The 72,089-nt window shown below is 42.6% G+C and overlaps 1 protein-coding gene across 2 annotated transcripts; it reads left to right on the forward strand.

Annotated features, from left to right (window-relative positions):
• Positions 1 to 4,707: 4,707 nt before the first annotated feature.
• On the forward strand, positions 4,708 to 39,849 carry SSPN (sarcospan). Of its 2 annotated transcripts, none has more exons than XM_008165841.4 (3): positions 4,708 to 5,192; positions 28,189 to 28,275; positions 32,149 to 39,849. In XM_008165841.4, the coding sequence occupies exons 1-3, from the start codon at positions 4,878 to 4,880 to the stop codon at positions 32,512 to 32,514; spliced, it is 768 nt and encodes a 255-aa protein (XP_008164063.2). In that variant the 5' UTR covers positions 4,708 to 4,877; the 3' UTR covers positions 32,515 to 39,849. The 2 variants fall into 2 exon arrangements, with proteins under 2 accessions (XP_008164063.2, XP_008164066.1); XM_008165844.4 differs by lacking the exon at positions 4,708 to 5,192 and adding an exon at positions 15,893 to 16,162.
• The last annotated feature ends 32,240 nt before the right edge of the window (positions 39,850 to 72,089 follow it).

Here is a 72,089-nt window from a genome sequence, read left to right on the forward strand (position 1 = left end):
TATTGAACTCAACATTTTTGGGTGTGCAAGAAATGTAGGACTGGGTCAGAAGTGGTGAGTGTACAACAGTAAAAAGGGCCTTGTTGTTTCCCCATCTTGTAGCCATTATCAAACTCTCTCTTTTTTTAAAAAATCCCCTACTAGATGTACTTTCCCACTCAAGGATTTTATTACAGAGTAAAGTTTACAAAATACATCTTGGTGTACTGCTACAGTTATAGTGACTGTCTAAATATGCCATCTATAGTATATTTTTAAATTACAAGATAATCTACTAGCTTTATTTAACAGCTGATTAATATACATAGGAGTTGCAAAACTCTTCCAATGAAAGCAGGTCAGCCGTTTTCTGACTGTTACATTTGTCATATAACCTACGGACTGCACAGTGGAATGTATCTAAATAATTCCCACGTTGGGCCAGATTCTGCTCCTCTCACTATTCAACAAGAGTATCTTACTCCACAGATAGACCCACCGAAGCTCACAGGATTACTTGTGAGTAAAGTGCTATCCTGCATGACTAAGGGGATCAGAATTAGGCTCATAACGATGAGAGAAGTGTCTGTGTACCGATAGAATGTTGTGTCTGACCGAGAGGTAAATTAGGATATGTCTGTGCTGGATTGTAAACCCAGGTCTATGTGACCTGGGCTTGTTGGACTTGGTGTTCCAAGCCCACACTTGAGCATTCACACTGCATTATAAACCTGGGTTTAGAGTTGCTGGACCCAGGCCTTGCTAATGTGTCCATACTGCACTACGTAGTCCTTCTGACTCAGGTCTGTGCCTTGACCTGCATCCACACTGCTAAATTTCAGGGCTTGGACCCGAGTCTCAGTGGAACTTGGGCTCTGAGCCACCCTCCTAGCAGTATCCTAGGACCCAGGACCTGAGTGCTTGCTGACCTGAGTCAAACTGACTTGTGTGTGGACAGAAGGGGGGCTAGGGATCAAACCCAAGTCAGAGCCTAGGCTTAGTATGCAGTGTAGACATACCCTAATCTAAGGGTGTGTCTACACAGCTGTGGCAGGCCTGGGTCAACTGATGGGCTCATAAGACTCAGGCTGTGGGGCTATAAAATTGCAGTATAGATATTTGGGCTTGAGCTGGAGCCTGGTCTCTGAGACCCCATGAAGGGGGAGGGTCATAGATCCCAGGCTCCAGCCCAAGCCCGAACATCTATACTGCAATTTTATGTCCCTGCAACCCAAGCCCTGTGAGTCTGAGTCAGCTGACCTGGGTTCTGAGAGTCGGTGTCATGTAGACATACCCAGTCTGAAGTGATTGGCTGAGAAGGGAACTATTTTGTTTAGTTTCCTAAGAAAAATAACATTACAATAGTACTTACAGCAAAACAAACTGATTGTAACAAGGTGAGCTTTATAGCCTATTCTGTTCATGTGTCATCAGTCACAATCACGTATCCTGACCCTACAGTCCTCAAGCAAACAAAACGTCCCATTGAGTTCTCCCTGCATATGGACTACAGGAATAGGCCCTAACACTGGAATTTTCAAGGGGGACAAATGGTGTTAGGTGCCCAACTAACTTTCCGTGGGAGATGGGAAGGGTCCTAGCTCCCATAAGCCCCTTTGAAAATCCCCATCAAAATTCTCTTTGCACAATCTGCATTTGTTGAAGTACTGTCCGAAGCCGGGAGAGCACAGCCTGATTTTTAAGATACTTACTGGATAAATATATATATATTTAGGCACCTATTTAAAAATGAAAGCGGGAGAGAGAGAGAGAGAGAGATTCTTGATTCAGTAGACAAGCAAGCAGTCATGTAAATCCTCAGATGAATAACCCATTGAAATCAATAGCACTGTCTGCATGAATAAAGCAGGTGGGGTTTGGCCCCTTTAAAAGAATATTCTCAATAGTCAGCTATTTTACCTGAATCCAGGTGCTGAAAATCTTACTGACATTTTCTTTGAAAAAGAAACCTCACTTCAGATCTGAGTTGGAGGGGAAGGGGAAAATATATGTAAATACATTATAAATATATCTACATCCTCCACCTCCAACACACTCCTTTTGCCACACTTTTGCAACAATGCAAAGAGAACATAATGTTGCCCTAACAACTGGGGATTCCTGGTTTAGCCAACTCTGTCATCTCTGGTCATGACCAACTCTGGAAAAAACCCTTACGTGCATTACCAACCAACATAAATATGAGCAGTTCTGAGCTGTTCTAATTTACTCCCCCAAGATTAGCATGGCTTTATTCCACTTTTGCCTGCTTCTTCGAATCCTTCTCCAAGCACAGATTGCCCACAGTTGAGGAACTGGAACTCAGAAAACTCCAAAAGAATATTCCTTGTGTTTATAGATTAGTGGTCTGTTAAATTCAATTTAATAAATTATTTAACTGTATATTGATTTTTTTTCACCCACTAGCTCGGAAAGAAACTGGGAATCAGGAAACCTAAATCAGGAAATTCCCAGCTCTGCCCTGACTTTAGGTCTGACCCCGAGAATGCTACTTAAACCTTCTGTGCCTTAGTTTTGCCATCTATAAAATGGCATAAATATAGTGACCCTCTTTTGTAAAGTACTTTGAGATGTTAGGTGAAAAGCATGATATAAGTGCAAAGTATTTTCATAATTTTTTTTAAAGAAATAGGCATTGCTTATTATAAAATACTGTCACTAAGAAGATATAAAAGCTTAGTTTGATAGATGACAAATATTTGGGGATAACTTTCCCAATTTTTTCTTTCATTTTCTCTTTCATTATTATTGTTTTAAGAGTATTTCCTAATCCTTCATTTAGGAAACAAGAACTCATGTCACTTGTGAGTTATGTGCATGTACAGTCTCTGAAATCACTTCATGACTAGTTTTCTTTTGTACACCTATAATATAAATATCTGAAGAGGATATTGCTTTACCCATAAAACAAGGTGACATCATAATTTATTAATACAGCAAACACAGTTCATTGTTGTTAAATGCCACAAAGAGCTGGAAATAGTGTAGTTTCCCAGAAAATATTGCCAATATATCAAAGGAAAGATTTCCTTGATGAAACCTCAGCATGTGTAAGATCCTTTTTGGATACTTCAACATTTTGGTTATTCCCTCCAGCATGACTTTGTATCCTTCCAAGATGGTTGTGTTGGTCCCCTCACTCCCCCCCCCCCTCCCTGCACACACACACTTTCTGATGACTCCCTTCCTCTAAATTCCCCATTTGTTCTTATCATTCATTCTAATAAAACATTCTCTTCTCTAACTGCTGGGCCAAAATTCTGATCAGTTATGCCAGTGATTTAAATGGCTTTTCACCAGTGTACTGGAAGCAGAATGTGGCCCCTTGTGTTTGCTGGTTTCACACGTACTGCTCGGCTACACACTTAAGTGCTTTGCGGGCACGGGGCCAGGTTGCACAGGACGCAAGTGATGGCTGAATTTTGGCCAATATGTCATTCTTTACATACTTGGGCTTTGGTCTAGTGAAGTATTTAAGCACATGCTTAATGTTAAGCACTTGAGTAATTTCTCTGAAGTTAGCTGAACTCCTACTTAAGGGCTTGCTTGCTGGATCAGGATGTTATAGTTTGATACTTCTAATATCAGTTTGATATCTATATTCTGAGCAATTATATATAATTTAAATGGCTCTATGATTTCTTTCCATATAAGAAATATTGCACTCTGTTCTCAGTGGTAAAAGCATAAATTTTGTTTTTTAATAGAATGCTCATTACCTAGCTCTCTATACTCCTGTATTGACCGTACAAGGTCCTCAAGCATCCCTTTAATGTTACATGCCCCAATCCTGCTATGAAATCCCTGTGGATGGGTGGACTCCCATGCCCATATGGAGCCCCCAGTGAAGCTCTGCAAGGGGCCCACCTGCACAGATTCCATTGCAGGACCATGCCTATAGTGTGTGTGTGTGTGTGTGTGTGTGTGTGTGTGTGTAAAATACCATTCACCTGTACACTTCTTTGTATATTCTACCCATAAGAATAAATAAGAAAGTGCAATGGGGTAATAGGGTGATATAATGCTCCTTCCTTGATTAATTAATAATGAAGCGTAGCCCTAGTAAATGTTAAGGTACCAATAAATACTTTATGCTCCATCAATACCTGCACATAGTCGCTAGTTCTTGTTACTTTCCATAATGCATGCAAAAGGAGTACATGTTTTTTTAAGATGAGTCCCTAGTGTTCCTATTTGTTAAATATTCGGTACCTCCCCTTGCTTTTTAAAGTTATGGCAAATTCTGGATTGCTTGAAATCCAGGAAACTGTCTTTGAATTTTCTTCATGTCACTTACACACTCTTTTTATATACACATAGTCTCCTCACACTTACACACAGGCTCAGACACACAAGTAGTAGACTTTTGCATGCAAAAACCACACACTTGCGTACGGTGTGCACAGCACCTTACTGATTCATTCTATTAGCTTCTGTGTGCTAATAACGTAGTTGTAGTGTGGTGATCAGCTTGTGCCTGTTAATTTCACACTCACAAATCAAATCAATCCCCCATGTGCTCAGGCAGCCCCTACCTAGACAATGGTTTCCTGCATATTAATGAAGTTCACACAAGCAGTGATTATGATTACATATGCACAGTTCTCATGTGCACAGCCAGCCCCAGCACAGGCAATCTGCTTCTGCATGTTGGCAGTTCACTACCCCCCTTGATTCCCCCTCTTCTCTGGGCTATATGTGGCATTTAGAAGCTCTGACAATCTGCTCCAAATGTTTTCCATATTTGTTCAGCCTCCTTGATTCAAATACCAGGAACAACTCAGCCAGCACAAAGCGAAGCTTCAGGGGCACACACACACACAAAAAAATCCCCACCTCAACACGCCCATCAGCCAGAAAAAAAAAAGTTCATCAACATGAGAAAAGAGGAGAAGAAACCTCAGAACAACACGTCCCTTAAAAACCAGAACCAGGCAGGGAAGGCACCTGAAGGGGAGAAAAGCACCGATCCAGCCAAGCAGCAGGAGCCAGCAATGAAGAAGAAAGCCAAGGGGGATCCCAAAACGGGCCAGGAGGAGGAATCCCACACTTGTTGTGGCTGCCGTTTCCCGCTGCTGGTTGCTTTGTTGCAGCTGGTGTTAGGCGTCTCTATAACAGTGCTGGGCTTCATTATGGCAGGCATCAGCTCTTCTTTACTAGTCAGAGACACTCCATATTGGGCTGGGATAATTGTAAGCATAAAGTCTGTTTCTACATAAAGTGCATTTGCCAACATTAATGCAATCTGCATGATGCTACACTTACGACTAACCAACTGCATGTCCTACACCATATATGAGCTAAACTAACTATAAATATTCCTGCAATTATATGTCTAATTTACTTTCCCAAGGAAACTGCTGTTGCAGTATAATATAATCCTTCATATTCTTCCCCAAAACACCCCAAAACCTTGAATAAAATACAGGGTTGTTGTGCACCAGATGTATATTATGTTACCTATTAACCTGTTTGCTATTAAATGATGGTTAGTAATGCTGAAAAAAATGTTTACTATTTATGTTGATATCCTCCCCCCCCCCCCCCAAAAAAAACCCAGTCAGGTTTAAGAGGGTGAAAGTATAATTATAAACCTCTAATTCAATGTATTTATAATAGTGTCAGAAAAGAACTGGCTGTTCTTTTAGCTTCCACACTGTGATGAGTTAAAAAAAGACTGTAACTTAACCCCTTTCGTTCCCCCCGCTGCCACATCCCAAATTCTTTTCCATAAAACACACCACATGTGGCTCTTGGGACTAAAGGGTTACTATGAAATGCAAAACAAGTAAGTCTGTAAAGTCTGAAGGGTGTGACACAAGCCAGCTAAAGCGAGGAAATTCAAAGTTCCGAGTGACAGGCTAGCCTTGTCTAATGCAGTTCTGGCACAAAAAACACAGTGGCAGGAGTAAAGGGTGGGGTCCCTGATAAGTCTATTATGATCATGCACATACATGCAACCAGCTTAGAAATATAGCCCAAATCCTGAGCACAGGATGCTCCTGTAGATGTCACTAGGAGCTGGGGGCACTCAGCAGCTCTCAGGATTTGGCCTTGTTTTATTTAATAATTTTTAGAGAGACAGTACATGTGGCTATGGTAACATTCCTGTGTTGGGGTGTATATTATATATGTTTTGCTATGCCTATTATTTCCCCCCCAAAGGACCATATTTCAAGTAGATGTACTCTTACGTGTTTGTACTAATTCTAAGCATTATTAAACCAATAGAACATAAAATCTTCCACCAAGTAAATACATATTTAGGCACTTTAACAAAGAAAAGATTCTTGATGCAGTAGACAGTGTATCGTGTACCACATAAACATAAATCCTTATTATTTGAGGCTTATTTGACCTGAATTGTTATGGTTTATTGTATTAATCCAGCTGCTGCACAGAACAATTACATCTTTGTGTTAGAGATAATTTGATAAGGATTGCTGAGACCTAAAAGTCAAAGGCCCAATCCTGAAAAAGTTGGAATGATCAGGACCTGAGTTTCTAAACAGATAATGGGTCATTTTAATTAGCCCTTTCCCCTTTTCTTTCTCTTCTTCCAAAATATAGATCTAAATGTTCAGTTATGTCTTGCAGGGTGCAATACTACCCCCACTTACAGAAGAGAAATTGCCAATAGGACTTGCTCCATTACAAAGGGAGGGTGGAATCATAGAATCATAGAATCATAGATTATAGGACTGGAAGGGACCTCGAGAGGTCATCGAGTCCAGTCCCCTGCCTGCATGGCAGGACCAAATACTGTCTAGACCATCCCTGATAGACATTTATCTAACCTACTCTTAAATATCTCCAGAGACGGAGATTCCACAACCTCCCTAGGCAATTTGTTCCAGTGTTTAACCACCCTGACAGTTAGGAACTTTTTCCTAATGTTCAACCTAGACCTCCCTTGCTGCAGTTTAAACCCATTGTTTCTGGTTCTATCCTTAAAGGCTAAGGTGAACAAGTTCTCTCCCTCCTCCTCATGACACCCTTTTAGATACCTGAAAACTGCTATCATGTCCCCTCTCAGTCTTCTCTTCTCCAAACTAAACAAACCCAGTTCTTTCAGCCTTCCTTCATAGGTCATGTTCTCAAGACCTTTAATCATTCTTGTTGCTCTTCTTTGGACCCTTTCCAATTTCTCCACATCTTTTTTAAAATGCGGCGCCCAAAACTGGACACAATACTCCAGCTGAGGCCTAACCAGAGGGGAACAACAAACTAGGGCATGCAACATTTCCACTTAATTTTTTTAAGTTAACATGTCCTAAAGTTTCTGCAAACACTGATGGTCAAATTCTCTTCTCAGCTCCACACTATGGATCTCCCAAATTTTGAACAACCTCTTCATTAGAAGGCCAGATAAACACCCACAAAGATTCAGGGCTTGATCTCCAGCTGGAGTAAATTGGCAATGCTCCATTGAAGTCAGTGAGGGCATGCAAGTTTACAGCTGCTGAGCATGCTTCTTGATTTTCCTGTAAGCGGCCAACATTTTTAAAAAAAAAAGTGTAGACCCAAGAATCAGCACATAAAGCTGTGCTACCCTTCCAGAGGGAGTCCCCAGCCAGACCAATGCTCACTGAAGTTTTGCGACCAACCTGTAACTCAGGTAATATTTGCCACGATTGATGAACTGTTTGCAGGAATTTGGCCTGACATTTGGATGGGTGTGGGCTGGGTATAAATAATGCAACGCTCAGTTGTTTTGCATGGCTTCAACCTGAAGAGCTAATGCAAAGGATTTCAAGATATTGGTTCATGAGAGTTTAAAAAATAAAGAGGTAGCTGAGAAGTTGTGCCATTATTTGTTTATATATGATTGCACTGTGACGGATATGCATGTTGCTTGTTGGGACACTGGCTGGGAAAGGTTGAGAACCCGTGAGCCAGAGCGAAGTTTGTCAGTGTAGCTCCCAGGGCCTTTGCTGGTAGTCTGTAGGACAGATATCCTGCTCACAGTCTTTTTGGTTGGTATTAGGCCAGTGTAGAGATTGGAGATCATGCATATGGGCATGGGATGGAGTGTGTCTCGCTCATAAAACAAATATGCTCCTATTCTGTAGCAGAAAGTGCATCTTTCTGGAACTCCTTTATTAACGCAGAAATGAGCAACATTGCCTTTCTTGGCAGCGCAGAAGAACGGAAAGTGGTGGTGTAAAATATCAATGTGTGCTTGTTTTAGTAACATCCCACTCAAGTGCTCTTTTCAAAGGATTTGATTAGTGTTCAGATTCACCAACTGTTTAAGAACTGTAAAATATATTATCAAGACCTTTTTAATGAAGTTAAAGACAGTGGGCTAAATTCACCCCCCCGTGTAACTCCATCAGAATTACACCCGGAATGAATGTAACCCCCTAGCTGTTGTTGAAGTATGACAAAAAAATGAAGGAAAACTCCTAATGTGTTAAATAGATCCTGACTGATTTTTTGCTTTATTAGTGGCAAAAGTATTTTCAGTTACGAACAGTGTGACAAAGTGCTTTAGTCCATTAGCATGGATGAAAGGGAACTTGTCTAGTGAAGCAACTAGAGCAAAATGTTCCCAGTGAAAACCAAACCAGGCAAAACTAGTGTGGATTCAGGTTTCATTACAAATTCAAAACTTGGTCTTGGTTTGTTGTGACAAGACTCCAGAAATCTCTTGAATAAACTTGGGCTGTTTTTTGGTTCTGCGGCTACTGTGACACTCCCCCCCCGGCAATCAGTGTGGACAGAATCTGGGACCCATAGCACCGAAAGCACAGGCTTCTACTGCTGAGCAAAACAAGTAACACTATGGATTAGTAGCAGTAGTAGGCTCTTCCCTCTCTAGCAGCTAGTCCACACAGAAGGTAAGTGATGCACTTAGCCGCATCACACTAAAACTATTTCAACATGAAACCAGGTGAAACTTAGCAGTTTCAGCTGAGTTTCATTTGAAATACAATGGATGCTATTTAGAAACCAAAGGAAATGTTCATGGGAGAAACCACTGAGCTTAATGTAGTTCTAGGCACTATTAGGCTCTGTGCCCAGAGAGCAAAAGCAGAGTTACCAGTCTCAACCTATTCCCTTTAAAACCAGAATGTACCTGTTGTATCCATAGAGCCAGGTAAATCAATTCAGATAAAACAGGAGGTGACTGAAACCTCTGTTCAGAGCTTGGCTCTAACTCAAGCTGAACCCCTTTTTATGCAATTTTGAAAATATTCAGATAAATGTTCTGCCATTGGAAGCAGGGCTCTCAAAGAGAAATGGCACTGAGCCAGGAGTGCTGAATCCTTTGCTAGGTTCTGCCCTGATGTGCTATATTACTTTAGGCAAGTCACTTAGGCCCAGATCCTCAAATGTACATAGGCCTCTAACTCCTATTGAAATCCATGTGAATTAGGCATCTAAATACCTCTGAGGCTCTCGGCCTTAACATCTCTGTTCTCTCCTCTATAAAATGGGAATAATAATTATCCATCCATCTTTTTGCTTTGATGAAAAAGCACTATAGAAGCACTATGTATTCTTGTTGTTGTTGTTCATTTTCATTTCCTTGTGGCCTCTCCAGTCAGTACTAGAAGCACAAATAGTGAATTTCTTCATGAAAGTCTATTCTCACAGTATTTCCACCATAACCGGAAGTAGGGAGTATCAGAAATTTCACAAGCAAGCCTGTTCCCCTGAGATGTTCAGTCCAGTTAAGATATTTCTCCAAACCTCATTGGAACTATCTGGAGTCAGGGATGCAGATCTTAAAGGAACTGTAGTCTCATTAGTTCTCAAACCTCATATTAGCTGGCCTTGCCTATCTCCAGATGCTCTAGAGGAGAGAGAAAACTGTGGAATTCACAAAAAAATAAAAACCCTCTTCAGGACACACAAGAAACAGTATATGTGTTCTGGATGTAAAGCATAAAACCTTCTCCTCTTACTCACTTATGACCTTTTTTAAAGTACTCAGCACTTTCAACTGGGGGGGAGATTTATTTTTTCCCCCAAATGGTTGAACTCCCATCTAGCATTTCGATAAGGATCAGATTTTCAAAAGTGCTCAGTGTCCTGGAGCTCCCATTGTGATACTTAATGGGACATATTTTAAGAGCTCAGAACCCAATGAGTTGATCTCTACTGAAAACCTGGCGACTTATTTTGGCCTCTATGTGAGAGCTGAACACTTCTTAAAGACTGGCTCTTAGGCATAAATTCCTTCCTTTCCTTCCCATCTCTGACCTCCAAGTCCACCCTCTCCTCCACCCTATTCTGTGAAAGTGAGGCCTATTCATCTGTAGCCTCTCAAACCCAGATTCTCCTGCCCCTGCCTCTTTATTCTTTCATCTCCTCCCCTCCCTTATCTTTAACTTCTTTCTCTGCTCTGCTGACAAATGCACTCTTGTTGGCTGAAAATACTTACCATTGACAACACTCTTAAGCTGCTACCCTTTCTCCCCCATTCTTTTTTTCCTTCAAGATGGTTGACCTTTAACCTTAAACTACCTAGACCAGTCGTTCTTAACCTTTTTCATGGTCTTGTTCCACACCAGGACATCTCCTCCCCCCCCCCCATCATCCCAGAACTCCACCTCCTTCCCAGAATCTCCCTCATGTTTAGCAATATGGTGGCCATTGACTTATTGATTCCTGTTCATAGCGGCCTGTGAAGGGTCTGGCTTCCATCATCTGAGCTCTATTAATTTTAGGTTGCGGGCTAGTGGAGCAAGACTGATGCAGGTTTTTATGGTGCAAAAGCTAGACAGAGTTTTAATTTCAACATTCTATGAATGTTATCCATCCTCATTTTTATAGTGCCAGAAATGTATATGGCACTTTATAAAACCTTCAATAGAATGAGACATGTTCTTTGCCTCAGGCAGTTCACAGTCTAGGAGAGACAAAACAAATAAAGACACATCAAAGCATGTGGCAAACAGTTCAGTAAAAGAGGAGTGTGGAAACTGGTTTTGAGATCGGATTTTCAGGAAAGAGAGAGAAGGCACCTTATGGAGAAGAATCAGAAGGCTCTGCAAGTCAAACTAGCCAATTATTGGGTTGGCTGAGGAGCTGGCCCCAGTCCCATTTATGAAAAGACTTTTAAAAAATATCTCCCAGCAGTGCATATCCCTCTAAGACTCTGATAATTGGGATGTTTAATTTAAAGCAGGTGACTCTGTCTTTGGATTTGGGATTTTATTCTTGCCTCTGTCACTGATGCTTTCATTGGCCATTCATTGCCAAACTTAGCTGCCTCAATCAATATTTAAGCAACAAAATGGGTGTCCTGATTTGCAAAGGGGTTGAGCACCTGCTGGGCTCAATAGGAATTGAGGTGCTCTGCACCTCTGAAAATCAGGCCACTAACCCTTAATCTCTCTGTCTTCAGATTCTTAAAGTTCAATCCTCAGGTGTCCCAAAGAGGACCATGATTGAACCTTTGAGCTGGAGGACATAGAGGTGGATGTAGAGTAGTGTCTGTTCCTTGACCCTTTCTAAGGTCACTGCACCACTCCAGCACCCACAGTGCCCAGTGAATGCCGTGCAGCTCTAAGGTCAACTTGTGCTTCTGGTATAGGGCAAAGTTTCTTTACAAAGGGGATGAGGAGCAGACCCTCCAGCTTCAAAATTGGTACAATGATACACATTGAACTCGCAGGGGTGTTTTGTGGCTTAATTGTTGGTAAAGTGCTTTGAGATCTTTGGGCAAAAGGGGTCATAAAAGTATAAAATATTGTTGTACTGGAGTGTGCCAGTGAAAAGGATTTTACTGTGCTATAACGCAATGTAAGTTACAAAATGGCCTTAAAATTGTCATGTTGATTGGTTGAGGCTAGCTAGACAGGTGATGTTAATTGTACTACAGTAGTATAGACTGGACAGGGCGTACTGCAACTTAACCTGATCATATAACGTGAATAATTTCCACCATTCCTCTTATTTAAACTATTTATATCTAAATCATACATTACACCCTTAACAGCTCCCACAGAAGGATCATTATCTGTACAGTCTCACCAGTATAAGAAAATACAAATTCATATGAACAAACCATAGTCATCCCCTCCTGCCTTGGATTTTCCAGGCCACAACACAGGATCCTCCTCATTGCTGTGCATGAATCATCTGCATTGGCTTCTCAGTGATGGGCCTTCCAAATTTCAGGCCACAACTTTGTCCTCATAGAAAAGACAATAATTAAGAAGTACGAGCAGCTTGAGCAGGAAATATTTGATCTCATTCTATACCAATCTGGGGAATGTTGGGTTTGGCCATTTAAATCCACTGAAATTTCTTCCCTTCTCCAAGTATGAGAGAAGAGAGATACTTCCTAGTCAGCTCTGGACCCATGCTGGTTGTTGGGGATGGGTTGGTTGTTGCTGTGGACACCTATTCTATTAGCAGTTGTGGATGTGGCTTTCAGTCATGCTTTACCTACTGTACAACGTGGCTGGGTTTTTAACTTTCACTAGTTATTAGAGAAACCACTTTCAATCTTTAATAAAGGTGACAGTTAAAACTGGCACAGTCAAGGCAGCTAATGGATATCATAGCCATACAGGTATCCATTTTTCTCTTTATACAGGCCATCTTTAATTGGTCATGATGAACATCAAAGATTGGGGGGAGGGGGATTTGCTTCAGATGAATAGCCAGAAATTTGGCTGTTTAAATTAACCTTCTCCAAATCACCTGAACCTCTGGACTGTGCAAAATGGGGCACATTTTGTGAAAGAGGCTCTTTTGGGTTTTCTAGTACTTGCTTATAGTCTGGTCTGGAAATACCTCAAGTGCTGTATTCCTCATAGTACAGTGATGGCCCGACAATACTTACCAGCAGTTACCATGCACTGGTATCTGAGTAACCACAGCATCTGCTTGTATTGTAAATTGGAAATAGCTGCCATGTCTCAATAATAGAGCTGGGAGGGAAAGAAACATTGGGAATTTTTGGTGAAAATGTTACCCTAGTATAAAAATTGAAATTTGACAAAAGTTTCATTATAAAATTTGAATTGGTTTTGAGCATCTCTGCTCAGTACCTTTGTGTGGTAACTGAGAACAGTAAACAGTGACTTAGTGGTGAACACTATGTTTTGGCACTCCTGGTCCAGCTGGAACCTGGAAGTGAAATAGAAAATTAAGCAATCTTTGCCAAATCACCCACAGAGTTTCTGATATGGGTTTTGTTTGTGCAAAAATTTCAGTTAGGTTTTTTTTATTCACTCTGGTTCACACATCCCTCGTATATACTTTGACAATCCTAGGTATGCTTGCCACACAGTCACAGACTTGGTGCACGTGTATCATGCCACCCCCTATTCGGTTAATTTTTTACATGGTCCTTGAGTGAGCCCCCAGTACAGTTAAAATTTATCACCTGGTGATTCAAGATAAATGTCTGCATCAACATTTATCTTTGTTGGGCAGCGTGAAAAGACTCCAAGCTGTCCCTCAAAACCAGCAACCACAAAGGTCTTCTATAGCAACTCACATTTAAGTTTCTACAGAAGACTTTTGTGGTTGCTGGTTTTAATAGCTACATAATGTTGTGAGCCTATACAATTGACTGTGGAAATTTAATCTTAAATTGGGAGAAATAACAACCTCATTGCTGGTTACAGATCTAATACAACAAAGATCATTACAGAAAAGTGCTCTATAATTTCAATAACTTTTCTCTAGGTGTGTTTTTTTTTTTAACCATATGGTAGAATTTAATAGAAAATTTATATTCCTAGCATAGGGACCTGGATGATGGTGTTTTGTTTTGTTTTTAAACTAGGGCTATCAAATGATTTTAAAAATTAATCACGATTAATTGCAATTTTAATTGCACTGTTAAACAATAACAGAATACCATTTACTAAAATATGTTTTGGATGTTGTCTACATTTTCAGATATATTGATGTTAATTACAACACAGAGTGCAAAGCGTACTGTGATCATTTTCTATTATTTTTTATTACAAATATTTGCACTGTAAAAAAGATTAAAGAAATAGTATTTTTCAACTCACCTCCAAAAGTACTGTAATGCAATCTTTTTGTTGTGAAAGTGCAATTTTACAAATGTAGACTTTTTTGTTTTGTTACATAACTGCATTCAAAAACAAAACAATGTAAAACTTTAGTGACTACAAGTCCACTCAGTCCTACTTCTTGTTTGTCTTAGCGATTGGCTGGCCAAGTTTGTTTACATTTACGGGAGATAATGCTGCCCACTTCTTATTTACAATGTTACATGAACGTGAGAACAGGCATTCGCATGGCACTGTTGTAGCCAGTGTTACAAGGTATTTACATGCCAGATATGCTAAACATTTGTATGCCCCTTCATGCTTTGACCACCGTTCTAGAGGACATGCGTCCATGCTGATGACAGGGTCTGCTCAATAACAATCCAAAGCAGTGTGGACTGATGCATATTCATTTTCATCATCTGAGTCAGATGCCACCAACAGAAAGTTGATTTTATTTTTTGGTGATTTGGGTTCTGTAGTTTCTGAATCAGAGTGTTTGCTCTTCTAAGACTTCTGACAGCATGTTCCACACCTCGTCCCTCTCAGATTTTGGAAGGCACTTCAGATTCTTAAATCTTGGGTTGAGTGCTGTAGCTATCTTTAGAAATCTTTTATTGGTACCTTCTTTGCGTTTTGTCAAATTTGCAGTGAAAGTGTTCTTAAATTGAACAACAGACATTGGGTCGTCATCCGAGACTGCCATGGCATGAAGCTAAGTATCCCCTCTCTGATAGTGGTGAGTAACAGATACTTCAAAGAAAGATGTCCTATCTAAGATAGTGAGAGGTGACTTGTAGTGGGTAATTATGGAATAACTTGCTCAGAAGGAAAGTTTCTTCCTAACTTCATCTATTAGTGGTTGGCTTGTTCCCTGAAGCATGAGGGTTTTTATTCCTCTTTAAAAAGGTCATTCTATTTAATGTAACTCTGGATATTCTCATTATCCATAAAAATGTGTAATCCTCTTGGCCTCAGTGATATCCTGTGTCAATGAGTTCCACAGGTTACAAATGTGTTGCTTTTCACTCTGTTTGCTCTTTTGATTACAAGGGTTATTTTCTAAAATTCCTGCTAACCAGACCATATAATAAAGCAGATGAGTAAAATTAGTCACCTGCATAAGTGTTTCCAGATATGTCTTGGGTTAGGGCCCAATATGCTCATTTGAACCAGATTTTCCTCTTTCTCAATCTCTTTTCAGACATTTTCAGCTCTCCTGCCTCTCCCAAATCAGCACCATATGTTTTCCAAAATCTGTAGGAAATTCTTGGAAGGCAAATATACATCATTTGACTGAGAGGCCTACCTGTTTTTAGGGCCACCTTTTGGCTGAAATTGCAGCAGCAGCAGCAGCAACAACAACAACAACAACAAAAAACCCTCATAATGTACTAGGTAGAAAAAAGAGCAGATTAGCGCAATCCATGGTTTGGACAGCTGTAGGAATAAAGCAAACCACATTAATATATTAGTGTGACAATAACTAATGCAAACCACAACTGCAATTTATTTTTGACATGTTCATATTTCCCCCAATTAGGTATATTACATCAACATCTTAATCATTACCAGACTGTATTCTGCTATCTATCTATTCTCCATCTTTGTGTTGAGACCTTGTGTGATTAAAGTATGAGAAAGTTACAAGCAACTTAAAATAAGGGTGATTGGATAGGGAGGGCAAATCTGGTGGGCCTTACTTGGGAAAAACTCCAATGAGTTCCATGGGAATTCGGTCAAAATAAAATCCTCTGGATTTGGCCGATAAGAAATAAGTGGATTGTGCATTAATTTTTTTTTTTTTTTTTGCTTTTGCAGACCATATTTTTCTCACCCTTCGTTGCCATGGTTAGTTCAATGAGTGTAATAGGTCTGAGGGATGACAATTAGTCATGTAAAGCAGGAGGATGTTTGTGCTTCTGTTGCCGCCAGCCTGGCTATGCTTTTTGGAAAACAATCAACCTTTGTCCTTTGAAGACCGGTGTGGATGTTCAGCCTGTGCCTTTATTTTGGCAGTGAGAAATGAAGTTGGTGTTGCTGGCTTTTTGCTGCGGCAGGTTGGAGGAAAGACTATTCTTTCACTGCTTTCGTTCCACTTTTTAGATGACTAAGCTACGTAAAGAGTGGCATCTTGCATACTTTGATGGAATCTACTCTGCATACGGAAAGTGGGTATTCGTAGTTTGTCAGTCACCATAGTATTATTATCACTACTTAATATTTGTTTTGTGGTATTGCCTGGAGTTCCCAATCAGGGACAAGTTCTCCAGTGCTAGGCACTGGGCACAATGAAATATCTTGTCCCAAATATCTTACAAGCTATGGGCTATCCTGGAAAGGAATCATTGCAAGTCTAGTCCTAAGTAATTGTATTTAGGTCCCAGTATAGGGGCTGGTTCTGTTCCCATTGAAATCAACAACAATTAAGTTGTTCACTTCAATGACGACAGGATCTATCCCTGTTTTCGGTAAGCAGACAATTTCAATAACCATTCTAATAGTAGTTTTGTTTTAAAACTTTGATTAAAAACACAATAAAAACAATTAAAATGGATCCATTTAGAAACCTGCTAGATGAAAAGAATGTTGATATTTTCCACAAATATATTTTTTTAAATTTTTCAACCAGCTCTAATAAATATTTATTTTCAGTGGTGTGTGAAATGTTTTGGTATGTGAGAGGATGTAGTAACCAAAATTAAACCTGTAACCTTTGTAAGTACATCTGTATCGCATCCAAGTATTTTTCTAGGCAGTGCTTTTTGAAATTTAAACTCCTTCTGTTTTAAATTTTAAATTTAAATTCCTTTCAGGCAGCTATCTGTTCAACGAGGGGTGTGTTAGCTCACACGGAAAATTCTGAAATAGGAACTTGAAATAAACTCGGACTGAAATTTGCACAGGGTTGAAGTGCTTATTCCTAGTTAGTCAGATAATTAGGTCAGCTCTTATAACTCCTAAATACTATTCCATAATTCTTACGGAATCTGTTTTATTTGTGTAACAAATGCATATTGATTGATGATAACCCAGTGCTAAGGCTAGTGCATCTTACATCATATATTTAGTCAATAAGGCATGGGAAGTCTGTTTCATGCTGGGATATTGCAATGGCTATTGAACCATTAGAATGTCGGATTTCCTTATGCTATTTTATAATCAACATTGGCAGCATCCATAACACACCCCTGCTAGAACATAGTCACTTAAGGAGTCTTTAAGAATATTTACCAAAATATGTTTGTTCTATTGCACTTCATCGGCATAATTCAAAACTGATCTTTTAATAACACACAAAGAGAAACATGTAAACGGTTTTCTCTCTAACTGTTCCGTACTCAAGTTTGCTTCAAAGAGACAGTCTACCTTTTCAAAACTTAAATCTAAACTAGATATTTGTAGTAATCCCCAATAATCTAAGATTTGGGCAGGAGTTATTCTGTTTACCAATCAACATCAGGTCCTTGCCAGCTCCCTCTTCTTCATATCTTTGGTTAACAGAAATAATGTAGTATTGTTGTTAAAAAAAATAATAATAATACTTAAGCCTTCTAAAATATCCTGTTCAAACCTTGCCTGAATCCTGACTTGATGTAATCCTTTATAAATGCCCATTAACTGTGTTCTCCAACTATCCTTTAGTATATTATTTAGATCCCAGAGGAATCCTACAAAGTGTATGCAGGACGGAAATTCTTTTGAATGATACTTCTTCGTATTGAAAGATTTCTGAAGATGGGCCAGATCCTGCTGCTGTTCAAGTCAGTAGGTGTTTTGCCACTGACCTAATGGGATTTGGATCAGCTCCTATTTCTTTAGGACTTGATTTACTGTAAAAGAATCCTAACTTATCATAGATATCATGTTAAATAGAACCAGAGCCTCGTTCTGCTCTCAGTTGCACTAGTTTCAAACTGATGTAATCCTATTGGCTTGTACTAAGCTGTGTCAAATTTACACTCGCATAAGTGAGCGCAGATCAGGACCATTGTGCCAAGAAAGGTTCTTCTCCCCCGCCCCCCGGACAACCCTGTTAATTACTGCTGTCAGCAATAAAAAGAAAACAAATAAATTGGAGACTGTGTGCAAGTCATAGGACCAGAACATAAATACGCATGACATGCAAAGGAGTAAATAACACTGATGCTTTCTTTAGAAATGTTCTCAGGCAATACTACTTAACCATGTCTTACAGAAATGACATGAAATACAACTTTACGGGTAAGTCTGCTACTTCACATACGTTCTGGAGGGACACCGCTGTGTGTTCAGAGATACTGTCCTCCTAAAGGAAATTGATGGAAGAACAGTTGGTAGTATTTGTTTTCCCATTAAAGCATAAACAGGAATGTTTTCATTCAAGACCATTTTACAAATTTTTGGATTTGTATTTTTTTCCAATTCAGATGACCCCCTGCAGTGCTGGGAAGTCAAACACAATAGCATTGTGATAGTGTGTGGAAAATCAGGTTGTGAAACTACTAACGGAAGTCCGGCTCCACAGCTGGTGTACGCCAATGCAGTTCCATTGACTTTCCTGGAGTGATGCCAACTTACATGAGCTGAGGATCTGGTCCAGAAGAAGCAAAACCCACCAGTCTAGTTTCACTGGGAAAGCAGAGAGAATTCCCCCCAAAATAAACACATAGGATTAAAGAGAAACAAGTACCTTAGAGCCAAATCGTGTTCCCATTATAGTCAATGCAGATTTTCCCATTTATTTTAGTGGGGGGAGGAGTAATGGTCCTGGTCTTGTATACCATCCATCCTACGGTCATACAGACCTGATGTAATATCATCCAAGGGGCTCTGGCTGTCCCACTGCTTGCTCACCAGTGACCTTGGCTTCTCTTCTCTCCCACCTCCCCATATGATTCTTGATCAAAACAAACAAAAACAAGGATACATAAAGAACTTGCAGTAGGCCCCATCAAACCAAATGAGACTTTGAATGAGAAGATTAAAGGAAGTCACAAGATGGGATCACAGATTCACATCTGACAAGGGCTAACCTAAGACGTGGGAATTTCATAAACAAACATAGAACACTTCCATTCAAAGGTTTCAGAATCAGATTATTTTAAACATTTATTTAGAAGTTAGGAGAAAAACTTGACCAGTCGAAATCATTCCTGATTCCTTGGGACCTGATCCAAAGCCCATGGAAATCAATTAAAAGAATCCCATTTAGTTCAAGTATCAGGGGGTAGCCGTGTTAGTCTGTATCTACAAAAACAACAAGGAGTCTGGTGGCACCTTAAAGACTAACAGATTTATTTGGGCATAAGCTTTCGTGAGTTAAAACCTCACTTCTTCGGATGCATAGAGTGAAAGTTACAGATGCAGGCATTATATACTGACACATGGAGAGCAGGGAGTTACTTCACAAGTGGAGAACCAGTGTTGACAGGGCCAATTCAATCAGGGTGGATGTAGTCCACTCCCAATAATAGATGAGGAGGTGTCAATTCCAGGAGAGGAAAAGCTGCTTCTGTAGTGAGCCAGCCACTCCCAGTCCCTATTCAAGCCCAGATTAATGGTGTTGAATTTGCAAATGAATTTTAGTTCTGCTGTTTCTCTTTGAAGTCTGTTTCTGAAGTTTTTTTGTTCAATGATAGTGACTTTTAAATCTGTAATAGAATGACCAGGGAGATTGAAGTGTTCACTTACTGGCTTGTGTATGTTACCATTCCTGATGTCTGATTTGTGTCCATTTATTCTTTTGCGGAGGGACTGTCCGGTTTGGCCAATGTACATGGCAGAGGGGCATTGCTGGCACATGATGGCATATATGACATTAGTGGATGTGCAGGTGAATGAGCCCCTGATGGTGTGGCTGATGTGGTTGGGTCCTCTGATGCTGTTGCCAGAGTAGATATGGGGACAGAGTAGGCAACGAGGTTTGCTACAGGGATAGGTTCCTGGGTTGGTGTTTCTGTGGTGTGGTGTGTAGTTGCTGGTGAGTATTTGCTTCAGGTTGGGGGGTTGTCTGTAAGCGAGGACTGGCCTGCCTCCCAAGGTCTGTGAGAGTGAGGGATCATTTTCCAGGATAGGTTGTAGATCGTGGATAATGCGCTGGAGAGGTTTTAGCTAGGGGCTGTATGTGATGGCCAGTGGTGTTCTGTTATTGTCCTTGTTGGGCCTGTCCTGTAGTAGGTGATTTCTGGGTACCCGTCTTGCTCTGTCAATCTGTTTCCTCACTTCCCCAGGTGGGTATTGTAGTTTTACGAATGCTTGATAAAGATCTTGTAGGTGTTTGTCTCTGTCTGAGGGGTTGGAGCAAATTCGGTTGTATCTTAGGGCTTGGCTGTAGACAATGGATCGTGTGATGTGTCTTGGATGGAAGCTGGAGGCATGTAGGTACGTATAGCGGTCAGTAGGTTTCCGGTATAGGGTGGTGTTTATGTGACCATCACTTATTTGTACTGTAGTGTCCAGGAAGTGGATCTCTTGTGTGGACTGGTCCAGGCTGAGGTTGATGGTGGGGTGGAAATTGTTGAAGTCCAGGTGGAATTCTTCAAGGGCCTCCTTTCCGTGGGTCCATATGATGAAGATGTCATCAATGTAGTGCAAGTAGAGGAGGGGCACTAGGGGACGAGAGCTGAGGAAGCGTTGTTCTAAGTCAGCCATAAAAATGTTGGCATGCTGTGGGGCCATGCGGGTACCCATAGCAGTGCCACTGACTTGAAGGTATAAGTTGTCCCCAAATCTGAAGTGGTTGTGGGTGAGGACAAAGTTACAAAGCTCAGCCACCAGGCTTGCTGTGGCCTCATCAGGGATACTGTTCCTGACAGCTTGTAGTCCATCCTCCATGTGGAATATTGGTATAAAGTGCTTCTACATCCATGGTGGCCAGGATGGTGTTTTCAGGAAGAACATCAATGCACTGTAGTTTCCTCAGGAAGTCGGTGGTGTCTCGAAGATAGCTGGGAGTGCTGGTAGCATAGGGCCTGAGGAGAGAGTCCAAATAGCCAGATAATCCTGCTGTCAGAGTGCCAATGCCTGAGATGATGGGGCGTCCAGGGTTTCCGGGTTTATGGATCTTGGGTAACAGATAGAATACCCCTGGTCGGGGTTCTGGGGGTGTGTCCATGTAGATTTGTTCCCGTACTGTAGCTGGGAGTTTCTTGAGCAGATGGTGTAGTTTCTTTTGGTATTCCTCAGTGGGATCAGAGGATAGTGGCCTGTAGAATGTGGTCTTGGAGAGTTGCCTGGCAGTCTCCTGTTCATAATCTGACCTGTTCATTATGACTACAGCACCTCCTTTGTCAGCCCCTTTGATGATAATGTCAGGGCTTGAATAGGGACTGGGAGTGGCTGGCTCACTACAGAAGCAGCTTTTCCTCTCCTGGAATTGACACCTCCTCATCTATTATTGGGAGTGGACTACATCCACCCTGATTGAATTGGCCCTGTCAACACTGGTTCTCCACTTGTGAAGTAACTCCCTGCTCTCCATGTGTCAGTATATAATGCCTGCATCTGTAACTTTCACTCTAGTGAAGTGAGGTTTTAACTCACGAAAGCTTATGCCCAAATAAATCTGTTAGTCTTTAAGGTGCCACCAGACTCCTTGTTGTTTTTCCATTTAGTTCAATAGACCTTGGGTCAGGCTCTTAAAAATATAATTACAGAAGATGTAGGTTCTCTAGAACTAAAAGGTGAGTTACTACAATTGAGATCATACTGAGTGTGTGAGATGCTGCAGATATTACTTTTGGAGGACTTTTGTTGTTTTTAATTTAACAAACAAAAATGTTAATCCCACGGTTACGGGTGACCACTCCGTCCTCTGTGCCTAGGCCCAAAATCGTGGGATTTGAATGTTGGCATGCCAAAGAATGCCATTGTATTCTTCTTGAGTACAGAGGCTGCAACGAACATCAGAGGTAAAAGGGTTAACTTTGGGACATCAAAACTCCAATAAGCATGTACCAAGAACACGCGGCAGCATTGGGAGTGCATTTTTCATGGTGTGTTTAGCCTGTTAGGCAGCAGTAAAGTTTTTAAAAATGTCTTATCTTTCCCCCTGCTTTCATTTACTGATATGATGAAAGTGTGAGTATTGTGGTTCTCAACCAGGGGTACGTGTATCCCTGGGGGTTCTTAGAGGTCTTCCAGGCGGTACATCAGCTCATTTAGATATTTGCCTAGTTCTACAACAGGCGATATAAAAAGCACTAGCGAAGTCAGTACAAACTAAAATTTCATACAGACAATGACTTGTTTATACTGCTCTATATACTATACACTGAAATGTAAGTATAATATTTATATTCCAATTGACTTATTTTATAATTATATGGTAAAAATGAGAAAGTCAGCCATTTTTCAGTAAAAGTGTGCTGGGACACTTTGTATTTATATGTCTGACTTTTTTTTTTATAAGCAAGTAGTTTTTAGGTGAAGTGAAAATTGGGGGTACGCAAGACAAATCGAACTCTTGAAAGGGGCACAGTAGTCTGGAAAGTCTGAGAGCCACTGCTATAGGTTCTATAGCGTACAAGCTGGAGGTCCATGGAGAGCTGGTCACATGGTTCTAGCTTTGCATCCTGCAGGATTAGGGTTAGGTGAGCTTTCTGGTGAGGTGCTAAGTTCTCTCACTGAAGTAACACTGAAGTTGAGGATTTTAATCACCTCACAGGAATGCTGAATAACTCGTAGGGCTGAGCCCACCCTGAAGAGCAAAAGCAGACAGTGTAATTAATTTCATTTAAAAAAAAGAATACTTGTTGCACTAGATTCTGAGTTCAGAGCAGGTACTGTCCTTTGTAAATGACTGAAAAGTGCCTAGCATGTAGTAAGTGCTACTGCAAATAGATAATACTGCTAATAAGGACCGTGACAGTACATAAATACTTTCCTATTACTGTTCTGCATAAGCAATTACTGTCATTGCCACTGGGCTGAAATGCAATCACAAACAGATAGAGGTGTGCTGTTTGTTAAGATGTAGTCCGCAGTATGAAAAGTTTGAAAGCCTCTGCTCTAACCCATGCTATTCAGGCATACAGGAAATGTTGCTGACTACTGTTAAACTCTGCAGCCTTTGCTAATGACATAAAAAAACCAGCCGACGTCTTGTAACATAGAGGATAGGTGGTATTTAGATTCAGGATCCTATCCCTACAAGCCTAAACCATCCTTTTTGAGAGACGACAGTGGTTACTTATGATATAAATAGAAACTCACCTTGAGATCACTGATCAAATTCTATCCGCACTTGGGGCCCACTGAAATCAGTTGGAATTGCAGGTGGTCAACACATCTCAGGATCTGGCCTGCAAATATTGTCCAAGATTCTTAAAATTAGTTTTCTCCTGTATTGTTAGAAACCCAAACACAACACAATGGCTCATGCAGGAGAAACAGAAAATAAAATGCTATCACAAATCAGAGGGGAGGCTTAGAGGTTACACCTCTACCCCGAGATAATGCTGTCCTCGGGATCCAAAAAATCTAACTGCGTTATATTGAACTTGCTTTGATCCACCGGAGCGTGCAGCCCCACTCCCCCGGAGCGCTCCTTTACTGTGTTATATCCAAATTCATGTTATATTGGGGTAGAGGTGTATTTATATGCAAAGCAACACTGACTTAACTAAAGTTAGTTAAAGTGGTGCAAACTAAAGAATTGTCATGTTCATGTCAAGGTGGTTTTGAGGATGAGCTCTCACTCCCTAGGAAATGCCTCACGTGGCCAGTGTGGTATATTTGCCTTCTCATGGTGGAGATGTTCTTAACTGAAGACGTGGGTTGAAAGGCTGGTGTCTGGCGCCTTATAACTAGGTTGCTCCAAACGGATGGAGCTCATTAGCTGTAGTAGGCATTCCACCTATGAGAAGGGAGTCCAATTTCAAAGTGAGAACATCGGGCCCAGCCAGCTAGTTTGTAAAAGTTGTGCCACGCACACATGCTCTATGGTCTTCATCTTCAGGGAATATATCGGTACAATGCTAGAGCATCCTCCAGAAGTGATATGAGACTGCTCTGCTCGACAGCTGTGGAAAATGGGAAAAGATTACCATGTTCTGGGTGCATGTGGCTAAAGAAATGAGCTAAAGAACTGTGTGTGGTTCTCCTGAATGTGGGAACAGTGACTGGCAAATCTAGAGAAGTTGCTGAGATCTTGAAAAGAAAGAGTGCATATTGTCTGTATACAAGAGACCAAATGGAAGGGGTTGGAATCCATGAACATCAGGAAGGTTACAACATATGGCTCAGAATCATGGCTCAATAGCAAGTAGGAATAATCAAAGCAGAAATATTACAGGATAAGGCAGTGCAAAGAAAGAGTGACCGGCTAATGAAAGTTAGAATGGCATTGAACAGAAAACAAATATTTCATGTTACATGCAGATACGTACGCAAGTCGTACAATTGAGGAAAAGGAGGAATTCCAGATAGCGCTGGACCAAGTGACAAATGAAGTACCACAATCTGAGTATTTGATTATCAGGGCAGATCTCAATGGACATGTGGGAGAACACAGTGAGGGCTATGACGATTGTCACAGACGATAAGGCTTTGGAACCAGAAATGAAGTTGGTAGAAAATCTTAAGAGTTAGCTAGAGCCCATGGCCTGTTTGTTGCCAATACATGCTTTGTAAAGAAGGGGAAGCACTTAATTATGTACAAGAGCTGTTCCAATAGGTCCCAGATCAATTTCTTCCTGACAAGAGGAAGAGATCTCAAACACACGAGGGGCTGTAAAGTGATCCCAGGACAGCAGATTGGGGAGCAACATAGATTTCCTTCTAATGGACTTGTGAGTGAAAAGGTTAGTGGGGGACAAAAGACGAGTTGTGGAAGAAAGAATAAAGTGGTGGAGACTCACAGATAGGGAAGTTAGAGATGTAAGGAGGAGGTTCTACAGAGATTGGACATGACCAAACTGATGAGGTTTGGGGGAAAATGTCCAAACATATCACAGAACGTTCACAAGCTGCCCATGGCCAGATGAAAAAAGGGAAACTTCTTGGCAAGGAGCTGCGGTAGTGGTCCAACAATGTGCAGATTTAAGTGATGGCAGAAAATAAGAATGGTGAAAGGTTCTGAGAAATACAAGCTGGTAAAGAAAATGCCAAAAACAGCAGCTGGAGAAGCTAAAGGCCAGGCATTTAAAGTGTTATACACAGGACTACTAATGAAGGAAGGGGAAAAAAGGAATATATAGAGATTAGCCAAGATCAGGCAAAGAAGAGCAGAGGACTTGGGAGCTGTGAAGTCTGTCAGAGATTAAAATGAAAGAGTGCTGGTGGAAGATAAGTACCACAACATGTAAAAACCCTTGAGGGAAGTATGCTCAAGCAACAACCTCATAAGATCTATCCCCATGGTGGAGACTCAGACAGCGCTAATGATGACGAAAGTGGGGAAGACAGTGGGATCAGACAGTGTACCAGTTGAGGCATTTAAAGCATTAGGTCATGGGGGAGTGATGGTGAACTTTTTCTGCTTAATTCTCCATCTTGCAAAAATGCCTGATGAATGAAGGAAGAGCACATTGGTCCCTATCTTCAAGCGTAAAGGAGATGTGCCAGAATGTAGTAATTACTGACTCATCAAGTTAATGAGTCACATGATGAAATGGCTGGAGAGAATCATTGAGCAAAGACATCAGGAGGAGCTGGAGCATCAAGTAATCAACAACCAATTCAGGTTTATGCCAGGAAGGTCAACAATGTATGCAATCTTTGTAGCCTGAATATGGCAGGAGAAACTCAAGGAATTGAGTGTTGTGGATTTGAAGGTTTATGACTGAATTCCTAGGCAATTGTTATGGTGGTACCTTCTGTCACGCAATCTGCCAGAGACATATGTTCAGACTATCATGGACACGTACAAGGATAGCACAACAGTAGTGAGAAGCAGCTGTGTCTACAGTAAGCCTTTCACTGTAAGGATAGGTCTACATCAAGGAACAACCTTTAGCCCATTCCTATTTGTGATTGTAATGGACCCCTTGATGCAGAAGGCTAGGGGAGAGATTCCATGCACCATGCTTTTTGCCAATGATAGTTTTATGCCATGAAGATAAATACAAACTGAAAAAGGGCCTCAAACCATGGAGTGCTGCATTAGAAGACAATGGCTTATGAATCAGGTGACAAAAGACTGAATACATACATTTCAATAAGGGGGACAACAAGAAGCCAATTAACTCTATATCATATAGCTTTAAGTCTGTGCAACAATTTAAATACCTCAGTTCAGTGTTGTGTCATGATGGAAATTTGGTTGTGGATGTTAGAAGCCATCTGAAGTGCATTTTGGTATAAATGGAGGGAATTCTCTGTGATAAGAATATGCCAAGTAAACTAAAGAACAAAGTGTATAAGATCATGATTAAGCCAGCCATGATATACAGTCTGAATGTTGGCCCCTGAGGAAGAGAGAAGAACAATTACTTCACACTGCCAAAATGAGTGCTCAGGTGGAATCTGGATAAGACGAGAACTGATAGGTTACACAACTGAACAGTACTAGCCATGATGCACATAGCCCCTATTGCTGAAAAGCTGAGAGAGTATCAGCTGAGATGGCTGGGTCATGTGAGACTACAGGATGTGGGATATGTTGGCCAGAGAGTACATGAGATATAGTCCCAGGACAAAGATCACAAGGAGAACCTAGAGAAAGGTGGTTTGGGATACTGAAGGAGGGCAAGAAGAAGGCTGGTTTGGAAAATACACTTGATGGGACAAGGTGACCCCTGATTGATGGCACAAGGTGAAGAAGAAGAAGAAGAAGAGTTTAACTTTTGCAAATCCATCTTAAATCCATCTACACTGGGCTTATATCAAATTAAGTTTACATTGATTAGGACAGGTTTTAAGATAAGCCAAAATAAGCTTCTTTTAAACTAAAATAAGTGAGTCTAAACAAGGTTGTCGGGTTTTTTTTGTTTGTTTGTTTGTTTTTTGGTTTAACCAAATTTGGTTTAAAAAAATGGAAACTGGTGAAACTTCTGTGCATAGACAAGCCCCTAAACAAAAGACTACATTCTGGTATGTCTCCTGGGAAGAGTGCTGGAAAAGGGAGTGGAGCAGAGCAACTAGCTGAAGGTTTTTCTGAACCTTTCTGCCTGTGAAGGGCAAATAAGGCATAGTGGCCCATGGGACGTCAGGGAGCGCACTAAGCAATGGATGCTTCAAAAACAAGCTGCTTCTGCTCATCTGCACCTGCTAGTAGCAGATGTTCAAGGAGCATGGCAAGTTGGCTATGCCCCAACTTTCCTGTCTACCCCAGATATAGCTGTGGAATGTCATTGGACACACTAGCTGGCTGACATGGAATTTTAGGAGTAATAGGGGCAAAATTTTGCCTGGATCCTGTGTGTTCTGTACCTACACAGGACTATCCAAAATTTGATCCCAAAAGTTAGTATCCCTCTGTCTAGTATCTGAGCACTTTCCATGTAAAACCAATAGCCAAGCCCATGGTAGGCTTGATGGAATCTCTGGCATTTCTCCCTTTTTGAGTTATAACTGTTGTGTTGTTAAATTTTTTACAAATAAATAAACATGTTTTGCTACATTAGCTGAATGAAGTCCAAAATGTAAACAACAAGCATAAATGGAGCCATGTAAACTAAGGCCAAGGTTTCCAAATCTGAGCGCCTAAAGTTAGGCCCTAAAAGTTTAGCCTGCTAAATAAGAATCCTGACGCTCAAAAATGATGAGCCAAGCAGCTTCCATTGACTCCAGTTGGAGTGGTGAGTGCCCAACACCTCTGACAACCAGGCCATTAATTTAGATGCCTTAATATGGATTGAGGGAGACTAACTTTAAGATTTCAAATTTGAAAACTTTCAGCTAAATTTGAAGAAGACATATGTCCCAGTAGTTAGAGTTCTAGCCTTGGACTTGTGAGACCTGCTCATTCACAGACTTCCGCTGTGATCTTAAGTAAGTCACTTAGCCTATCTGTGCCTCAGTCCCCATATGTAAAATGGACATAACAGCACTGCCCTACCTCACAGGAGTGTAGTGAGGATAAACATTCCTCAGAGGGGTGTTGTAGGATTGTGAGGCACTCAGGTGCTATGGGGCCATATAAGTACCACAACGAGGTTATTACATTTTAAAACTTATTTTATTTTAAGGTGCTGCTAATACAGACAGGACATTTTTGTTTGGAAAAATAAGATCTTTATCTTGACATTGTCCCTTTAAATCTACACCTTTGCAGGTCTGTGTGGTGGCCTTAGTGGGAATGGTGATGCTTTGTGTTTCATATCAGCCTGAGGAGAAGACATGTTTCCAGTTTGCCATAAAGGTACAGTATAATTTTTTTTAATCTTGATATATATAAAATCACAAGCTGCTGTACTGGATAATTTCCCCATATAAAAGAAAGCCAGATTGTGCTTGAAAGTTGCAAAAATGTAACCCTTAGACTGGCAGTCTAGAAAATGCCAACAATCAAACAAATGCTTAGGAGGATTTATACTATACCCTGCATATCTGCAGTCTGTGTAAAAGAGGAATTCTAGGTCAAGATGATAAATACTTTATTTTCAGGTAAGAGCCTATTTTATCTGCAACATTTTGGGGAATATTAAAGACACTTGGATAAATGGGCTCAAGGGTTCAAAAACTGAGGGGGTTACTGGGTAAGGGGAAATGTCACAGTTATCAGGATAAGCGAGAATTTCATATTAAAGGGATTCAGATAAATAGGGATTTACTGTATCTATTTCTGACATTTTATGATGGATTTCAAGTCCCGCCTAGTGTGCAGTTTCCCTCTTACCATAAAATTAGATGCTGCATGTGCATGCGTAAGTTAAAAGGCTTGGGGGAAGACCCCTACTTGCCCACCCACCTACATACCAAAGATATATAGTAAACCCATCTAAACTCTGTAGCCTTTCTTCATATTGTGTCAGGTATCACAGATATTTAGTCAGTGTTCCAAGGATGAAATCCACCCCTATGCATAGGAGCAACACAAGGACTATGCACCACTGATGTCCCATTTAAGTTCTCAAAACAGCACTTGCGTGGTATTTATGGCATCCATTGGCCTCATATTGACCCTCTGCATGAAGATGAATTTCACTCTGAGGCACACCAAATTTTTTTTTTCCAGTGGGAGTGTTGTAGCAGCTTTTCTCCAGATTACTTTTATTTCTAAGGCTCTTGTTATTGTGCTGGTGTGGAATAATAAGTGGAAAGAATTAAATGGAAAAGGAAAATGAATAAAAGTCCAAGGGGAAGATTTGAAAAGACACAGGAGGCAGAGCTACCTGCACCAGATAGCACTTACACGGGTAGAAAGTGCGGCTCTGATATCCTTCAGCCCTTCTTCATGGGCTTATAGTTCAAGCTGCTCTAACTCTTAGAAAGGGCTCTCTATTAACTTCTGCAGGGGTTTGGAGTACTTTCTATGGAATCTGACTGGTTTAATCCTTAAGAGTACAGGACTTTCCCATGCAGGACACAATGCATCTTAACTGAGTTGTTGTTTATTTCCCTGACGTGTAACAAAAATATAATTTTCTTATCAGTAAATATTTTAAAACCTTTCCTTCTTTGGGTTCATCATATAGGAAAATGTATGTGACCTACCATTCACTGTACATAATCATGGTATGTCACTTCCCCCATTCCTTCCTTTCTCCTTCTATTTAGATAGCAATCAGAGGGCCTGTATATCTCTCGAGTGGTGAAAAGCGTTTTTCCGGGGACAAATTCCAGCTCCTTGGCAGAACTCCCTAAGCAGTTGTATTTGTTGTTTTGGAGTTGCCTCTGGGTCTATCATGTGATTAGCCTGCTGATGGGATCTGTGCACTCACTGCCCTGTGCTCCTTCCCAGGCAGCACTTTCTTTAGACTCACCTTTGATATTTAGAAATGTGTTCATTTTCATCTGTTTGCGAAGGAAATTCCTCTGCAAACACCACGTGAGGATAATAGCTATTTGTCAATTGCCTAATGCCCCCATATGACTCTGTGCATCTTAGCTGATTGCTACAGGGGCTGCCTGGAGACTTTTGCATTTGAAAGGAAACCTCAGATTTCTTTCATGTATGGCATCATTTTAATTAATGTATTTATTTTGGTGCATAACATGCAAATACATGTGACCATACCAGAAGTACTGTCTAGATTATTTATTGATTTGATGCCATTTTCCATTCACTTTTTGTAGGTGTTGATATCTGCATGCAGTGCAAATCAATGCAGAATCAGAGCCGTGGTACATACAGGCTTAAAAATTCATGTAATGAGGTCATATTCTACTCTCCATTCCATTCAGTGGGGTTGCCACAGATTTACATCAGGATAATCGATCAGAATTGGTTCCCTCATGAATATCAACATTAGTGCAATTATCTGTTGCCATCATGCTTTTCCCTTTAAAAATGTTTACGTCATCTTTTGAAATATTATCACATGCTCATAAATTACCATATATCTTTGTGTAGAGACTGCCCTCAATTAATAGCTGCCCCCTTTACCATGCAGTTTTTAATAGGAGCTGTCCTCATTTTGTAAATTCACTTTTACTGTGGGCCTTTTACCATGAAAGCTTCAGGGGGAATGTAATTAAATTTAATAAAAGCCACCTTCATTTAGAAATTGCCCTAAGTTTAAGGCTGCAGGGAGAGTCATTAAACTTAATAGAAGCCATGGCGTCTAAATGAAGATCTAGATATCTTGAATTCAGTTATTTTGGGGACAGAAGGAATATATTGCTTTGATATCTCCTATAGCCCTACTATATTTTCCCCCAAACTGACACATGTATGGGAAGATAGATCTACAGGGTGAATCAAAGACAAATATACCCAGAGAGTGGATTTTATCAAAACATACATCCCTAGAGCTTCACGGCAATAAAAATTGCTTATGTATTGATAGTTTGCTTATGGTGCAGAGGTTTAATAAAAATAAAAAATAAAAAAAAGCCTCTTTATTTAAAATAACAAATTCCCAACCATGCCATGTTGCTGACAGATAAGTAAGAAGCCAAGAGAAATAAATGTCTCCATCCTGCTCAGCAGAACCAGAAATGATATTGGCACCATGCACAGTTATATTTGAATATATATATTCCCAAAAAGTAGTGTGAGTGCAATACAAAAATTGCCAAATCCAGAACTCAAATGTCAGGAAATTCCATACCATATAATAATCAAAACTCCACTCCTGCAACCTGAAGTGATTGGGGCTCTGAATGATCTCACAGTGATATCAGAATTCCATCCACATGGAGCAGATTTCAGGACTAGGCCCCAAATAATTACATTTCCCTCTGGGACTAAAGAAGGACTCTATCCTTTTTATTCCATGCAAGTGGCAGCCTTAGAGAGTAATGGCAACTTAACTTCCTTCTGTGCCTTTGAAATCTTCTCTTTTACCTTCCTGGGCCAGATTTCCAAACGGGCCTCTGTGTGAGGCACAAATTTACTCTTATACGTTTGTGTACCTGTTTTGTAGTAATCATTATTTTCCACATGGAACCTCAGATGAGTTCAAGCGAAATGCCCTTGCAGTCCCCACTCAGATTATTAGACACCTAGCTGTCCAATATGCCTGCACGAGTCCGATTCTTTTCTGTGTGCAAAACATAGCCATGAGTAGATGCATGCACAAAGTTGTTCCTGTAATTTTAAGAGACCCTTTATGTCAGTGGCATAATGACAGCACTTTTGTAAGCACCACCACTTGCCATTAAATATTTGAGGCTAGCGCCTCAGCTGGTGTAAATCGCTGGGGCTCCATTGACTTCAGCAGAGCAACACCAAGTTACCTTACCTGAATATGTGGCTGTTGCAACTTTAGTCAAAGCGGCATGAATAATACCATAAAAGTGCATCCTGCTCCATTAAGCATGCAGCTTTGTAAAAAGTTAGACTCCTTGATATTATTTTTAACAGGTCTGTTCTAAAAATTATATTCCAACCCTCATATGAAGTAAGTAAAATATGCCTTTGGAGGGCTGATGTACTTGCAACTGCTTTTAGCACCCACAGGTCGGCATCAACCCAGAATTACATATTTATTGCAACTAATGAGCATGAAATGTATAAACTGTCCCTCAAATGCACACTTTCACTGGAAAAATCGGTGCATGTGTTGGTTATATGCCCCGTTCTCTGTGTAGCTGGAAAAGAATGTTTGTCTTTTTTGCTTTATTTCAGCTGATGTACTTTCTACTGAGCACCCTGAGTCTGATTACCTGTGTTTTGGCAGTGGCTTTTGTTGCACATCATCATTCACAGATTACACAGTTTACCTGTGATGCCGTCCTCGACTCTTGCCAGTGCAAACTGGACACTTCAGATCCCCTCAGTAGGACCTTCGTTTACCAGGATGTATCTGATTGTACCAGTGTCACTAGCACTTTCAATCTGTATCTGCTACTGCAGATGGTTCTTAATCTGATCACAGCCATTGTGTGTTTGTTGGCATGCTTTGTGATGTGGAAACACAGATATCAGGTCTTTTTTGTGGGCGTTCGGTTACACTCATTAACTGGTACTGAAATCCAACAACAGAAAGTATAGGGGGGTGGTTTTGGTTTGTTTTATAGAGAGTGAATAACAAATGTCAGGCTATTACCACCGTAGAAACTGCAAATAGATCAGTGTTTAAAGATTTTTTGACAAAGACGACCATTCACACATTTTTAATGAATATATTTATATTTTTCAGTCATTTGAAGAGCAATTTTTACAGCCGCTATTGCCAAGGGCCCTTGTGGGAAGAGCTAGATGTATCACAAAAATTCTAAAGATGTGGCTGTACAAATAGTCTCCAAAGAGCATCTTTAATAGGCATAGACAAAAGCAGTTTTGATCATTACTGGGATTCCTCTGCTGAGCTATATATGGTAACAAACCATGGGCCAGATTCTTGGTTGGTGTCAATCTGTCTGTTCCATTGACTTCAATGGAGCTATGCTGATGTACACCAGCTGAGGATGGATCTGGTCCAGACTGTTTAAGTGAAATTATTCCAGTCATGCTTAGGGAGTTGTGCTCTTGGCTATCCCACATTATCATTACTGGGATTTACTGTATATGTGTGAGCAGCGAGGGAAGGTTGAGACCCTTCCAAATGCAAACTAAGACCAGGAACAAATGAGAATCTATTGCTGGTAACAGTATAAACTCTAGTCAAGGTTTTCAAAAGGGCCTAATGAGATCCCTTAAATGGGCCTGATTTTCCAGGAGTGATGCTCAGCATTTTCTGAAAATCAAACCAATGTAAGGTCCCTCAAGCTGGACACCTAACACTGAAGCTCCCGAATAGCTAGTGGCTTTTGGAAAGCCTGTATCAACATGATTGTAATAGCACTGCATACAAAAAGGATGTTTACCTATTACTCCAGTTCTACTTTCCTCCAAGTGCAGCAGGCCAAATACCTTCTTGGCGTACTTCCTGTGAAGACAATAGAGTTGCACCAGGGATGGATTTGGCCCCAAAACTCTGAAAGATATATCACTGCATAAATAGAAAGCCCCCCCCCACCCCGAGAAGGTATTGCCAGTGTCCTAAGAACATAATCTACGAGTACAAGAGCACAATGATTTCCTAATGAGTGGTGGTGAAGATAATCAATCATTCATTGCAAACTGCATTTAAATAGTGGTTTGTATCCCAAAGGTTAGGATCCAAAAATGCTTTACAGTTTATGGGCCTGATTCTCTACTGATTTGCTCCTTGTATAGTCATTTGCGCCTCTGTAAAGCGGATACAAAACTTCTGAGAGTGAACAAAGACTTCTGATTTGGTAGTACTTTGCACAGATGCACAAAGGGCAAGGGCCAAGGCAGTGGAGAATCTTGCCCTGCATATCTAGAGATCCCTCATCCCGACTGAAGTGACTCTACCATTTGGGTGCAATAAAGCCATCATTGTGTATCAGCAAAACTGTACAACAGCTTCTGTAGGAAGGGGAGGGAGAATATCTTAAGAGGTAGCATTTTCAGAAGTGCCTACATGACTTATGTGCTTCAGTCCTAATTTCAAAAGTGATTTAGGCTCTTAGGAGCATAAATCCCCTTGACTTGCAGTGAGACTTAAGCTTCCTAGGTGCTTATGTCACTTTTGAAAATGTGACTAAGGCTCCTAAGTCACATAGGCTGAGACCTGCAAAGGTATTTGGACACTTGCCACCCATTGAAGTCAGTGGGAATTAGGTGCCTAAATGCCTTTGGGCATCTGGCTCTTAACCACTTATGAAAAATGTTAACTCCAAAAGTGTAATTTTTTTGAGACCCGCCTCAACCTGGCCTCCCTTTTTGTGCCCACAAACCTACAGGCACAAGTACTTGGGGGTACAATTTTGCATCAGCATTAACTGTGCAGGTAAACTGGTGCACTCTAAACAGCAAATCTGACTCCCAAACGGTCTTCAAATAAAGCTGTGGTAATGCCAACCTTGGGAAGAAGCCAGATACAGTGGAATTCAATCAAAAGAATTGATTCGGGGTCCACCATCACCACCATTTGGGGACCGATCCATCTCTCCTTGATGTTAGTGGAAAGTATCTTATTGAGGTCAGTGGGAGTTGCTTGATCCATACATCTGAATAGCCATTGCATGTGGCTCCACGGAATATTTAGCATCCCAAAGGAGATGCATATGTGGAAGTAACCTTTCCTCCTTGCCAGCACAGTCCAGAGACAGAAAAGAGGGCAGGGTTCACCCCTCAAAATGGGGGGGCCCTGGAGATCCAGAGGATGGGGCCCCACAGCAGTCCTGACAGCTCGCTCTCAGAGCTGCTCCGTTCCAGCTGTGGGGTAACATTTTTCAAAAGGGACTTAGGCACTCAGGAATCTCAGTCTTGTTCATTTGGGCACTTTTGAAAATGCTACCTACAATTTTTGGTGGGAAATACAAGCATTTTACTCCCATTGTTCAAAAGATGCCTTTATCCAGGCTGGTGTCTTACCAAATGTCCAGGGGATTTTATTGGCCAGGGAAGAAGTAGTGGGGGTGAGAATAACTGAATTATTTTAGTTTTGTGAATAGGGTTTTGTTAAACTGTTTTAAAGGGGATCACTCAAAGAGTGAGAGCTGCTACCACTAAAGCCGGCACCCTTTGGTATCTCTAGCACTCTCAGGGGCAAGGCCAAGGACTGAATAGACATGGAGACTGACCAACCCTCTCACTTCACACGAGGCTGAATGGGAAGGATGGGAAGTTTGATCTGCTGCTGCCTGTGCCGTATTTCCACTATGGCTAAATGGTCATTCTCCAGCTCTGTCAGTTTTAATCCTTTGACCTTCATCCCAATCCCTTGTTTTCATTTTTTGTTCACTGCAATCTCTTAGGTCCTGCGCCCTGTGCCTCCTCCCTTATGTGAAGGGGCGGAGGGGGAGGCGACCTGCTGCATAGAGGGTTCCAGCCACAATCCAATGATTTAAATAGGTTGGCACCCTTCAGCACCACTGAATCCATCAGAATGATGAGGGACAACACACATTTGCTGTGAAAGCTCTGAGGGTGGCTACAGAAAATACAATGAATGTATTGGAAAAAATGCCTGTTCCCTAGAACTCTGTGTATTCGAATAGCAGCCCACCTATATTTTTAAACTACATAGTAAAATTCAGTATGTTAAACAGTGCATTGCAGCTTAACCCTTTGCTCTAAAAGGGGAAAAAAACCAATATTGATCATGTATATTATTAAAATATTTACTGCTTAATAGCTATTTTGAACTAGCAAATTATAAGTTCTATCCATCATACATCCAGAACATAGAGGTCATACCAGGAAACAGCCACAGGAGCTATTTTGAACCAGCTGTCTCCTGGCCGTGGTTTTACAATATGCATTTTGTTCCAAACATGAAATCCTGAGAACTTTGGTAGAGCAAAAATAAGAAGTTCTTTATCTAGAGTCTTCAGAAAGTGGCAGATCCTGCTCCAGTGAAAGCGAATAGGAAGCAAAAATTCATCTGGACTTCAGTGGGGGGATGATTGGGACCTAAAGCTCTTGCAAACTATCAAAGAGGTGTGAAGGGAAAAAAAATCAGTCCTGGTAATGAATCCTCTGGAAAAGCCCACTAAAACTGGATAGTGATTAAACCAATATGTATCAGAGGGGTAGCCGTGTTAGTCTGAATCTGTAAAAAGCAACAGAGGGTCCTGTGGCACCTTTGAGACTGAGTTTGATCTGCTGCATAGAGATCAAAGGTGCCATAGGACCCTCTGTTGCTTTAAACCAATATGATTGCACAGGAATTGAGAAAGGTTTATATAGTCTACTCTCAAAATGTAGACCTGATTCTCATTTATACTATCGCCACTTTCCATTGTTCTGTCAGTATAAACGGGCCTTAAAGAGAGCATAAATTACGTTTGTGGTTACTTTATGGACCCTTTATACTGCTAATGGGCCCTTACTGTGCATGAAAATTTCATGGAGAATGAGATCTTTCTATAGCCTGTTTCAGACCATTTTACAGAACTATAGCAGTGGGGTATAATTCTCCATTGCATTCTATTGCCAAACTTAAGATCTTCATTCTCTATTAAATTCAGTTGGACTTTTCCATAAGGCTGGGGCCTGGGTCTTTAATCCCTTAGTCATGCAAGCAGTCCCCAGAACACATGTAAGCAGAGATGTTGCATGCATAACATATAAAAAAGCATCAGCTTTGCTCTGGGTTTGAGGTATTTTGATGTTGTATTATGCAAATACTGGAGTTATAATAAGGACAACAAAAAAGGAACTGAGATACATAGCATAATACTTAGCAAAATGTCACATTCTAAAACTGACCATGAACCAAGGCAGTGACTGTTTCTTATAAGCCATAAAACGCTGAGATTTGCACAATCCTCCTCTACTAGTACTAAAATGAAACTAGACTTTGGAGGAAGGGGAACTGCCACGATTTGGCTTTACGTGACAGATGAGGAACATAGCAGCCGAAACATACAGACATTGTAAGCAAGCCCATTATCTGACTGTGCCTTCACGTGATCACCATCTGAGCCTTGCCAGCTCCATTTAGCTCTGTGAGGGCAGCTTCTTGGAGCTTTGCCTAAAACAGAGAGCTACACAAGAGCTCTGGAAACTGTAGTTAAGTACTAGGACTAACTTTTTCACCTACTGTCTGCTAAATTGTATAATGTTGCCTTGGGGCTTCTAAAATCAGAAACCATTATGTTTGTGTGTTAGAAGCCGCTATGCATATATTCTATATTTAAGCCTGGGATGTCAGGTCCCCTTGAAATTTTCATACACTCCCTCCATACACCCACACATGCTTATGTCTGGAAAATGTTTTTAGATATTAGTAAAGTGTGTGGGTAGGGGGGTATTCAAGGGAGACACTGAGGAACAACAGTAAAGCGCTATTTAAGCATGAAGTTTAAAAACCTCCTTAAGGAGACAGAACACTATTGCCAGTATGGACATTGTGGCTTTCTATAATACTTATATATATATATATAGAGAGAGAGAGAGAGAGAGAGAGAGAAATATAATGTGTGGACCAGATCATCAAGTAGGGTAAATCAGCATAACTCTGGTGAACTCAAGAATCTGGCCCTGCATCTTCCTGTATCATAAATCATGAGAGAACTCCATGTTTTTACTCTGCTAATCAAATATCTTTGACCAGTTATAACAGGTTGGAACTGTACCTTTAGCTAACTTTTGCTGACATTTTTACAAAGCTGTATCTGTTACTAACATGTGCTTACCTTAGCTTGCTACAGGTGCTATAGTTATCTGGAATTATTAATTGTGATGCCTTCTTATGTCAAGTCTATAGTTATTACCATAGCATTTTTCCCCCTACAATACCCAGTGATCACTAATGTTTATCCACTTGTACAATTCAAATCTGTAGTTTGAAAGTTCAGTCTATACAAATATATACAAATATAAACAAAGGTTTGTATTGATTGGGGGGGGTATTGGTGTGTGTAATGTTATGCCTTTGTCTGAAGAAACAGTTAAAAGATTCATTTAAATGTATTTTGGGTTGGTTTTATTTAAAAGGAGATATGTATAATGCATATTTCATGTGTTAACATAATGCTTCCATATTCCGTGAAGCTGTCTACATTTGAGCACAGCTATTAAAGTGTGCTTAAAGTGACTGACTGTAGATAGAGTATGAGCTGAGATACATCAAAACTCACAAATTAGTGTCTACTTCAAAAACTGGATTCTCAGCTGACAGGAGTTAATGCTCATTTGTGCTCCGATATTCCTGCCACTGTCTCCAGGTTAGCACATTGCATAAATGTTAGAAGGTTGGGTTGCTAATGTGCAGACAAATGGGAACAGAAAGTGAGCTGGGGGAATAATCTGCAGAAGGTGACTTGAATACACACACATCCTTCAGTCAGATCTATTATGAATGACAAGCACTGTGCTGACCTCAAGTTACTGGATGTATGGAGAATGACACGGATTAAGCCAGAGCTCAGCAGCATTGAGGGCCCTGGTTATATTAGAAATGGAATATTTTAGCAAGCCAGTTTTCATCTGAGCTTCACTCAGTTGTGCAAAGAGAATCTTCTCTGAAAAATTCCAAAGTTAATAGAATATGGATATAACACAGGATTTCTCCTTTGCCAAAACTGTACCTAAAAGAAATCTATACTGAATATTTTCCCTATACTCAGCTGCTCCTGGTGAATACAGCTAGAATGGGCTTAGTAGTGAGCTCTCCCTTAAAGAAGCCTGTCAGTTTGGGATCCAGTTTTGCCTGGCATGCGTCTGCATGGCTCCCATAGATTTCACTAGGAGCTTTGAGAGGAAGAGAGTTTCCATCTCTTCCTTCCTGGTCATGTAAGTGATGATGCTCTGCAGCGTGCTGCAAATCCTCATTGAAAAATAGCCCTGATTCTAACACAGGGCCGTCGTCAGCCCATAAAGATGTGTATGCAACTCGTGTGGACTTAAATTGGAGTTACACATATGTATAGAAAGGATCTCCAGGTGTTTTCTGGCACGTTATGTTAAAATCAACAGAAGGCAAAATTAAAAGGGCAGTGCCATGTACTTTTTACCCCAGATTTAGACTGTGTTAAACAATTGGGGATGGGGGAGGTTGAATGGGGGGAAGAGTTACAAAACTTGATGAGCCTTCAGTGAGCATTGCAGATGCTTAACACCTCTTGGGTATATGGCCCAATGATTGTGTAAGGGCCAGATCCTCAACTGATGTGACTCAGTCTAGCTCCATTGACTTCAACAGAGCAACACCAGTTTACTCCAGCTGAGGATCTGGCCCTAATGAAATGTTTCTAAAAATGCTGCAATGAAAATATTTTTTAAATCATTTGAACATTCTGCGCCCCCCGCCCCAGTGATGTGAATCCAAATGCAAGAGCACTGGGCCAGCCTAAAAGAACCAGCAACTGAAACAGACTGGAGAGTGAAACTGTCCGGTCTACTTTCACTATCCAAGTCTAGTTGTTTATAAAAAAAAAAAAAAAGCAACATACATGGTAAAAAAAAGAATTAGTTTTTAAAATAACTCATCCAGTTTCATTTACCTAAAGTGTTACTAATAGCAGGGGGTCAGGAATTTTAACAAACTTACACTGGGCCAGATTCTCAGCTGGTGTAACTCTGTGCAGCGCTGGTAAAGCTACACCAGCCGAGGTGCTGGCCGATCCATTTTATTTAGCAATATCCTTTGATATTTTAACTGAAATTAAGCTTTATAATCTAATTTTGGTTGTTTGTGTCACATTCATATGTATTCTATTTGTTAAGATAGCTGTTTCCAGATTTAGGTTCTTGTGTGCAAAAAATAAATACAAAATTATGACTTCTAATAGTAAAAAGCTATGCCTCTGATTTAAAAAGACTTTTATCTTTACTGCATTTCTAATAAAATCTTTTCATTTGCTCCAATTTGGCTTCTGCATTTTTTTTTCTTTATCTGTTTCCCAAGGCAAGTGGACTTTTCTTTTGCATAACACCCCGTGGTCTATTTCAACAAATTCTGCAATCCGTTTTAAAGAAAATTAGGAGACTATTGACTTTGTACGGGCAGCTACACTTATAGCTGGAAGAGTTGCAGGATGGTAAAATCTCCCAAGAGAATCCCCTATCCTAAGAATCTGCTTAAATTTATGATTACACGGTTGTTTACAGTGAATTGTCAAACAGAAGAGGAAACCAGCGCTTGAAGATTACACTGGCCTGTAGGCTAATTATACAGTATGAGTGCATTTCATTTATTGAAGCAGAATGTGAAGCTGTGTGTGTATATATACCTCGAAGAACAAGAAGGACCTGAACTGCAATCCTGACTCAGACAACCCTCCCATTAAAGTCAGTGGAAGTTTTACCTGGAGTAAGAAGGAAGGTGGACCTAAGCCTGGAATATTTAGGGGGTGTTGCCGCAGAAGTGATGGTGTTATTGAACTCCTTTGGCAAAGGTCGTGAGGCACCATGTTAGGTAGGTATGTTACAGTGAGTTCAGGAAGGAAGAATTCATGCAGAATGCACATTCTCACCACTGCCAGGTCCCATGAGCGTTACTGGTGACCAATCACTATGGCATCAAGGCTGACTAAGTTCTGCAAGACCTCATGGCTTCTGCATTCATTACACACAAAGTAGCCACGGATACTTGCTTTGCTCTCTGGTCATGTTAGTCAATATGTCGGCAAATAAGAATGAAAAAAAACCCAAACTGTTTACATTGAAATCATCAAAATGTTGACATAGTGAGGTGATAACAAGCATTTCCTTTTTTTTTTTTTTTTTTTTTTTTAAGATTTACCCAGCGTACCTCAGCATTAGTAGTTTTCACCGAGCTCCTGCTGTTCTACCCCCCTGCCCCAAAAATTACAAATGTGGTGGCAAGTATCATGGGCAGGGTCATGCACTGAAGTTTGGCTCCATTGGGGATTAGAAACTAGCAGCTTCCTAGCGCACTGTCTTAAATAACACAGACTAACCTGTTGGCATCAATATGTGTTAACTGAATCAGAAGCACGGGACTGATCCAAAGCCGATTGAAATCACTGGAAAGACTCACAGTGATTTCAACGGAGTTTGGGTGGGACCCCACTGGAAATGGCATGAGTTAAGAGAGACGTTTCAGTTAAATACACTGCCCTGGCTGGTATTTGTTTTGGGAAAATGAACTGTTCTGAGGAATGACATTAGCAGCGGCAAACACGTGTTGGGCTGCATATAAACTATCTTGGTTGCAGTGAATAAGCATGATTTAAAATAAAAATAAATTGGCTCAAGGAAAATCTACTGGTCAGGAGGAAGCTGTGCAGTTTCCAAATGAACTTGCTTAACCTCTGTCGGTTTTAGAGAATACACTTTAGGGAATGATTTCAAGAGGAATGAAGAGGATGACATCAGGAACCAGAAGCCTCATTTTTAACAGGCCTCAAACATATTAATAAAAAATGTGAGAGAAAATGGTGTGTGGCTTGAGGTCCAGGCGAGAAGCACTTGGTGCAAGTCAGGAGGTGGGGGGGTGCGGTGTAATGGGGAAGGTTGGTTTTAAGCCATGTTTGTGCTGCCTTCTCCTTGCCCCATGCTTGAGTTCTCTGGGCACTGGTCTGGGCCACAGCTTACATTACAGTAGCCAGAATGTGTGTAGAAAAGTTTTCATAATCCAAAAAGCAAATAAATGAAATAGGATGGGTGGTGGTTGTTTTTTTCCTGGAGGAGAGGGAGGAGGAAAGTGAAATTTAAATATTTCCCTATTGCGTAGGGAATCCCATCTTGACTAGAAACAGAGGGCCAGCTGCTCGGCTGGTGCAAACTGGCAGAACTCCTTTGACAACAATGGAATCATACCGTTCCACACCAGCTGAGAGCTTCCCCAGAGAGTTCAAGCAGCCATCTTATTTCCAGAACCCGAGAAGTAAGAAACATTAGTGATGGGGAAATGCAAGTTCGAGATTGTGGTGTGGTTATCGGATTCCTGGTCCTTCACAATTACCGGACAGGACCAGGATGTGTTGTAAAGAGAGTTTAATAAAAAGAGGGATTTCTTGCTCAAGGCGGTTCTAGATACTGCTTAAGGCATGGCTCAATCCTACAGTCTGATGGACGGAACCGGTGAAGGAGAATTAGGTTTCAAGAGCAGGAGCGGTGCCAGGGTTTTTGGCGCCCTACGCGGGGGTCCTTCCGCGCTCCCGGTCTTCGGGGCACTTCGGCGGCGGGTCCCAGAGCGAGTGAAGGACCCGCCTCAGAATTGCCGCCGAAGACCCAGAGCGCGGAAGGACCCCCGCTGCCGAATTGCCGCCCCCCCAAATCCTGGTGCCCTAGGCGACCACCTAGGTCGCCTAAATGGAAGCGCTGGCCCTGTTCAAGAGGGACCTAGACTGGCCAGGGACCAAAGGCTTGAAATTCAAGTGTGGGACTGGCTGCTCCTAGACAAACAATGGAACCTCAGTATATAACACTGGCCTTTCTGAGCTCTGTCTCCTACAGTTGCATGCTTGCAGCATCACTTACTGCTTTACTCATAGGAGTAGCCTCATTGGGGTCAACAGGATTACGCACATGAGAAAAGTTGTGTACATGTGTAAGTGTTTGCAGGCTCAAAGTCCTGGTGTGGCTGCAGAGGAACTCTTGTGAGAGCAACCATTTTACAAAAGAAATGAAATGAAATAAACAGGAATGATCAGCCAGTTAAAATCAAAGCACAGGCAGTCAAGCGACTAGCATAACATAGAAAACAAGGTGTCTGAGACATTAACATTCTGCTGCTCTGGTTTTGTCATAGCTATTATGTAACAGCATGAGAAAACTGCCCCTGACTGGCCCATTCTCTTTGTAATCCCCCCAACTGGAACTGTTATGTGGTTTTTCTTGGGCAGGCCGCTTGGCGCTGGGAGGCTGCCACTTCACTTGAGCTGGCACATCTAGCTAGCAGCTCCCACCTAGCGCAGCTGAGCAAGAGATAACATCACAGGCATGTGGGAGTTTATTATTACTAGCAGTGCCTGGCAACGAGGTGAAGAATGAGCTGTTCAGTAGCACCAGCTGGGCAGTGATTCCCTCAGAGACCGCACCCTCTTAGTAAGTTCCTAGTGGGCCTGTTCCCTATTGATAGGGCTTGTAGCTGGGGGTGGGGGAGGCGTAACTTCATTCCTGGCAGCAGGGGATTCCACTTGGGAAGTTTTCAGTCTCGTTTTGAAGCAGCAGCTGCAGAGCTCCTCCTTATGTAATGTTGAGGTTTGCAGCCCACGCCGGGGTGTGGTGGCCTTCAGATGGTGAGCTGAATAATTAGTCACTGCCAGACTTGGCCCATTGAAATAGCACGTTCAGCCCTGCGAAGATTCTCACTGAAGAAGCCCCATGAGTGAAAGCAGAAATAAAAGGTCTGTCTACACAGCATTTGGGAGCCAGCCTCCCAGATGGGGTTGGCAGGCGGCCGCTAGCCCTCTCAACATAACCGTGTAAATAGTCAGGGTTGGACTGGAGCCTGGGCTCTGAAGCCCACCCAGCTCCCAGGCTTCAGAGCCTGAGCCCCAGCTCCAAAGCACTGTCTATGCAGCAATTTTTTTTGAGCGCTAGCATGAGCCCCACTAGCCCAAGTCTATCGAGCGGGGCTGGGCAGCTCTCTCCTGCTCGCTCCAAAATGCTGCGTAGACATACCCAAATAGGTCCTATCTATGAAAATTTTCAAAAAAATTTGCACCGAGGTAAGAAGTATTGTCCACTCTGAGCATTCAAAAAATCATGACTCAGCCCTCCCCCAAAAAAACATGAAATTGGCTTCAAAATCATAAGATTTTAAAAATAATTATTATTTGGGAGATTTGCCTTCTGTTTTTTGTTTTTGTTTTTAAATCGCTAGGGTTCATTTTCTCAAGCTTTTCTGTATAACCATGAAAGCTAGCTCCTTTTTATTATTATTATTTTCAAGGAAAGCTGAGATTTTCCTGCAATCCCATGACTCTGGGAGCTTGGGCTTTAAGAAAACATCAAATATTGCAAGACTTGCAAGAGTCAGTTAAACTATGTAAGCCCTACTTTCCACCAGTGCAACATATCTCCAGTTTTCACCAGTGCACGTTTCACTAATGTAGACAGGGCCTTAGCAACACAACCCCAGATCTAAGCACCTTATTGTTTGAAATCCAGACCTTGACCTGGGCCTGAATTTCATAGCTTCTGTTTCTACAATGGCCTGAATGAAACCCATGAATCCTAACACTCCTGAACTTTGGGGCATTTGAAATCCAAATTCAAATTTGCACTGCAGGCCCATTTCTGAAAAAAGGGGGTGTTTATTAGAGCTGTGCTATATGTGTGTGCAATGAAGGATATGGTGCCAGCCTTTACCTTTTTTCTAAACATACCAAATTGAAATTGACACCTCTTCCCTCTAGCTGTCCCTGGTAGGGTGACCAGACAGCAAATGTGAAAAATCAGGATGGGGATGGGAGGCAATAGGAGTCTATATAAGAAAAAGACCCAAAAATCGGAACTGTCCCTATAAAATTGGGACATGTGGACACCCGAGTCCCTGGCTGGCATTACAGCAGGTTAGTACTGAGACTTCCTCTGAACTGTGTTTCATATAAGAAACCAAACAATTTAGGAACAATTACAAACATTCCATTCTTCTTTATGAAGTTCTATAGACTCGATGGTCTAATATGGTCCCTTCTGGCCTTAAAGTCTATGAATCTATGTACAGTCTCCATCAACTACAAAAATGGAAGCTGCCTAACTAGGTAGGTAGGGATTAGGGATAGATGGATAGATTTGGCTTCTAATGTTTTTGTTTCTGTATACAAGGAGCATGTAATGTGTATTCAGTGCCCAGGAAACAGAATCATAGCTACCTGTACACACCTAAAGGAGAGATGCGCCTGAACCAAATACTCAGCTCCAAACAATGCCCCAGATTTGGATCCAGCTCTTGATCTGAATTTCATGTCTCAGGTTCATCACTCTTGTGAAGCCTTTTCAAAATTGATGTCACTTAAGGGTGGCTGGGCGGTCCCATGGATCTCAGGCACCAGTGATCTGAGAGTCAGTAGACCTGGGGTACATCTACACTGCAAAAAAAGACCCACAGCAGTGAGTTTTCAAGCCTCGGTCAATTGACTTAATCTTGTGGAGCTCACACTACAGGGCTAAAAAAAGAGCAGTGGGGCAGGAGACCAGCCTCTGAAACCCACCTGTGGTGGGAATATCTATGCCACTATTTTTAGCCCTGTAGTGTGAGCCTCGCAAGCTCGAATCAGTTGATCTGGGCTCTGAGACTTGCTGCTGGGTTGTTGTTGTTTTTCATAGAATCACAGAATATCAGAGTTGGAAGGGACCTCAAGAGGTCATCTAGTCCAACCCCCTGCTCAAAGCAGGACCAATTCCCAGCTAAATCATCCCAGCCAGGGCTTTGTCAAGCCGGGCCTTAATAACCTCCAAGGAAGGAGACTCCACCACCTCCCTAGGTAACGCATTCCAGTGTTTCACCACCCTCCTAGTGAAATAGTTTTTCCTGATATCCAACCTGGACCTCCCCCACTGCAACTTGAGACCATTGCTCCTTGTTCTGTCATCTGCCACCACTGAGAACAGCCGAGCTCCATCCTCTTTGGAACCCCCCTTCAGGTAGTTGAAGGCTGCTATCAAATCCCCCCTCATTCTTCTCTTCTGGAGACTAAACAATCCCAGTTCCCTCAGCCTCTCCTCATAAGTCATGTGCTCCAGACCCCTAATCATTTTTGTTGCCCTCCGCTGGACTCTTTCCAATTTTTCCACATCCTTCTTGTAGTGTGGGGCCCAAAACTGGACACAGTATTCCAGATGAGGCCTCACCAATGCCAAATAAAGGGGAACGATCACGTCCCTCGATCTGCTGGCAATGCCCCTACTTATACAGCCCAAAATGCCGTTAGCCTTCTTGGCAACAAGAGCACACTGTTGACTCATATCCAGCTTCTCGTCCACTGTGACCCCTAGGTCCTTTTCTGCAGAACTGCTACCTAGCCATTCGGTCCCTAGTCTGTAGCAGTGCATGGGATTCTTCCGTCCTAAGTGCAGGACTCTGCACTTGTCCTTGTTGAACCTCATCAGGTTTTTTTCGGCCCAATCCTCTAATTTGTCTAGGTCCCTCTGTATCCGATCCCTACCCTCTAGTGTATCTACCACGCCTCCTAGTTTAGTGTCATCTGCAAACTTGCTGAGAGTGCAGTCCACACCATCCTCCAGATCATTAATAAAGATATTAAACAAAACCGGCCCCAGGACCGACCCTTGGGGCACTCCGCTTGAAACTGGCTGCCAACTAGACATGGAGCCATTGATCACTACCCGTTGAGCCCGACGATCTAGCCAGCTTTCTATCCACCTTACAGTCCATTCATCCAGCCCATACTTCTTTAACTTGGCGGCAAGAATACTGTGGGAGACCGTATCAAAAGCTTTGCTAAAGTCAAGGAATAACACATCCACTGCAGTGTAAGTGTATAGGGCTCTGTTCCCAGCTCTGACCTGCTGGCCTTGGCCAAGGTTCTTCACCTTCGAGTGCTTTTGTTTCTCCTCCCATCAGTTGTCTAGTTAGACAGTAAACTCTTTGGAGCAGGGACTCATGTGTTTGTACAGTGCAATGGGTTCCCAGCCCTGACTGGCGCCTTTGGAACACTATTTTAATTCAAATAATAAATAATACTAATAACTAAATATTCTGGTCTGTTTCAACCACAAGAGTGTATTTTTTAATCTATTTCATGGGCCAGAAACTCAACTGGTGTAAATTGGCAAAGCTCCACTCAAAAGAGCTTTGCTGATTTATGCCAGCTGAGGATTTGACCTGGGTTTGAAAAGAAAAAGTTATGTTGTATAGCACCCCAAGCAACTTGGCAAAGAGGGAAGCAGGGCGCATACTTTATTCATACAGTTGCTATGATTGATTAGCTGTTAGCTAACATGCAAAACACAGGAGAGAGCTATTGAGCAACTGCTCTACCCATCTTATCCAAGATTTAAGTTTAGCATACAAGAAGAAAAGGAGCATGATTTGTGGTTCATTTGGTGTAACTGCCTGTCCCTTTCAGACACATGAAATATTAGACATACTGCAAAGAAAGACCCCGATCCTGCTGGTGGAGCTATTCGGACAGACCCCAGTGAAGCTCCATATGGGTGGAGGGTTCCACCGATACAAACCCAGTTGGAGGATTGGGACCATAGAAAAATAGTGGTTACACTGGGTTGGACGGGGAGACAAGAAAAAACGGTGATGATCGCTTACACTGTAACTGCAGACAAACAGAAAGCTTAAAAGAAACATTAAGAATAGAATTCATCTCTATACAGAAGGCCTGCACAAGGCCCTTTGCACCAGTTAAGTCCCATTCAGGCCCTGTATTTAAGGTTGAAATTATATGCAGGGCCTTACACAGATGTGCATTTCCCCTTAAAAGTAAGAAAAAAGCTCTCCTATATTCCAGAGGGTTATTTTCACCCCTACGCCTGTCGAATCCCATGCCAGTGAAGTGAATGCTCCCGAGCAAGGTGCATTTCTCAGTGTTTACCTTGCGTATTCTGGGAGGAATCCATCCTTCTGCAGAGGGTGGGTGCAATACCCTCCAGATCACTTCCACTTTGCATTAAGAGCTTCAGTGGGGCTTATCTGGGGGTTCAGGAGTGTCTGCCGCAAACTCACTGAACTAGCGTGGGATTTCCCAACCATTAACTATTGCTATTTAGTGACCCCCTTGAAATGAATTGCTGCTCTCAGCTCTGTTCCTGTGTTCAGGCAGTTACATTACCAAAATTGCTGTTAAAACTGACTCTTTTGTGGGGGGCCTCAGTGGAAAGACCTTGGCCTGATTGACCCTGGGGACTGAACTATCCTCTCAGCTAATTTATTATTAACTACTTGTGTGACATTAGAGGTGTGGGATCCCAGTTCAGGATCGTGGCCCCACTGCTCTGGATGCTGTGCAAATGGGTGAGAAGATGGTGGTCCCTGAGTAAAGCAGAGCTCACAGTGTAGAGTTATGGCAGAATGCAACAGATGGAGGGAACAGATGGAAGGGAGATAGGACAGGTTACCAGTAAAATGAGCGCATTTGTTATACAAGGTATTCATCTAGTGTTGCATAAGAGAAAAACCAGGGCTGCTAATGTGGGCTGAGAAAGAGAGAGATCTCTGTAGGGCTGGACACATCAGGGAGAGGTCAGGTGTGGCAAACCAGCAGGTAGAAATGGATTTTAAGGAGTGATGTGAAGGTGGAGAGGGCGGGTGCTTTGTGGGACAGAGGGGGTTTCAGACAGCATGAAGAGAAGACACAAGGGAGCAAATGTTAGGACAGAAAGGAAGCATCAAAGTGAGAAGAGTTGGCGAAGTCTGGGATGCAGGTAGAAACAAAGACCAAGGTGTGGCAGCTCTGATGTGGAGACTGCACTCAATGCTGACATTTAAAGTGAGCCAGTGAAGGCCTTTGAGTGTGGATGACAGGACCAAAGCAGCAGGAAAAGAAAATAGTCACCATGGGAGGTGGTCACTGAAGCCCAGGACTTGTGGGGCGGTGTGGAGGAGTCCGGCTGTGGATAAATAGCTCTTTGGTTTCTGGCCACTATCGATCTACTACTTCTCATTGTCATTTAATTCACTGAAAACATTTTTTTTTAAATAAAGCAACAGACTCTTTTTTGTTAATCACCTCCAAGTGATGTATAAGTGCTCCGACAGATAATTATCTGCAATATTGATTCTACCTAGGGCAGAAAACGAACAGGTAAGTGTGAAATAGAAAGTTATTTATAAAGATGAAATTGAAATCTATCCCCAAATCTTGAAAGTGTAAAGAAAAAATAGCAACATCATCATGTCTTTGCTGATAACGGGCAGCTGCCTTAAGGACTGGAAAGACAGATTTTTTTAAAGGTCTCATATTCCAGGGATTGAAATGGTCCAAGAATCAGTGGCTCTGAGTGGTTCTTACAGTCTCTACTCCTGCGGATTCATCCCTTACAGTACCCTCCCTGGTTAAGCTCCTGGCTGCCCATATTTTAGAAACTGCACTAGAGGGAAAACATTTAGTGTGTATACTCCAGGATAGATCTCATTCTCTGTGCAATTGGCCAGACCATGTTTCAGGCTAGTACCTCATGTGAGTTGTCAGGATTGAGGACTTGCAGCTGTGCCTGCCCAGTCTCCAGGCAACCTATGAGCACACCTGAGCCACAGCAGGGCTGCCTGATTGACTACTCTGCCTGATTCACTGAAGAAGTCAGCAAGCCTGTCCTGAAGCCCAACAGCAACAACTGAGGGCTGGCTGCTCAAGGTTTATACCTGAAGTTGTAATGGTCCCAGCTCTAGTCCTGCTTCCCTACTAGATTGGGTTCCTGACTGTGGCCCTGATCCCTTAGCTCTGATTATTGGCTCCCTGATTCTAACCCCTGGCTTCAGTTCCTGGCTCCGGCTCCGGCTCCAACCCCTGGGCTCTGGTAACTGGCTTCCTGGCTCCTGCTCTGACCACTACACCTGGCTGCCCACATCTCCGTGTGTGATGTGAGTAGTCCCGTTGGCTTCCGTGGGGTTACTTGTGTGTGTAAAGTTAAGCATGTACGTGTTTGCAGAACTGGTGCCATAACTTGTATTAGATCTCCAGTATAAAGGTAGCTACTTTCATGTTCTGATCTTTTAAAAGGGGTATTTATTGATTTAACTTCCACCCTTATTTTCTAAATGTTCCTGGTGGAATCTGTTGAATGTCATGCTAATCTCTCATCAAAGTTCTCCTTATAGTCTCCTTCCTCAGTTAATAACAATTTCCACTGCTTGTTCTTTATCCAGGCCCCATTTGTGCTTGGTGCTGTACAGACATAGAATACAAAATGAGAGTCCTCTATAATCTACATTGCAACAGGTGGACAAAACACACAAACTGGGTGAGGCTGGCTTGGGGGACTGAAATAATGGTAAAATTAACAGCGTTTAGTAGAAAAGAGTCACAGACATGATCCTTTTTAAGGGTGGACCTGATGGTTTTTTTTTTTTTTTTTTTTTTTTTTAATGGATTCAGGGGCAGAGATTCCTGGTTTTAGTTTTAAAAGACTGTCCCTTTGGGGCTGACCTAGGCTGAAATAAAGTGTGGTGTTTGGGGAGAATTGAATGTGGGTATGAAAAGTGGACAGATGGCAGTATCTTCAGGGCCAGGTCACAGCAGCCGCTCGCTAGTAAAACACTCCTTAAAATGGAAACAAAGTTCTTATTATTTTACATGTGGCTAGTAGAATTTCTTGTGGTAGCTGTGACATAGGTGGTCCCACAGGAAACTGCCAAACCAGCAGTTCATCCCAGGAGACAAGAAATTCAGGCACAACTTGCTCTTTCCCAAGGAAGGGACAGAGGCTTTCAGGCTCCAACCTCCACAGTGATTTGGCAAAGGAACATAACCATCCATGTTGAGGCCCTTGGTAAAGACCCTGGAGGCCCCTGCCTTTCTCCTTGGCCGCTTCATTTGTCCCACACAAGCAGGAACACATGAGAAAAGCATGTGGGTGGCTATGGTGTTTCTGGGGGATAGTAATTATGCACTAAACTATTTTAGTGGGTAGCTTAGGGAATTGGGCAATGGATATAAAGCCCTTTTGTCTTTAACCCGCTGGTTTAAATCCAATTAAGGCAATAGAATCTGAAACTTGTTACGGCTGTTGGTATGTGAAATGAGTCAGGGGTCTCAATTCTGTTCCCAGTGGGTAGATATTGGCATAGAAACTACTATCATTAGCTCCTAGTAGCAAGTCTTAAAGATGCCAAGACTGGAGGGGAACAGAGATCCTCTCATCTCCCACCCCATTTCCCCGCGTGCAGTGGCAATGTAAATGCATGCTCTTCCCCTGCCTGTGTTGTAGCTGTCCTGGGACTAAAGAACACTCTGGCCGCCTCTGGGGATCTGTTTTTCATGAGCATTTAAAAATAAAACAAGGTTTATGACCAGATGTGGTTTCTGTGTCATTCTGCCTGTGTTCTGCTGTGCAGACACCAGCTTGGGAGGAATTTTTTTTTTAAACTATAGCCTTGCTACAGTGCAGTTTTCCCTTGTAAGTAAGCATTTCCCAAAACAATGGGCAGGCATGTATAGCTTCTGTACGAGAGCTCTTTCAGATGAGAGTGGTTGGTTTTCTCTCTCTCTCCATGTTCTCTACTTGAACCACCATCACTTTGTCATGTTTTTGTGGCTTTTATGTGGAACAACATTAGCTCATCCAAGTTTGTGGTTTATTTGAAAACAAAATTCCGGTAAGCTTTTGTACCATCTGGCAGTGTCCAGTTGGACCAGATTTAGAAACAAACCACTGCACACATGCACCCAACAAAGAACCCTGTGATCAGAAATCGCAGTGAATCTAACACCTTCCGAATCCGGGAGGGAAAAGTAAATGCCTAAATGAGACCTAAGCCATCACTTTTCTGTGGTGCTTTTGGCTTCTTCAGCAGAGGGCAGTTTTCAAGCCTCCACCTATTCTGTTTCTATCCTCTCTGTGCAAACGCATTGGAGACAAATTTCCAAACACATCCAGATGCAATTCAAGGAGAACAAGAAGAGCCAGATTCTCAGCTGGTGCCAACTGGCATAACTCCATTGGCTTCAAAGGAGCTCTGCTCACTTACAGCAGCTGAGGCGCTGACCTGTATTTGTTTAAACGAGTGACTGAAATATTCAGGATAATTTCATGGGCTAAACTGTGGCTCTCTGGTCACCGCTTGGCACTGTGAGTGAGGAGGAAAGTCTTTCCCACTCAGTGGGGAAATCTTGGTGCAGTGTTTCTGAGAGTATCTATCTGGGAAGCATGGGTCACAGCAATTTCTGCTACATCCTTTAAAATAATACTACAGGTGCTCACCTATTTCCCTATTCCCACCCTCTTCCTCTTAGAGTCTAATGCCACCCTTCTGTTCTACTCAATATGGGTTCTTATGCTGCACTCATCACCATCGTATCAGAGTGCCTTCTAGTAATGCATTAAGCAACTGACTAACATCTGTCACGTGTGGTTTGTTCTCTATCTCTCTCATCCTCTCCTGAGTAGAAATAGCTTTGAGCAATGCTTGCTGTTTGAGGCGCTCGCTCTCTCTCTCTCTGGCATGCTTGACTAGTCACAAACTTATTTTAAATGTAGTTAATGAATAGAGCTGAGGGCAAATAATGAAATGGAATCATTTGCCAGCAGTTTATTTGAATCATATGACAAATATGTGCATGGGGCAGAATCCAAAGCCTATATGAGTCCGGGAAAAGATTTCCATTGACTTCAATGGTCAATGGGCTCATATACTTGAAATAACCACCCAGCCTTATAAATTTGGGCAAATAATCAGAAAAAGCTTATCTTTGCTTATAATTTATGCTACAAATATATTTTGAAATTGATTTTGATTGTTATAACTTGACTGTCTCTATGCATGAGCTAGTTCTACCTGAATACTTCAGAATATACTATCTATACCATCACTCCTAAAAAGTCATGGAAAGGTTTCATTGACTGAAGTGGGTTTGGAGCTAGGCTCTACAATCATATGGATTGGGCTTTTGGGTAAAATTAGCTAGGAAAAACTGAAAGATGATCTGAAGGTTCAAAGAAAACAATTATTCCTTCACTTGGGTGAAGCCCTGCATGTTAAACTCTGTCAAACACATTTAAATCCAGCAGATGCTGCATAAACATAGAAGTGATCTTCCCATGACAGAATTAAGAGAACATTATTTAAAAATACATGATTCCAGAGATAGCGGGAGGCCAGAACCTAGTAAAGGAAGCCAGGAAGTCTTCATCAATAATCCTAGCTCTGAAAACAACCTCTTCTGTGGCTTTTGGCAAATGGGTTAACCCCTATCTGTACAACAAGGAGTCTGACCCATTAAAGTCAGTGAAAAGACTTCCATTCATTTTTAGTGGACACTAGATCAGGCCCTTAAGTACCTCACAGAGGTTCCTGAGGATTAATTGATAGTTGCAGTGTGCTTTGAAGATGAAATTAAGTATTCCTTTACACCAGGACTTTGGTTCCATGTTTAATTACCACTATGCTGCTGGTTTTGGGGGAAAATATACCAGGCTCTCTCCATTGCAAAGTGTTTCACCAGAGACTTTACAGACAAGGTGGATTCAATAAATTTGCTTTAACTAATTAGTTTGTGAGAGAGAAGCTTACAACTAGGTGATAAACCTGCTTTGGTTCTTTGCTTTACATGGATGTATTTTAGTTTTGCCTTTGGCACATACTGTACTAGCACACCAATTCAAAAAGTGCTGGGTCTCTCGCATATATAGATGAGTGCCAGCACCTAGGAGCTGCGTCTGTTATATAAACATGATTGATAGTCCTTTGGTGGTTACCACATGCCTCCTACAAATATTGCTACTGCATCCAAAGTTGTAATTCTCGCTATAACAAAGTATTTGGAAGGAATATTTAAACTCCATGCTTCAGGGCACCAGCCACGCTCTAGCTAATGGAGGTTAGGAAGTTTACCCTGTGGGTAGATTAATGCACATCTGCCTACTGCTGGCTTCCTACACCTTTTTCTGAAGCAGCATATGCTGGCCACTGGCAAAGGCATGGTACCAGATTAGATGGACGATGTTGCCGTTCAGTACGGCACTTCCTATGCCGACCTGTGTGAGGTGCTGAAGTAGAAGAAGGGAGTTAGTCTGCATTAAACTAAAAACATCATTAGAAATTAATATCCTAGGTGAAACAGAGCATGCAGCCCAGTCCCACACTCATTGATGACAAAGACTAAACTCTCATTGACTTCAGTGGAGGCAGGATCAAGCCCTAAATCTTCACTCTGAAGCGCTGATTGAAATGAATGGGAACTTTGCATAAGTACAAAGACCGGGTCTGCATGGTGCTGAGTGCCTCCTGTGAGATATTGATCTCCTCAACTGCCAGTGATTTTAATGGGAGAGGAAGTTGCTCAGCATCTTGCAAGATCGGACCCCGACAAAGGCACAGGTTTTGGCCTAAAAAATATGGTAGACAGGATGGTCTTGTGTTTATGGCAAGGGACTATGACTCCTAGGACTATGGGATTAATTCTTGGCTCTGCCATAGACTTCCTACGTGACCTTGAGCAAGTCACTTAAGTCCAGAACCTCAAAAGTATTCAGGTGCCTAACTCCTATTGTCCTATTGATTTAAGTGGGAGTTAGGCACCTGACTACCTTTAAGTCTCTCTTCCATAATCTCTCTGGGCCTCAGCTCCCCATTTGTAACATGGGAGAAAGAGGGTGGAGATCGAAATATTTCTGTTTGCTTTGGCTTGTTAGGGGTGTAAACAGTGCTTAGCACAACGGGGCCTTGGTCTAGTCTGGGGTCCAGGTGCTACGGTAATACTTGTAAGCAAGAACAATATGACAAACTGTAAAGTGTCGGCTTAATGGCATTTCACAAGGGTTTAGACTCTATTGTATATAAAAACAAAGGATAAAAATTGTTTCATAATGATGATGTATATTATAATGAGCAGTTTAATTATTTCCCTTAGCAAGAAATGGCCAATTATGTATTAGGAAGCTAAACCTGGCATTGTGCTAACCTTGATATTAAGACTCAAAAATCCCCTGCACTTTACAGGGGATATCTCCTCTGCATGCAAATGCTTTTGAATAACTTAGGTTTTCGTAAACCTAAAATATACCATAGGAAAAGATTACTATTCAACAGACATCCTTTATCTAAATAAACACATAGTTTCTAAAGCTATATTAAGAGTTCTTATTAATCCCCTTAATGGGACAGCCTCCATCCCTGCTTTTGTGCATCAGGCTTGTTTCTTTCTTTTTATTTATTTGCCAAGAAAGCTTTGCATGTATAGAGCTTAAAATATTTGAACATAGGAAGGAAATTAGTGGATGTTCCCATAACAATTACTCTCAAAAAGGCTACATTTTTAGCAATCTGGGAAAAGACTTCACATGTAGACATCAGTGCATGAATTTAATTAAAGTCAGTTTAATACACAAAAAAGGGAAGGGCAAGAGAAAACAGAAATTTGACTTTACATGAATGCAATCTGGAAGCAGCTGTTGTATCAGACTTTAATGATCCACATAGGAAACTCTTGCATTAATTTGTGGATCCATTGAAATATAAAAGAGCTGAACCCCAATTCCAGACCCAAGTATTAGAAAGATATATTTCCATCTTCATATCTACCTATAATGAAATGGATACCAACAATGGTTAGATACAGATTTTTAAAGTCAGCTCTGATGTTGCTGACCCTAACCTCAGGCAAGCGTCTGATTGTGGGAAACTGGAAGCAACCAGCGCAAACTAGGAGTGAATAAGGGTGGGCCTGAACCATCACCTTTGGATCCAGGTTCAAACTTTTCCAACCTCTGGGAGTGTTTGGATCAGGGGTGGTTTGTCCAGCTCATTATATAGACGTCTTCAATGCGAAAGCTGAGACTGTGCAAAGCAAAAGGCAACAATTTTCACATGAATTTCTACAGATTTTGTTTTTTAAATGTGTACAACTCCAGTAGTGACCGGCTTCCCAGATGCTCAGTGGCCTATGTGAAATTAGTGCCACAAATAAGGATGAATGGTGTTTAAATACCTAGATAGTTGCAGGCCAGTCCCACTTAAGTGTAAGGTTTTAAGACGTTAGGGCCAAGGTGGGTAAATGACCGATCTTGGTGTCTTGCTTGCATTTATTTTTAACATTAATTTTGGACCATTAAAGAGTCACTAATTGACCCACTTCCTTTTAATTAAGATAGGTAAGTCCAAAGCTGACAGTGAAGACTTACAAAGAGTCACTAAAATGGGTGACTGGGCAAGAAAATGGCAGATAAAATTCAGTGTTAAGTGGAAAACAATGCACATTGGAAGAAATTATCCCAACTATACATATAAAATGATGGGGTCTAAATTAGCTGCCCACTCAAGAAAGATCTTGGAATCATCATGGATAGTTTTTTGGTTTGGTGTGTTTTCCTTCCCCCCCCCCCCCCCCCCAAAAAAAAAAAAAAAAACCACCTGCTTAATGTGCGGCAGCAGTCAAAAAAGCTAACAATGTTAAGAACCATTAGGAAAGGGATAAATAACTCCCCCCCCCCCCCCCCCCCCTACATAAATCCATGGTATACTCACATCTTGAATACTGCATGCAGTTCTGGTTGCCGCCTCTCAAAAAAGAGGTATCGGAGTTAGAAAAGGTAGAGAGAAGGGAAACAAAAATGATTAAGGGTATGGAACAGCTTCCATATGAGGAGAGAGTAATAAGACTGGGGCTGGTAATCTTAGAAAAGAGATGACAAAGGGGATTATGATAGAGGCTTATAAAATCATGAATGATGTGGAGAAAATGAATAAGGAAGTGTCATCATATACCCCTTCACCTAACACAAGACCTAGGGGCCACCCAATAAAATTAATAGGCATCAGGTTTGAAACAGTCAACCTGTTTAACTCATTGCCATTAGATGTTATGAATGTTGAAAGTACAACTGGGTTCGGAAAAAAAAAATAGAGAAGTTCATGGAGGATAGGTGCATCAAGGCTATTAGCCCACATGGTGAAGGATGCAACCCCATGCTTCGAGCATTCCTAATCTCCAACTGCCAGAAGCTGGATGACCTGCCTGAACTGATTTTGATGGTCTCAGTCCAGTTCTCTGAAAGCATCGCTAAAACCCACCACAAATAACAACTTTCTTGGCAGTTTCAGCAGAGAGACCCATGTCCTGCTTCAGCTTGGGGGTGAGAGGGTAGCTCTGTTCCCTGAAGATGGTAAGAATGGCCCCTGTAGGTCAAGGTTGAGACATGGGCAAAGCCTAGGGCCTTCATTATATAAGGATGGGTGGCAGGAGATATTAATCACAAATGTCTGAAGTCTCAGCACTGCTATGTGTGGAGGAAGGGTATGAGTACAGGGTGCAGCTTTTTGCTAAACGTACTTTGAAGAAGGCCAGACCTCAGGTAATTGTAGCTGTTTGTTTACTTGGACTCTCTTTTTTTTCAGTCTGTCTTTTATGTTCTGGATAAACCTTTTAGAAGCAAGAGTGTTAAGATGGACGAGGTGGTGGTGGTCAGACACCACTGAATGGATTTTACCTCAGCTAGGTAAAATCTAGGATGCTTGCACACTCATCCACCTCAGGACTGCAGGGGCTGCAGCTTCCTCACTGGGGCTCAAACTTGGCTCGTGTATCAAACACATGCTGGCTGGCATACTTTGATCCAGAGAATCCAATTATCATCAAGGATTCTTACGTCCCTCACAACCACCTTTGCAGTATGAGGCTATATCCTGAAAACCTGCTCCCCTGATTTTTGGGATAATTTCTCCCTTCAGAGAGGTGTGTGCGCAGGAAGCTATCGCTGGCTTCAATAGGAGCTGTGCCTGTGAGAGGAGACTCTGGACCTTGATTAGTAGCTGTGTTATGAGCTGCAACTCAGCTGCCGCTGCCTTTATAGCTGGGATACTCTGGTTTAGCACATCCCATTAGAGAGAGCAACAAATCTCTGCCTCCTTAAAGACCATAATATCTTTATTCAAGGAACAGACTCTCCAGGTAAGAGCTGTAAACTGTACTAGCCAGCTGCTTCAAGTTCTGAATAAGCAGACTAGTCCTTGTTTTCTTTTCTTTGTGGTACCATCACTTATGATCCAGGCCTGGTTGCCTCTTCATGCAATAACAATACTACTCACCATCATCTGAGAATCTCCATGCAGTGACAAAGGTGGGGCAATATAATTTTCCCTGTTTCATAGATGGGGGAGGTGAAGTGACTGTCTCAAGGTCACACAGCCAGTAGTTGAGTAGGGAATGGGACTTGTGCCGTGCTCTAACCATTAGGAAATGTCTATGTATCTAGATCCTTATGAGCCAAATTACTGCAATATCTGATTGTGTAGGCCATATATTGTAAATATGGAAGACATTTTATTCCTCCCCATCACAATTTATGTAACTCATTGGAAAGGACACAGGAGCTCTGCCAGGTGATCTGTTGAATTGAGAGGCTCTGGTTCTGAACCTTTAGTTGAAAGCGAGTTCTCAGTCAGATAAAAATGTGCAGAGTGCCAGGGATCTCGATATGTGGTGGTTTGCCACACCATAATGCTTAAGTAGGTACAGCACCTGGACTGGAACTTTGTTTGAACTAAACCTGAATTTAGCTAGGGATGTGGTGGATTCTTTATCACTCAGTCTTTAAATCAACCCTGGATGTCTTTGGAAACCTAGGCTGTAACTCAAACAAATGTTATGGGCTTGATGCAGAAATGACCAGGTGAAGTTCTTTGGCCTCTGATATATAGGAGATCAGACTAAATAATCATAATGGTCCCTATTGAATCTATTTATTTATTTCAAGTTTAAAACAAGTTTGATTAGGTTTTGCTTTAGTTTCTCTTTTTCCATTCTCATGCATTCCTCCACCTCCTGCTTTGAGCTAAGCCCGGAAGCAGAAGTATCATATTAACATGAGAGGCTAGTCTTGTCATATTTCCAACCCATCCTGAGCCAGGAACCACAGACAATTTTGCAAGATCACTTGTACTCTGTAAATTTCCAGATCAGTTTGTAGTTTTCCTTATTTAGATTGGCTGTCACTACATAAAAGAGCACTCATCCCAAATGAGGCACCCTGGACAAACTCTTAAAAATACAGTTAATAGATTTTGAGACCATTATAACTATCTAGTCTGACCTCCTGCATAATGCAGGCCATAGAACTTCACCCAGTAACTTCTGCACCAAGCCCAAGCTTCTGGTTGCTGTAGATCCTCTTTTCTAGAAAGACGTCCATAAATAGTCCATTGGCTACTGATAACACTACATAAAAATGTATTAAATTCCACCAATGCAACCACTATCTGAGTTGCTCATCTCACCATCTTCCAACTCTGGGGGGTGGGGGGGGGGGGAGGAGAAGAAGAGAAGATGGGCTTTGCCCTAAAGATAAGAATCCCATTGTCCATTTCTTCTTTCCCTCCTTGCAGTATTTCCTCATTCTTAATAATAATTTCTACTTCTATAGCACCTTGCATCTAAGCTCTCAAAGCTCTTGACAAATATTCATCAACTAAGCTCTCGTAAACCCTTGGTAAGAAGCATTATTATCCCTACCCCAGGGTAGCTAACCCCTGCAAGCAGAAGTGATCCACTTCTGCTGTGTCAGAGCAGTTGTGGCCAGTGAAGCTGATCAAAGGAGATGGAACTGCAAAGGCCTGTCAGAGCAGGGCTGGCTCCAGGCACCAGCTGAGCAAGCTGGTGCTTGGGGCGGCAGATTGTTCAAGGTGGCATTCTGCCCAATCCTAGGGCAGCACGGCCGCTTTTTTTTGTTGTTGTTCCGCTCCGGCCACCCTGTAGGGGGCGGTGGCATGGAGAACCAGAGCGCCCTGCAGGGCAGTCCTCTTCCTTCCCTTCCCGCCGACTGGAGCGGAGCCCTCGCGGCAGGCGGCAGGAGGCGGCGCAGTGGGAGGGGCCGCGTGGCAGCGCCCCTGCTGTAGCCCTGGCCGCCCCCTTCTCTCTCTCTCCCGCCCGCTCCCTCCTCCTGCCCCCGGCCCCCCCCCCAGCCAGTCCTCCTGCACCCGTGCTCCGGCCGCGTCGCAGGTGTGTTGTTTTTTTTTTTTTTTTTTGCTTGGGGTGGCCAAAAAGCCAGAGCCGGCCCTGTGTCAGAGGACAGGAAGAAAGGGAGTTATTGGGACAAGCTCTGCCTGGGACCATTGAAGAATGGAACTAACACATGTGACAGGTCCCTGGAGCAAGGGACCAGATGCTTAGAAAGGTTGCCTTGGAGCAGCTGTTCCAGAAGAGTGACAGAGCTGGCTGAATAAGGATTGGCTGGGGTTGCGAGGCTGACAGAAGCAGGATCACCAGAGACCCTTGGGAGAGGAGGCCGTGAAACCCTAGGATTAAGGGTGAGCTGAGGGATGGTCTTTTTTTTGTCTGTTTGCTTATTTATGGATAACAAACCTACTTAAAGGAGACTGGGTGTGGCAGTGTATGATTGGAGGCTGGGAAGAAGTCCTGTTATGTCACATGATAGAGAATGTGAGCAACTCAGTCAGCCCCTGATACTAGAGGGAGTGAGGTGGACCTTTGCTGCCCAGTGAAAAGAAAGTTGAACTCGTAATAGTGCCTGACCCGCACCACATTTGGGTGGCTAAGGGGGAAATGGAGGAAGTGATCTGCCTGTTAGTAACAAGATAGCAATAGACAATACAGTGGCAACAAGAACAGGAGCAGCAGACCAAGGCTCTGATCATGCAATTGATGAAGATCCTGAAGAAACAGTAGGAGGCACAAATTGTTGCTCAGCAGAGGTGGCAAGAGGCCCACTTCCAACAAGGGTGGTTACAAAAGCAGTTGGGCCAAGGGATGTCAGGCAACTTTCTTTATAATGGGACCTTGGGCCAGCTGATCCCAGGCCTGGTGAAATTGGGAGGACAACCCCAAACCTTTCTCTGGACATCGGAGAGTGGCAAGTGCTGTGGGATGGGAAGAACTGACCTGGGTAGACTGCATAGCACCGTTCCTGACAGGCGAGGCTCAAAACACTTACCAACAGTAAGCAATGAACAGACGAGCTCCTAGCCAGTGGTGAAGGTGGTCATGCTGGACTGACTGGGGCTGATTCTAGAGGCATATAGACACTGACTGTGTGAAATGGTTTCTGTGAGGGGTTCTCAGACATTACAGTACTTGTGGATCGGTGGCTCTGCCCCAAGGCCAGCTTTCTGGATAGTATCCAGGGCCAAACTGTCCTGGAGTAGTTCCTAAAGATTCTACTCTTGGGATCCCAAAGCTGGGTCAGGCACTTTCAGGCAGCCTCAGTAGGGGAAGCTGTTGAATGGGCAGAGGCCTTTTTGGATGCTGGAGGAAGACAAGCAGCCTACACGACATGGTAAATTTACAGCGGCTCAATGGGGGGTGGCCCAGGGAAGCTCTCAAGAGGGATACACCAGAATCTGGGGGGATACACAAGAGCTACTGCGGGCCTAGGTAGTCCTCTAATCTAGTGGCAACACTTGTGGGGATGGTCAGGGGAGCCCACAGGTGTGCCTCAGGAGTAGCCAGCCTGAGCATATTAGATCAGGATGTCCAGTCATGGTGCATGATTATCTAGCCTATTACCACAGCCGCAAAAGGGTCTGGGAATCCACTTGGAAAGTTATGGGGTCTCAGCTGTACGTGGAACCAGTTAGGTTGGGAGAAGCGATGGTCAAGGGACTGGTGAAGTCAGGTTATGGGTACACCGTTGTCTGGGAAGTTGGGGCAAGGGTGAACAAAGTAGACCAAAATCTTCTGGTATGTGGCAAGAGTCACATCTACCCCATGGAAGAAGTTGAGCTGGGGTTCCAGGGCTGGGGAGGTAAGGTGTGCACCAGGGTGATCAACTACACCTCTACCCTGATATAACGTGACCTGATATAACACGACTTTGGATATAATGCGGTAAAGCAGTCCTCCGGGGGGTGGGGGCTGCACGCTCCGGCTGATCAAAGCAAGTTCAATATAACGCGGTTTCACCTATAATGCAGTAAGATTTTTTTTGGCTCCCGAGGATAGCGTTATATCGGGTACAGGTGTCTCTGCCCTGGCCAATAATTCTGGAGTGAGACTGGGTGGTTTTCACTCCTCATGCAGCAGAAAATAGAACAGCCCAGGACAGGGAGATCAAGTGGGAAAGGAATTAAGGTCTGGAAGCTTGAGTAACGAGAGCGGAGGGGGGCAGAGAGAAAGTTCTTGACCAGCCCCAAAGCTGATGGGAGCAGCTTGAAAAGTGCCAACAAGAATTGCAGGAGGTCAGCACCTTATGGAAGAAAAATATTTATCATTTGATTGGGCTGCAGCAAGAACTGGCCCGGCTCCAGGTAGAGAGACGAGCCAGGGAATGGAGGCTAACGATGATCCAAATAGATCTTTAAGCTCAGCAGGCTGCTGAGGAGAAAGGAAGCTCTGGAGGAAGGGGAACTCCCAGCAAGCCTGAATTAGGCAGAAGCGGCATCCCTAAGGCAGAGAGAGAGAGAGAAGGGATTACAGAACTTCCTAGGCAAGGAGGCCTCGGAGAGACCCTGCGCTTACATGGGAAAGACTGTAGGGCTCTCCAGGCAGCAGAGAAGCCTGAGACGTTACAGCAGAAGGAGCTGCTGGAATCTAGAGACTCTTGTGTTGGAACTTTTCCATTTTATCTGTGCTCCAAAGTAAGAGTCTTTAAACGATCTTATAAGTGCTCCTTTCGGGAGGCTTTACTAAAGGGAGAGATACTGCTGTAGAGTGTTTGGCTTCTCCTTGACTGGGCTGTTAAAATTGCCTCACTGAGGGGATAAGTGAGGCCAGGCCACTGCAGAGACACATTCCACCACAAGGGGCTACTTAGGAGGCAGTGGTGCCCCTTTTTCTATCCCCATTTCACTGCTGAGTGACCCCAGGCAGGGAGAGATGACTTGCCTAAAGTCACACAGTTCAGAAATAGAACCTGAATCTCATGCTTCCTCTCCATCTGTTTAGGTCTGACCTGTATGACCGGTGGGGTGTCAGAATTTGGATTACCGAAGGCTGCCCTCCTTCATAATCACCACCTCTAAATCTGTGCTTTCAGTTCTGTATGTGAATGTTCTAGAATGTGCATACAGAGTGCAATCGTTTGTGCCGATCAAGTAAAATCACCAAAATCTGATTCTCTCAATTTTTTTTTTTTAGAGACACCAAGAAATTGGACCCCTCTAGCAGATCGTGAGTAAAAGTTTAGAAGTCAAGTTCAGGCCACTTCTTTAAAACTTGTCCTTTTAGGGTATGTTGTCTAACTAAACAAATAACTACATCAGGACCTGAACCAAATCCCAATATCCTCAAATATGAAAATACAAACCAGAAGCCAAATGTTGTGGCTTGAGCCCAGATTAGGATTGAAAATACTTCATTTAAGAGTTGCTCTGGGTTCAGTGTCCTGAACCTCTCAGTGTAGCTGTAGGTCACTGTAACTTTGCCCAAATGAACAAAATTAAGGGCTACTTGATGCCATGGCATTTACTAATATCTTTAAACCTTTTGTAATGGACTGGAATTTCATAATCTCCATTTTAAGAGCATTCAATGTACAGCTATTTAAATCAATTACACACAGGGCCGGTGCAACCCATTAGGCGACCTAGGTGGTCGCCCAGGGCACTAGCATTTGTGGGGCAGCATTTTGGGTCCTTCCGCGGCGGCCGGATCTTCGGCCGCCCTGCTCGGCGGCGGCATTTAGGCAGAGGGAGCTGGGGCAGGGGGGCGCGGGGAGGGCCGCCTGCAGCAAGTAAGTGGGGGGGGGGGGGGGCGGCACGCAGGGGAACTCCCCGCCCCAGCTCACCTCTGCTCTGCCGCCACCCCGCTCTGCTTCTCTCCCTCCCAGGCTTGCGGCGCCAAACAGCTAATTGGCGCCGCTAGCCTGGGAGGCGGCAGAAGTGGAGCGGCGATGGCGTGCTCGGGGAGGAGGTGGAGCAGAGGTGAGCTGGGGTGGGGCGCTGCCGCACGACTCCCTGGGCCGGGGGGAGCTTCCGCGGAGGTGGGCGCCTCAGGGCGGAGGGGGGGAGCTGCTGCAGGGGGGGCACCTCGGGGTGGGGAGCTGCCGTGGGGGGATCTCTTGGGGGGGGGGGGGGAAGAGCTGCCACTGGGCTCAGGGAGGGGGTGATGCAAGGTGGAAGTTTCACCTAGGGTGCAAAACATCCTTGCACCCTTGCACCCGCCCTGATTACACAAAGTTATGACAGCCTGCCTGAGACCACATTTTTCCTCTGCGAATCTAGCCCCAAGTGTAACGTAGGTGTGGGGACACTGAGCATTGCCACACTTAACCCCCAGGTGCCTAGAAAACCACTAGGATTCACAAAGCCTGAGTTTGGCACCTTTTGTCTAGGAAGGAATGGAGGGAGATGGGTGACTTAGGGGTCACAAAAGCCAGCAGGCGAGGTGGCTCCCTGCGTAAGCTCGCCAAGGAGAGGGCTGTGTCCTAAGCTTTGCTTCTTTTGTGGAAATAGATGCTTAAATCTGAGCTGCAGAGGGACACCTCCCTCTGCTTGGGATTCTCCGCTGCAAACCCTCCCTTGGAGTTAGGTTGTTTGTTTTTGTTTTGCAAGGGGCAGGGAGGACAACCTCCCTCAGTCCCCCAACTCCGGGTATAGGAGACTCACTTGTGGGAGACTCCCAGTTCAGGTCCTTTTTTTCCTCAGGGGGGATTTGAACAGAGATATGCACTTCTCAGATGAGTATCCTCATCACTGAGCTATGGGATAGTCTCATGTGGGGCTCCGTCAGTCTCTTCTGTTGAAGCTGTTCTGCTGTGGCTACATAAAGTATCGCTGGAGCAGGTGAACTCAACCCTGGGTCACCCACCTCCTGGCTGAGTGCTCTAACCACCAGACTACAGAGTCATTCTCAGGCTCTCTTTCTGACCCAATGACTCTGGAGGATGTACTTGAACTGGCGAGGGGGGAGTCCTCCTCATCTCCTACATCCCAGCTGAGTACCTGAACCACTGGGCTAGAAGTAATGAGAGAGGTTGTCCTCTTCACAACCCTAAGCTGTCCTGTATGAGCCCTCGTGCATGGCCTGGTCTGGTAAGTGGCCTCTGAAAATGCCTATTGGATTGGGCCTGCAAGCGAGTTAGACAGAGGGATGACTATCTTATGCATGGCTCTGGGGCTTAGGTGTCCAGCTATCTAAAGGGAGGTGGCAGTGCACGTGCTCAGAGTTAGAAACATAGGCATCTTTTGGAACTCCAGCACCGAGTGAGTTTAGGTGCCTAAAGGGTTTGGTGGCAGCTGAGTGGGATTCACAAAGTCCCAATGGGACCTGATTCTGGGATTTAAGTGCCTAAAATGACAGGGCTGGATTCACAAAGGGATTTTTGAGCCTTCATATCAAATGTTATTGGGCGCTAATGCATAACACAAAGTTTGGGGGCCAGAAGGGAAAAAAAATACTGGCTGGTGACTTGGGCCCTAATCTTACAACTGAATCCACCTGGATGAAACCCACCCCCTCCCCCAATCTGCAAGCAAAATCAATCCAATTCCAATGGTGCTTCATGTAAGCACAGCAGTCTACCCTCACAGATCCAATTGCAGGATCAAGGACTAGGTTTGTCGGTCTGCTTCTCTTCCCAGTTTGAGTTTCTTCACAATTTGCTTGTTTAACAGATCTTACTGAGATTTAAAATCAAGCCAAGTCTGCAAATTGTTTGTAATGTGCTATGACATGCTGTATGTTGTGCTTAAGAAATTCCTGTTTGTTATATATTGTATTAACTGACAAATGGTTTATAATTGTAAATAAAGGCATTTTATGGTGCAAATGCAACCCAGGTGCTTGCATTGCAGCATTTAGTGGTGTCAATAAGTGGAAAAACAGTGGGGGAGGATATGTAATGTTTGCCTTTGTTTTTGGGGAGTTGTTGGAGTTGGGTAGGGTGATTGCAGGATGGGCCAGAATAATACAGAAATTGGGTGTGGAAGGCACTAGGTGTGCTTGTTAGCTGTTTGAAGCCACTTAGGTGACTTCCATATGCCTGGCAGGACACACTCAGAGTTGCTGTCTGAGAATGGAACCAAGGGGAGAGGGAGGAGTTGATGAAGAGGAGGAATCAGACTTAAAGAATCAGGTATGGCACAGCACAAGGTCTAGAAGGGTCTGTTGTATGGACTGTGGTCCTAGACTGTACTCCTTTCTTGAATTTAGAGTGCAGGCTCACTCTTTCAACTGCAGCAGCAGACTAGAACTTGCTGCAGGCTGTGCAAATTGCAGGCTGTCATTGCAAGGACTTGGAGGATGTTTGAAGGCAGCTGTGGGACTATCGCTTGTTCCCCAGACTTTAAGGAGCCTGCATGCCACACAGAAAGCTTGGAAACTCTTCTACAGAGCCTGAAAAGGGTAAAACACTCCCTTGGGGCTCTTCTCCAGGAGGAATCTATATACATGCACATAATTCTATTTTGGCGTTTGAACTAGTGATAATAACAAGTACAGAACCTGGGGGGGAGGAAGTATCCCCAAAAGTGTTGTGAAAATTGACAATAATTCTAACAGTTGTTTCAAGGTTATAAGTACAGTTATGTATTCCTATATAGATTTAGTAAATATTTTCCTTTAGAGACTGTTTGCTCTCCTATCAGACTTTAAATCTGTATTATATATGTCCTCAAAAGACACTGCTGTGGTCTGTATAACAGCAGAAAGATAAGCTGAGCTAAAGGAAGGGGAAAGAAATACTATACCTGATATTAGCATCTTGCCTTCCACAAACCTCTTGCTAGAATTCTTTGACAGTGTCAACAAGCATGTAGATACGGGTGATCCAGTTAATATAGTGTCAATGGATTTTGACAAGTCCCTCCCCCTCCCCCAAAGGCTCTTAAGCAAACAGTCATGGGATAAGAGGGAAGGTCCTTTCATGGTCAAAAACAATAAGGAGTCTGGTGGCACCTTAAAGACTAACAGATTTACTTGGGCATAAGCTTTCGTGAGTAAAAACCTCACTTCTTCTCTATGCATCCGAAGAAGTGAGGTTTTTACTCACGAAAGCTGATGCCCAAATAAATCTGTTAGTCTTTAAGGTGCCACCAGACTCCTTGTTGTTTTTGTAGATACAGACTAACACGGCTACCCCCTGATACTTTCATGGTCAGTAGCTGGTTAAAAGGAAACAAAGGGTAGGAATAAGTGGTCAGTTTTCAGAGTGGAGAGAGGTAAATAGTAGGGTCCGCCAAGGATTTGTACTGGAACCATTGCTGTTCAACATATTCTTAAATGATCTGGAAAAGGGGGTAAACACTGGGGTGGCAAAGTTTGCAGACTAACAAAATTATTCGAGATAGTTAAGTCCAAAGCTGACTCTGAAGACTTGCAAAGGGATCTTGCAAAACTGGGTGACTGGGCAACAAAATGGCAGATTAAATTCCGAGTAAGGCACATTGGAAAACGTACTTAGCTGCTGCCACTCAAAGAGATCGTGACGTTATCGTGGATAGCTCTATGTGCAGCAGCTGTCAAAAAAGCTAAAAGAATGTTAGGAACCATTAGGAGAGGGATAGATAAGACCGAAAATATCATAATGCCACTATATAAATCCATGTTATGCCCACACCTTGAATACTTCATGCAGTTCTGGTCGCCCCATCTCAAAAAAGATATTAGAATTGGCAAAAGCATTGAAAAGGGCAATAAAAATTACTAGGGGTATGAAACAGCTTCCACATGAGGAGGAATTAAAAAGACTGGGATTGGTCAGCTTAGAAAAGATGTCTATGGGACATATAAAATCATGAATGTTGTGCAGAAAAGTGAATAAGGAAGTATTCTTTACCCCTTCGCGTAACAAGAACCGGGGTGACCTGACTGAAATGAATTGGCAGCAAGTTTAAAACATAAGGAAGTACTTCTTTACACAATACACAGTCAGCCCTGTGGAACACATCACCAAGGGATTTGTGAAGGCCAAAAGTATAACTGGGTTCCAAAAAAGAATCAGGTCTATCAATGGCCAATAGCCAAGTGGTCAGGAATGCAACCCTATGCTCTGGGTGTCCCTAAACCCTTGACTGTCAGAAGCTGGGACTGGTTGACAGGCCAGATCACTCAATAATTATTCTATTCATTACCTCTGAGACATCTGGCACTGGCCACTGTTGGAAGACAGGATACTGGGCTAGATCGACCATTAGTCTGACCCAGTCTGGCCATTATTATGTTTAAACACGTGATAGTGAGTGTTCTACCTTAATGATAAGGTTCTAAATGAGAAATCCTGGACAAATAATCTCAATGTTGTGTTCTATACGTTCTGAGTGGTTGCTGAGAAAGGTGATAGAGTATTCTTCTGTGTAAAGAGAAAGGTAATAGTTGTCTGTTTGTAGCAACTTTGACATTGCAAGGTTATAAAGACAAGACAAATTTCAACTTTCTGCTTGAAGCCAGAAAAGTACAGCGTACAGATAGAATAGGCAAGTATGAATGATAACAGCATGCTTCTAATTTAAAATTCCTTGAGCTTGAATTTATTTAGTTGCTCATACCTATTTCAGTAAATTTCATGAAGGAAGTATACAGAATGCTCAGTCTATGATTGTATGAAATAGGAATCATATGGTCAGTGGTTCTTATAGGCTTTCTGGGAGAAAGAAAAGGTCAGTAGATCTAAGAATCTGTTTTCTTTACTTAAAAATAAAATTGGTTGCAGTCTGTAGAGGACAGGCAGGCTGTTCCAAAGATGATATTCCACCCTTTATCACAGCAACAATAACTGTAGAAGACAAGGAGCCTAACTCTTCCTTAAACCACACCTGGGCAAACGCACTGAAGTCAGTGGCTGAAGTTGAGGAACTAATCTGCCCACAGTTGTGGATAGTGAACAAAATGGAGATCTTTTTAGGATCAACATTTCTCAGAAATAGAAACCTAAAGCTAATCTCTTAAACCTATATCATCTGCCTAATTATTTTTTTTTTCCAGAAGCCTTGAGTACCTAATGACGCCTGTATGGGCTTAGCCTAAAATTAAACTATTTTTTTTTTTTTTTTTAAATCTTGGTCTAGTTTAGTCCTTAAATTGAAGCAACACAGTTACTCTTACGACATCATTTATGAAAAATCCCCATAAAACAGTATATCCTTTCTACTGCATTTTAAAATCATCCTTTAGACTAACAGAGTTCTACACATGCTTAAGAATTATACAGGGTATTTTCAAAATTATACAGAAACCATCCTGTTTATTAAATTTAAACTGGATTCATCCATATGTTGTCTCACTTTTCTGAGAGTGACTTTCTAAAACCAAGTCTGAAGCAAAATTGGTATTTTCCTCACTATGCTCCAATACATCATCTCTTAACCCTTGACCACAGCTTCCATTTATACCAGTTCCTCCAGCTCACAGAGGTAACTTCTTTGGTTGTTTTTTCTGGCCTACTTTCCTTGATGGGGAGAAACGATCTACTATTTTTCAATAAGTTTCTTCAAACATTTATATATAAAACATCTCAAACTGAAGAATCTCTATGGTGTGTCTCTTTCAGGTAGATCAGATTAGATTCCTTCCACCAATCATTAATTTGAAGGGACCTTTAAACCATCTCATGTGCTCTGATTGTTTGATGGATGAATCTCCACAATAGAAGTCTCAGGCAAGAAGAAGAGATGTCTGACCATGAATCTTCCTATGCATAACGAGGAAGTTCAGTTTGGAAATGCAATATATCTTCTAAAAATTTCAATTGTTTTTCAGTGCTTATGAAAGATGTCAGATTGATAACCCTGGAGAGTGATGTCCTCTGTATGTCTGATCCTGTGAGGTGTTGAGCATTTTCAATTCCTATTGACCTCAGTAAGTGTTTGTGATGGTGCTCAAGTTCTTGAATAGTTAAGCTCTGTATCCACAGGACAAGTATAGCAGACAGGGCAGTGAAAGCTTTTCCCTTCTGCTGAGCTAACGTGCCTTTATGCCAGAAGTGGGCAAACTACAGTCTGTGGGCCACATCCGGCCCACGGGACCCTCCTGCCCAGCCCCTGGCCTGGGAGGCTAGCCCCCAGCCCCTCCCTTGCTGTTCACCCTCCCCTGCAGCCTCAGCTTGCCCCGCTGCTGCCGGCACAATGCTCTGGGCAGCGGGGCTGTGAGCTCCTGGGGCAACACAGCTGCAGAGCCTGGCCTGACCCGGTGCTTGGTGCTGTGCGGTGGCGATGGCGTGGCTGGCTCCAGCCGGGCCAGCCACCGGTACTCCAGGCAGGACAGTAAGGGGGCACGGAGCGAGGGGGTTGGATAGAGGGCACTGGTGTTCGAGGTGGTGGTCAGGGGGTTGGGGTGTGGATAGGGGTCGGGGTGGTCAGAGGGAGGGGAACGGGGGTTGAATGGGGGCAGGGGTCCTGGGGGGGGCAGTCAGGAATGAAAGGAGGGGTTGGATGGGATGGCGGCGGGGGGCAGCCAGGGGACAGGGAGAAGGGGTGGTTGGATGGGGCAGGGGTCCTGGGAGGGGGGGGGGGCGACAGGAATGAGAGGAGGGGTTGGATGGGGCAGCAGGGGGCAGTCAGGGGACAGGGAGCAGGGGGCACAGTCAGGGAACGGGGGATTGGATGGGGCAGGAGTCCTGGGATGGGGGGGAGGGCTGGGCCACAACCCCATCCCCTAAGTGGCTCTCAGACCGAAAAGTTTGCCGACCCCTGCTTTATGCTCTAGAGGAACCACTGCTAGGAATGACGGTCAGTTTCATGGTCCATTCAGTCCCTGGCTTCTATTGAAATTCTGAACAAAAGTGCCAATGTATGCTAATGTCATAGGGTAAAGTTGTATGTGTGACGTGGGGATCTGAGTCTTGAGCCAGCAGGGCCCTTTAAGATGTGCTTAGATTTAGGCACATAGAGTAGTCACATTGGGCTGGATTTGCAAATGTACTTAGGTACCTAAAGATGCTGACAGGTGACTATTAGGATTTTCAAAACCACCTAAGCAGGCATCTCTCTGCAACTTTAGGCACCTAAATACCTTTGATAATCTAGCCCTTTAACTCTAATGGAAAGACTCGTACTTAAGTATGCATTTAATTGCTTTGCTGGGTTTGGGCCTTATCCCTGAGGAATTAGGGTGAAGCCACCCAATCCGTGACTTGGAATAAACATATTTTTACATACAGCACATTTATTGCATGAGTGAGTACACCAGGGGTTGGCAACCTTCAGTACATATCACATCAGGGTAATCTGCTGGGGATTACCCTGATGAGCTGCGTGCTAAAGGTTGCTGACTCCTGGACTACACCATTACAGTACAAACACCCCAACTCTTCTAAAAAGATTTTAATTCAGCAACACGCATTTGCACACGGCTCCGCAATGGAATATACAGAAACAAACACGTATAAAATGACAACTTTTAATAAAAAAGTTAGTCAGCAGCAATGGACATACATAGATTTTAATTGTCAAATAGTTTAGTTATTCCCTCTAAGGCATTGAAAGTTCATAGATGTTTATAGTTTCAATCATTTTGTATAAATAGGTTATTGATACTTGCATAGGAATAGGACATCTTGGCTTCATTAAACAGATATACATACAAATGTGTATAAAAGTGATTTTCCCCCCACCCCATTATCTTCCATGAATTCATCAATGGGAGGTGGTTGGGTTTTTTTTTTTTTTTTTTTTAACCCTTAAAGACCTGGAAATTGGTCCTGCAATTGTTAATCCTGTAAGTGTCCCCTGTTGAAGTTAATGGGACTACTTGCCTGTGTAAGGATTACTCATGTGAGTAAGGGCTGCAGTGACCTTCCAGCAGAAGTAGCAAGTATGTCAAACACAAGTGAAAGATATTTACAATCTGTGCAAGTAGCATTTTCTACGCTTAATGATTAAGGAGGTCTGTCTCGGAAGCAATAAACATCAGAAAGGTACTGGGGCAAACATTAGCTGGTGTCTATTACAACTTTTTTTTTTTCTTCCAGTTTTAGATCTCCTCTAAACAGCGGTGCTGTAATAGATGAGTTCTTGTGAGGAAGGGAAATGTTAGTGGGGATTGAGGGTAGAGAGAGTGCTTGCAGCTTGGAACTGCAATCAGGAATTTAGTGCACAAATAAGTCTGTTCTCAAGTTTTCCAGCTCATACAGCAAAAACCTCCCTTCTTGTGCAATCATTTGGTTGGTTTTCTAACTGTAAACAAGTGCCAGCTACTTCCAGTATTATCCCCCACAAATAACAATCATAAACGTGTTTTAGTTCCAATAAATGTTACACTCAGCCATATAAAGTAAGAGGGAATTGATATTGAAATGGAGTTGACTACTTTACACAGTTTATCAGATCTAAAGTGAATTAAAAATGATATGGTGGGATTCTCTAATTTATACCAGTCTTACAACTAGAACTCCATTGACTTCATTATTTACACCAGGGAAAGTGAGAAGAGGAAAATCTGGCCTGACCTAATTTTTGGTTTCAGCCACTGATGTAGCTGCATCAGTGTAGCTGAAGTGATACCCTAAGGCCATGTCTACACTACAGACCTTACAGCGGCACAGCTGTACTGATGCAACTGTGTTGCTGTAAGACCTCCCGTGTAGCTGCTCTATGCCGACGGGAGAGATAATTAAACCACCCCCAACGAGCAGTGGTAGCTATGTTAGCAGGAAAGCGTCTCCCACTGACATAGCGC

This window comes from Chrysemys picta, chromosome 1, assembly GCF_011386835.1.
Source record: "Chrysemys picta bellii isolate R12L10 chromosome 1, ASM1138683v2, whole genome shotgun sequence".
NCBI classification, from domain to species: domain Eukaryota; kingdom Metazoa; phylum Chordata; order Testudines; family Emydidae; genus Chrysemys; species Chrysemys picta.

Excerpts from the sequence above, each read along its gene's own strand:
- SSPN (XM_008165841.4), top strand. The coding sequence starts at position 4,878 with ATGAGAAAAGAGGAGAAGAAACCTCAGAACAACACGTCCCTTAAAAAC. Across the intron at positions 5,193-28,188 it reads CATATTGGGCTGGGATAATT|GTCTGTGTGGTGGCCTTAGT; the intron begins GTAAGCATAAAG and ends ACACCTTTGCAG. Across the intron at positions 28,276-32,148 it reads GTTTCCAGTTTGCCATAAAG|CTGATGTACTTTCTACTGAG; the intron begins GTACAGTATAAT and ends GCTTTATTTCAG.